Raw genomic sequence first — 71141 nt, forward strand, 5'->3', positions numbered from 1 at the left:
AGGAATCATTTTCTAGCTAAGTCGGTTTCCGCATCCTTGCTGTTTGACTTCGAAATTTCTTTTTGTTGTTGTCGTTTGTAATTCTTCTTTAATCAAATAGAATAAGCAACAAAGGCTCTCCTTACAATTTTTTTCAATTATTTTTTGCCACCTGCCGTGTTTAATTCTGTTTAGGTGTACTTTATTCACTTTTTCCACAAAGATGTCAAAGATGACAATAGTAAGTATGTTTTGTACACAGGCAAGACCATAAAAACTTATAGTGAGAGAACTAGGGAGTTTTTGGCCCGTGGTATCATTTATACTAGGAACAACCCATTGGTGTAGAAACTTAGTAAACTCCACAACATACTTCATCGATGTGTTTACAAATGCGCTATAGCCTTTGCTATGTTTTTCCCCAAACAGAGCCTGTTCACAGGCTAATGCGCTAAGGTTACCCGTGCTACTAAGTGGCAGTGTATCACCTATTTTACAAAATCTCGCATATCCTGAACAATGTTTTGCTTGTGCGATGCTATTGACAAAATCAACATTATCTACAGAACGATGAACTAAGCAAAATAAATAGGAAACCTCCATATTAAACGTACTAGTTAATGACAAAGATTTATCTCTTTTATGGGGAAATGAATATTTTAAATATCTTTTACACGTGCTATAAATATTGTTTCTTGCGCGTTTTATTGATTCGTTTAATACTTGTTCCGAGTGTTATTCTTTACATTTGACATTGTGACAATAAATTCAATAAACGTCCCAGTGAACTAAAACTGTATAATTTAAAGAGAACCCGTGAAATCCCCGATCTTAGTCAGGGAAATGTCGTTTGCAATTAAATTATATGTCCCAGCTGTTTAAGGCTGCCTTTATTTTAAAAGTACACTGGATAACTTATTTACTTATATAACGTTTTTCAATCAAATTTAAATTTGGCTTTGCCTGTTTTACAGGTGAAATCTGTTTACAGATTCAACACAATTTAATATCCTTGCCTTTGTGAAATGTGATTTTATTCAATTAGTGTTTCCACTGCCCTTCCAACCTTATGAGTTTGAAAGTGAACCCAAAACTATTTTTTCTACTTGTGATATTCTTTGCTTTATTACATTTACCGTTTGTCGTTTTTAATTCAAGCCAGTGAATAACAATGGTCATATTAGAATAGCTCAGCGCGGTTTAAACACTCATGATTCATTAATACTTTGGTTTTTTATTCGGATTTGTATTTACATGCTGGCGTCGTAGACACTGTGCTCAAGCTTTTCTCTGGTAGTTTCTAAATCAAATAGCTGTCAAATCGTTCGAAAAGTGGCAGCAAAATCCCACATAGTAAACAAATAAAGCCGAATGGAAAGTGAGCAATTTATCATTCCAGAAACCAAACTCCGATTAGCAGACGGAGGCCATTATACTCTCAAGAAAATGTGGCCTTTCAAGTTTCGAGTAATGATCGAACGTGATAGAATAAACTGAACAGTACAAGAAGCTTTTAAGCTGCTCAGAATAGACAAGTTTCTAATGCCTTTTATTTGCCAAGTACCTGGGCAATAAGGTCATTCATCTGATTCCCAGGAATATTCTTACCTCTATCTCAGATTATCTGACCTTGGCAAAGGTCTGCTTTCTTGCCGGTATTAAAAGGAACCACGGATCGAATAAAGCAGATAGCCAAACAGCTCTCTGTACGAAACACGTTCTTTCCGTAGATGTTTCTCAGTAAAAAAAAAGGTTACCGGATATATTCAGACCGACAATTCAGGCCAATTGTTATTTTTCAGTTTCAGTTTAAGCAGAAGACTGAGTTTGATCTTTCATGTGATGAGGAAATTATTGACAAAAGGGAATTGAAACAGAAAAGCGCCGTTTAACGTTTTAACCGGAAGTAAGGATGATTTCGAATCGAATTTTTAGCATCAAGAGAAAGCTAACATTAAAAGATAATTCGTACAAAGAGAAACTGAAACAGTAATTCGGACGGAATTTTAGTCTATCGTGTAAATAGCAAAAATATGTCGGGCATTTTGTTTTCTTTCTCGAGACTATTTCAAGAGATAATTCTGCACGAAAGCTTTAGTTAAATTCGTAATGGTTTTCTTTACAGTAATAAGCCTGGTTCTCATATGCCGCCGATGTATTTGCAACGTAGCCGCCGGTACCGTCTGGACTACTTCCCGGACGAATGAATACATGCGCCGCTGGCAACTACAGCCATCGCAGAGCTTTACCGCCGGCATGCCTGCGAAGTTGAACTTGAGACAACTTTGCAGGCATGCCGGCGATAAAGACTGGGATGACCAATGTTGCCCGCCACTTCTGTTCTCATATCGGAACAGTATCCCAGGCACAAGTACCAGCGGCCATGTCGCAGGTGCATCGGCGGCATATGAGAACCAGGCTTTAAGAAAGACTTAAGAGCTGCTAAGTTTTACTTAACCAAAAATGTGTGAGTGAAGGCCTTAGTAAAATCTCAAGTAACTTTACTTTGCATCTCATTAAAGTCGGAAAGTTGAAACGATTCAAGAAAGTTTCAAGTGACTTAAAACCATCCTTAAAACAGACTTAGGCCCGTTTCAAACGTGGCTACTGCTGTTCAGTAGCAGTGAATAAAATTCGACTTTAGCACGGCAGTAGCTCGACTTAGTTTCAAACGTTGTCCGGGGGTTTCAAATGATTGGTCCATAAACCTGAATTTAAAAAAAAAATAGGTTGTGTGTGAAGCTTTCTTTTACTTGAAGAATTTAAAATTTACTTGTCTTGAAATATTTCTTAGCTTATTTAGGCTCTAGTGTAAAGACTGCCAATATCATGTGTCTTTTCGCAATGGAGTTAACAAAGCCCCGATGTGTCTCTGTCTTCTGAGAGTACGTAACAATCAACACTTTTATAACCAGCGTTTCACTGTACTTTTTCACGAATGCGAATGTCCACATAAATCCCTAATCAAGTGGCAGATAATACACTGAACACCTGGCCCTGTTGTTCAAACGTTGAATGGCGCTAATCCACCGGATAAATAAAAATTCATTGGATAAGTATTAGGGAATCCAATTGCTTTATCCCTTGCATAAGCGGCGAGGGTAAAAGGCGGAAGGAGTTTGCGGAATGACACAATTACGGGGAACGTAATATACGAAGAATGACCCAAAGAAATAAATTAAATTGAAAAGTGTGCCCTTTTCGTGGCGCTAATCAATTTGCAAACGCGGCCGCTTTTTTTAATGTTACGGGCTCGACATACGATGACAATCAAAAACCCACGAAGGACTCCTTGATTGCTCAAGCTCGATTAGCTTTTTCCGCACAGCCACAAAGATTCTTATTGCCTTTATTAGTCGGGTTGCATGGCGGCACGGATACTACATCACCGAAGTCGGCAATTTAGGAAAAAATGTTTTGAAGGTCGCGCTCCCTTCTACTTTATTTTTTTCTGCAAAAGATGTTTGCACGATTGACTTAACAGTTTCCTTTTACCGATATCTGTTTACCACGTGAGAAGTGTTTCTTTCTCAGACGGTGGGTTACGTGATCTTGATATAATATTCAGAGATCAGATCTTGTATTTTGTTTCCTTGGCTGCGTGTGGTTGTGTTCCCGGCACGCGAAGCTAGCAGCTGGCGGAGAAGGGAGTGTTCTGCAATTGAGCCTGTCTTTTTTTCTGTTTTTAAGTTTTCTTCCTACCGTTTTAGCATTTTTTTCACGATCAAACGCACACACTCACACAAGCAAGGAAGGTGCGAAGACACGGGGAAAGGTCGAAGGGAGACAGAGAGCAGTTCGCTTCACTCGATTTCTGGATTACAGATTAATGTTTGACTCGGGGCGTTCATTTAGTCTGAAATATTATCTGATTCGTTCACCGTGTCCGTTACCTAGAATTGCAGATAGCCTGACTTCACGTTTAACAAGTGTTCTTTTCCGACTTTTCCCTCTAGCGTTTTGACATTTGATTATATTAGAATAGTGGGCAGAAAAAGAGAAAGTATTGTCGAAAACCCAAAAAATGAATTAAGTATTAATTTTAATTAATACTTAAAAGTATTACATAGACACGAATGCAGTAACACTTATCGCTGCTTTCTGGTCTGCCTTGTTGGTTTGAGCCAGCAGTAATAAATGGACCGGCAAAGTGGTTGCTCGCTCAAATTGGCGTCAAAAAATGCGCGGCAAAGACGTGCGCGTACTTTCCTGTATAATTTATTGCTTTAGGCCATTTTCCATCTATTACATTCCGCATAATTATGTCATTCCGCAAGCCATGCCACATGCCATTCCGCAGACTCGTCCAGTCTGTTACCCTCACCGCTGCATAAGACAGCTTTGTCCAACCTTGTTCCTAGGCGTTCTCGGCTGGGTAAATCCTGAACTCTACCGTGAGTTGTGACGTCACCGAGAAATTATCTTTCCCAGACTTCGTGCGGCTGAGCTTTATCCATGTATTGAACAACTGGAGCCTAGTTATGTAATCAAATGCTTTCCCGTTTTTTTCTATATGATGAGCAAACGTTCTGGCACTAATATTTCTTCCTACACACAGTTAAATACATTTTTATGAAAACTTTCAAATACATTGTTCCTTACCAAAAACAAATTTTATTTATCATTTAAATGTAACCCAGTCTTAGACCTTGTTGTGTTAGGGCCTGTTTACATGGAGATTGGGGACCCCAGATAGGTAGGGTAACATGTGGTGGGTCACCTTACCTATCGTGTAAACGTGATCAAATTAAAATGAGCGATTATATGGACAGGCGGGTTACCCCACCTAAGCGGGTTACCTCACCTATCTGGAGTCCCCCACCTCCACGTAAACAGGCCCTTAGATTACGAGTAGTCGACACGATGTGATTTTCATCAGTCGACACGTGCCTTCGAGGCTTTAGGGGGAGGAAGGGGGGCGGGGGCTCAGGCAGTTTTGGGAGTGCGATGTGTCGTAGGTTTCTTCACAGATGAATTTCTTGATTAGCTGATCCCCCTCTTTTTTACTTGCTCTCTTTGGCCCACCCTTTGTTAGGTTCGCCTTTTCTTGCCTTTTTTTTTTTTTGAAGATTTGGGTCCGACCTTCGGATTTCTCTCGGACAGATGGGAATATTTGTTTGAGATATTCAAAACGAGTCAGCGACACCGAGCGATTGCCAGGTAATAGAGGGTTCCTTGAATAGCAGTGGCATTTCACAGTGTCTGTTTCCTTGTCATGCTTCTCGCCCATACACCAAAATTCGCCTTAGTGTCCCCAATATCGCCTGTTCTGCAGGCGAGGGCAGAATGGGCTGCCTGTGTACTGACTGCATCAGAATCCAACAATTGACAAAATGTGGTCATTAATATCAGTGGTTCCTATCCTGCATTCCAGAGATTTCTCATTTTCCTTTCGCATCGGCAAACCATTTTCGTTTCTTTTTTGGACTATAATAGTTGAAGGAGTCAGGAAAGGAAACAGAGACTAGGACGTAATCAGTTGCTAACAAGTGATAAATTGAGAAATGTAAAGTTGTGCCTTTGCATTACAATCTTTTATTTCTTATTTGCATTTCCTTTGTGGATACTTTTCATACACTGGATTTATCTTATTTTTTGCGAAACACTGTGCTGCAACACTATCACATTTGCAGATGGCGCTCTGGCAGTCGTCGTTGACAGAGTCTGCAAGGGCAAAAAACAAAAATTCAAATAAACAAAACCTTAAAGTGAACAACGTAAGCATTTGCAAGCTAAGAAAGCCTGAAAAATAGTAGATTCTGAGTCTATGACTGTGTTTTGGCATTGGTTCCATTACCATTCAAGCTACAATCGGCGACAAAATTAGTTGCGACATTTTGCCTTAAAAAGCCTTTCTGACCACCCTCACCCCATCTATGCAATGTTGTGCCGCTGTTCGAGGTACCTGTAAGAAGCAACAAACATCCCGACTCTGAATGGATGGGAGGGGTGTGGGTTGTTTTGTTGGCTGAAGCTACCCATTTGAGAACACTGTCTCAGATTCCTGTCCCCGGTTGTAGCTTTGAAAACACATGAGGTGCAAAAATTGCATTCACTGATTCAGCTGCGTTTTGGGGGTGCCAGCAGGGTTGTGTGCCTTACTGTTCCGAAGAGATATGCTGACAAGTCTCTTACTCCTGATAGATCCAACCAGAAGAAAATTAAGAGGGAAAAACCATGACAACGTAGACACTGATTGGTCTGTTAGGAAAAACTATTTATGGTACTGAGGTCCTTGACCTGAGTTCGCACCTTGGTCAACGTTTCCCTTGTCCCTAGGCATCATTATTTCGCGCGGCTAAAGTGTTTGAGGCCACGTGGTCCAGGTGAATGAATTGAGCGAGAGTACTTTGGAAAACGTCGCACAGGGACTAGACAAAGTCAACGTTTCTTTGATACCTGTGAGAGATTCACAAAGTCCTAAGGCTGCGTGCAAACGGACGCAACAACTCCCAACAATGAACTGAGTGTGGAAACGGACGCAACATGTAACATCCAAAAATGTTGGGAGTTGTTGGCCAACAATATTGCGTCCGTTTGCACGGGCCTTAAAAGAAGTAACCTCTAGATGCTGCCTCGTAAGTGAGGTGTGTGAGTAGGTGCCAAAAAACTTTTAAAAACTACCACATCATACCACATCCTGTACAATCCTTTCTTTCGTACGATTTGACATAAATGTACCAGGGGAATCTGCAGCGTTTGTCCAGGTTGATCTGTCTGTAGCATGAATCGTGCTTTTGACAACACCTCAGATATTGAAAAAGAAAACGGTCTGAATTTATACTGATAATATCGAGAAGGAAGCTTTAAGAGTCTACCTCTCTTGCTCAATTGCAGAGCTAGGCGAGGAGGAGTTGCAAGCAAAAGTTAAAGTTGATTAAAAATGTAGCTTCCAGCATAAAACACCAAAACAGCGGGCATTTTCTGTAATCGAACCGGTTCGACTCGACTGTCCTGACAGGCATATATAGCGTGTGACACTTCACGCAATTAAGATTAGCTTTTTCTAATTAGGCCTTATTCATAGTGCTGTTGATGTGGATGCAGGAATCAAGAAAGCCCTTCTCCCCCCCCCCCCCCCGTTGAAAGAAATGCACTGGATACTCCAAAAAGGTTCACCTGTCCAGGTTGTCCACTGGTGTTCCTTGGCCTCCGAGTCCGCAGAAGCAGCCGTAGTTATTGTATTTGAGAGGATTATTATTAGTTGCACAGGAAATCATCTGGTAAAACTGATACAGGCTTCGCCTATATCTGACGTGGTTAGCTGAAATGCAATAATAAGGACCTTGGTTCATGCGGAATTTTCAATGATCAGTGACAAAATGACTATGCGAACAGGGAGGTACAGCCTCTTTCCTAGGTCCCACACCTCCTAAGTTGTGAGCAAAGGAAAAGCTCTGGGAACAAGTTTGAGTATAATAATGTTCGAGGGGTAAACCCAACTATCCCAAGTCACCATTTGGACGGCACGCGTTTTAAAAGGGAATGTCCAATAATGTCATGTCATTAGCGCCAGAAAAAACGAACATTTCGAGTTCCCAACAGGGTACATACATACATACATACATACATACACTTTATTGATGCTCCCTAAGTGGGCTTTTCAGCTCAATAGAATAAAAAAAATACAAATATATAAATTAATTGAGAATGTAAATACAATAATATTATAATTACAAAATATATATCAATAATATAATATATCAACTTAATAAAACATTTGCAAGATGACGTCTAAAATTCCTGGGGCATTTTAAGGACTTAATGTTATCATTCAAGGAGTTCCAGAGTTTGGCTCCTCTGAAAGCAAAGGAGCGCTGCCCTGTTGACAGGCGACATAAAGGTATATCCAAAGCACCAGATGATCGAGTTTGTCTATTATGGACTTGAGAACGTGATTTAAACATATCAGCAAGATAGTCTGGAACAAGCTTGTTAATACATTTGTGCATCATAGTAGCGTCATTTAGAATGAGTTTCTCTCTAATAGGAAGCCATTTCAATGATCGCAACCCATCCGAAATATGGTCATACTTTCTTAGTCCCAGAATAATTCGCCCAGCAAAGTTTTGGACTTTTTGTAACTTGTCAATATTGCTGCTGCTGGTATTACTCCAGACAGTTGAACAATATTGGAGTTTACTAAAGACAAATGAATTTATTACTAACAGAAGTGTTTTCCTATCCAGGAGGTGCTTGATTCTGTTAATTTGGTACAATTTAAAAAGGCATTTAGAGGCAATCTCAGTGATATGTTGGTTATAACTGAGGCGTGTGTCGAGAAGAACACCCAAGTCCTTAACGACAGGCACAGGTGTTATTTCCTTGTCAAAAAGTGTTATACTGAATGATGACAGTTTCTTTAAAAGTTGTGGTAATCCAACAGCTAGAACCTTAGTTTTGTCCGGATTAATCAAAGGAGAGTTTTTACAGCACCACTGAGATATTCTCGTAAGATCTTCGTTTAAGGCGAGGATGGACGTGGGAAATTCGGCAGGTGAAAAGGACAAATACAATTTACAATCATCAACATAGGAGGCAGATAGACAACGTTTAGGAACAGAAAGGAGGTCGTTAACATAGATTGTAAACAAAACCGGACCTAAAATAGAGCCTTGCGGAACTCCGAACTCAAGTGGGAGTACTTTAGAAACTGCGTCACCAATTCGAACGCACTGTTGTCGGTTAGAAAGGTAACTCTGAAACCAATCCAACGCACCCTGGGAAAAATCGAGATTTTGTAGCTTGGATAACAAGATGTCGTGTCGAATACTATCAAATGCTTTAGACATATCTAATAAGACCATGATGGAAACTTTCTTGTTATCCATAGCCTGGAGCAACTGATCTGTAACGTACAACAGAGCTGTTTCTGTCGAGTGAAGCTTTCTATTTCCGCTCTGATGTGCTGCCAGTTTATTATTTCTAATTAGATGCTCCATAAGTTGTCCATGTACCAACCTTTCAGTGACTTTTGAGACTATTGGTAATAATGAGATGGGGCGATAGTTGTTAGGGACATCTGGATTACCGCATTTGAGAATAGGTGTAACCTCTGCTGTTTTCCATGCACGTGCAAATGTGTTGGTAACAAAGGAGTTATTCACAATGTGGGTAATTGTTGTTAGCGTACTGGGTAAACTGTCTTTAAGAATTCTAGAAGATATCTTGTCCATTCCAGGAGCTTTGTTAGATGGTAGGCTTCTAATCACCCTTTCTACCTGATTTTCCGTGACTTGATGGAGAACGAATAATTCGGGGCTAACGTCGGTGGATATGTGTAAAGGAGTCGGCACATCCAAATTTACATTAAGTCCATGATGTAAAGATAAGTCCCTAGCTTTTTGAGCAGTAATACTGCCGACGGAAGTGAAGAAATCATTTAATTCGTTAGCTAACCCAGTGGGATCCTCAGAAGCCATAAAACTATCTTGTTGTTTACGTGGTAGACACCGGTTAATGATTTTCCAAATTGAGTTAGAATTTCCATTGCTATCCAGGATCTGAGTCCTGACGTGAACTTTTTCGGCCACACGAATCTCCCTTTTCACTTCTTGACGAAAAAATCTGTATCCGTTCCAGTGGAAAGGGTCATTTGTTTTTCCCGCAAGTTTGCGCCATTGGTCGCGCGTTCTCATTAGTTGACGAATTTCTGGTGTTATAAAGGGGTTAGGTTTAGATCTAATTTTAACCCTCTTGACTGGAGCATGTTGACTTAGTACTTCCAAGAACAGTTCGTTGAATACATCAACTTGATCGTTGAAATCGTCAAATAGGCTTATTATGTGAAAAGGCGCATATGACAAATCACGTAGGAAATTGTCGGCGCTGTAGTTAGTATAGCTTCTAATAGTGACGTAACAGGGCTTGATCCTTGGCTTTTTTAACTTCAGCGAGATGTAAACAAGATTGTGATCGCTAATAGTTGACATAAGGACGTCGTTTGAAGCAATTAGTTTCTCATTCGTGGTCATCACAACATCGATTAACGATTCCCCATTCTCCGTGGCTCTGGTTGGTTTATTGATTAATTGGGTGAGGTTAAAAGTCGAGCAAAAATCGTTTAAAGCACGGGATTCTGCGTTATCTTGAAGGAGGTTGCAATTGAGGTCACCCAATATAATGACATCAAGACCTGACAGGAGGGATTCGATAAGACTGTTGGCAAGATCATCTATAAAATTTAATGGAGTACTCGGTGGTCGATATACTGTGCAGATGACGAATGACTTATAACAGCGACTTTGCACTTTTAGCCACAATTGCTGAAAGTTATTATCAGAAACTGAGGATACATTCTCCAGTGATGAAACTTTGTAGTTTTTCTTAATGTAAACACATAGTCCGCCGCCAGGTTTGTGCGGGCCACGGTCCTGTCTATACAAAGTGTAGCCTGGAATATGAATGCTCTCGTTGTTGACTGAAGAATCCAGCCATGTCTCTGATATCGTAAAGATGTCGAAATTATTTGAGACAACGGAATCCTTTAGCAGAGTGAAGTGTTCCCTGGACTTCAAGGAGCGGATATTTAAATGAGCAATCCTGATGTTTGACTTCGTGTTGCAAGGAAAGCTAATATTTGTGTTCGTCGATGTAGATGAAGAATTAGAAGTAGAGTTTGGTCCAGGATGTGGATGAATGTCGCCGCTAAGATTGTTTTCCAGGAGAGATGGGTTAAATGACGCTGTTCCGTTAGCTGAGTACAGAAGCCGTCTTCGGAGAAACCGCCTTCGCTTCATTCTTATGTACCATGATTTCAATCCAAAATGGCGGATTCGGCAAAAACTACTAGGATCGAGATAAGACATCGAAGAAGGTTCTGGGGCGCTTCCCGGTGTGTCAAATCCATGCCCAATTGAGGAAAACCGCCAATTAGAGTAGTGGCTTAGATTGTTCAAGCAGCTGAACAGTAAAAACACGAGGAAAGTGAACATAAGAACGGAGCTAAAAATTAGTTGACCGACCGCCATCGCTGACCGCTGACCAAGTTTGGGTACAAGGGTACAAACATCTATAAAATCCTAAGCACCAGGTGGGCTGTTTATCCGTGAAGCCTCATAAAGATTCACTCAGAGCAAAGCCATAGACTAGGTTCATATTATGTAACACGCGACCTGTAAATCTTGCTACCTAGGATCGCCTATTTCCAAAGAGTACTCTCTATATAATGAAAAATACAACTTTGCCATTTTTCGTTCTTTCGCGAATCTAACGAACTTTCCAGTTTTATTTTCAGCCTATTTCAAATTACTTTGAAACAGCATTCCACTAGCTTAGAGAGACAGCTCTGCTCCCAGTAGCTTCCCAGGCAGACCAACGCTTCCCAGTCGCACGTTAGAAGCCGTTAGAATAATCATCATTCTGAGCTTCAAGTTTGAGTGCTGCTTTACTCTTTATTTTTGCACGCGTTGTACTGTACAATGAACAGTTCGCCTACAATAAGTTGAACAACCTATCACAACGCAAAACGATAAATATTAACAGCTGAAGGGAGGTAAAATGATCGCTTTGTCTTTCGATGACAACAGTATTTGTTAACTTCAACAAGTTCGTGAGAGTTTCAAAACATAAATAAAGTAATTACTACTCGTTTTAGTTACGACGATGCTAATGGAGTTAATGGATTTGCAATTTTTATTCAAATAATGTTTCGTTATTTTGACATCTCAAAAGTACACCGTGGGAAAAACACAGCACACAAAGCTATGTGGGCACATTATTCCCAGCAGAGAAAGTCCGCTCTATTATAATAAATGTTATTGTTTCTTTTTGTGTGTGGTACACGTAACACGGAAACCCCTCAACTAACGCGGTGAAATCTTTTTACCACAAGTTCTAATGTTATCAGACATTGGGTCTTTGACACGCACAAAAATTATAAGTTAAAATAGATTAAGATTTTTAACATAAGACTAAGAACAATAAATGCCGTTTTATCTTTTCTGTTGTTTTTGTTCTACGCGTAAGCCTCAGTTAGCTGAAGAGAATCTTTTCACTCTATATAAACAACGCAACAATTATGCATCCAGTACCAAACTAAAATGAATGTCTTTGAAAAATTATACGCGAATATACCGTGGCGTCAGTTTATCATCTCATAAATTGTTGAGAATTGCTCGTTTTCTCCCATGAGCAAAAAACGGCATAATGCATTTGGGGCCGTGCTAAAATATCCGCGTCTAGATTACGTTTCGCAAACTGAAAGGGAAAACTTACTGGGCATTTTTTGAGAGCAACCTCTTGGTCTTCTTTCTGAAAATCAAAGCAAATGGAACAAGTGATCACAGACGCAACAAAAAAAAATCAGTTTTTTTCCAAATTATTTTCTAATTCATATTTGCTTTCATGTTTAGAGGTGGCCATATTCGCGACACAATCAAGGCAGTCTCCACACACTGGCCGGGATTGGTCATGATAAAATAATAAAACAGATTTATATAAGACAGTTGATAATGATTTGACAATCGCTGCTAGTGAGGTTGCTTGTTTTTTCATAAGTGAAAACATCTTGCGCGATTTGTACCTTTCATCAGTGAAAAGACGCTCGCGCTGTTAGGTACGTAAAATGCAACCACTTTAATTTACAAAAGCAGAACAGTGCTGCCTTGAAGCTTGTAGAACTGTGGCTGAGCTTACAGACAGGTAAAAACTATCATTCTGGATACAAAAGTCCTAACCTTTGATCAGGCGGTCCTTTTTCACTTTGTTTGGGAGACGGGAAAAAAAAACACGCGTGATAGTAGGTTACAGTACTTCCCAGTACAGAAGCAGTAACGAAGCTGAAGAGTCCCGTCACCCGGCACTGATTTAGCAGTCATACAACTTTTAAATTTACTTAGAGAGGTGTATTGGGAACCATCTAGGAAAATTTACTTTTTTAGATACACGTATACGTATATAGAAAGGTGCATTATCCTTGTCTTCCTTTACCAACGTAAGACTTTCTTTATGCAACGGGTATATATCAATAAAACTTACCCCAAAACAAAACGCTAAAGACAAAACACAAGTTATCATGGCCAAGAAAAGAAGATTAGATGCTTGGTTTCTCATATTGAGAGCGTTATAGTGAATACCAAGCTTGGACTGGTTGAGACAATGATGCCGCTGTGTTAAAAGGGCTGGGATACTCAGTATTTATGAACATAAATTGCAGCTTTTGCTGTCACCTAGGGTGTTGAAGATGGAAGGTCAATATTTTCACGCACACAAGCATCGCTTAGAACTGTACTTCAAGCAATAAAGAAACAGAAAGAAAGAAAAAAAAAAAAAGAAAGCATTAAATGACAGTTTATTTATCAGATTTGAGATTACTATAGCTCTTATTTGGCTGTCTACTTTACAATGGTATATTTCAGTCTTCAAGGAAAGAATGAACCACGCCTAGTTTTCCTTCCTTTAGGATATTTACTCCAATTATCCGACGAGCACATCCACTTCTTTTCCTTTCCTATGAGAACCTCCCCCACGTTACAGAGACTGTCAGTGAGAAGAAATCAAATGAATTTGAACGTGCTTATAAAACTTAAACTAATCATCAGTTACTTGTTCTACCAATAGGCAAAATTATTGCCTCCTACAGTGTAAGAAGCACCTGTGCCCCCTGTGTAAGTAAGCACCATTAGGGAAACCGTTCATTTCGATACAAAAAATCAACCAGTGAAACTACAACAATTTCGATCGCTTCAACTATAAATTGGGAGAGACCAGAAACATTTGGGGTGAATATTTCTCTTTCTCTAAGGCAAGGACGTGAAACTATTTACTCCTTGACTAAATCAACTTGTATCAAAACGACCATGGAAAGACCTGAACTACGATAATTCGACTGGTTTTTTTAGAAGCAACTGCATACCTCGATGCGCTGTAAACATTTTTCGCGCGACACTCTTTCCTCTTGACAAGAAGACATCACGGTAGCGAAATAAAGAGCGGGTAATTGGGGAGAATCAGATCGATAGTGCCACAGCTTGGATGTAACTTGACGGGATCAGGGTCCTCTCTTGAGGGAGGAAGAAAAGAGCCCTGCAAACATGGCTGTAGAAATCTCCTTAGTGGTTGCTTAATTAACTTTTCTAACCTTATACCCTGGGGTACTCCCTAAAATGCCCTACCAGGGAGGCCCCACCCGAAAGCGGTACCTTTTTCGGGCCTCAGGTATATAAAAAGGTAGGGGGTTCCCCACACTGTCATTACGGACTGCGAGAGGACCTGAAACGACTATCAGGCGCATTTTATGCCTGCGGAAAAAGCCAGGTAACTTTCTGGTTTAGTGATTTATTCATATTTAAAAGACGTTGCATTGACAACAGTTAGAATGGATGCTGCACTCTACACAAGTATTTGAAATGGGTGCCATTTGTCAGTAAAACTGAGGTATTTGCCATTTGTCAAAAAAAAGGTACAGGAAAGGAGTACCGTGTTCTGTCAAAAATGGTACATGAAAGGGTAAGGAATTGGACCTCGAGGCGGAACCTCCCCGAACAAACTTTTGTTGAGTACCCACCCGGGCTTGAAACCCCTTTCTGGTGTCAATGCATCGACATTTTGTAAGCAATCAGTTCGGAAATCATATCTGCTTCACCATCAGCTATAGATTACAAATTGCAAACGACAATTTCTCCACAGTTTTTCTTTTCAATTGTGCAGTTATGAAAAAAGCATAGTTCGAGTTTATCTCTTTTAATTCTCACCTCCCCTTATCCCTGCCACTCCTTTATCTATAGTTAGCTATTGGATGCGTTTTAGTGCCCCTCACTTTTACATGGCTAAACCCTGCTTCAAGGATTTGATTGAAATGTATTTTAAATAAGACGCCTATACTACCCGTGTTTTGGGCTGCAGTGGTCTAATATTTTCAACGCTGAGTTTATAGCTGCTCCAAAACTGAGTACAAACTATAAAAAATCACTCGTTGCGGCTTTCAATGAATGGAAAATTCAGGGCAACCTCGTCCCCAGGAGGAGGCCGTTGAATTCATGGTAAAAACGCAGGGACCCTCTCCCCTCAGAAGTCGGTTCCACTGCAAGGGAAATAGGACACGCAACGCCTTCTCGGAGATCGTCCGCCATTTTGTCTTTTTTCGACATAGATGCGACTTATTTTTCGATTGGCCACAGGCAGCCCAATAATAAATGCGTGTACGGGTTTCGTGCCTATAGCGCGATTTAGTCCAGTTGAAGTTTATTGTTTTTTTTTTTACCGAGTAAACAGCTCAGGCAAAGCAGCACCGGGGGTTGAGGTTATGTTAATAATTTCAAAAGGAGAAAAGGTATAAAGCATATCTATAGTTTGATTTTATCAGAGTTTTAATCTTAGTATACTACAACAACAAGCTTTATTTGCAGGACCAATACAAGTACATACACTATTGCAATAGCTATTTTATAGCTATGTCTTAAGAATACGAAGTTTAATGCAAGTTTTTTTTTAAACTACACCCATGTTGTTTAATATTTAAGAAGCGATATAAGTACGTATCCCGTTGTCTTGTTCAATTTGACATTCCTGTTTGACTGGAGGATATTCAGCAATTTTCCTGCGGGTAGTTAAAGTTTTCTGAATTGTACTGTGCTTGCGCAAAACAACGGGCCGCTGCTCCATCGCAATCGCAAATGGCACGGCCACATGTCCCTTCTTCGTCAGCTATAGGGAGGACAAACAAAAAAGAAAGGACAGAGTCACTTCCAAGAACTGAAAAAAAGGACTTCTATGTAAAAAAACTCATCAATGATAGAAGCTTTCACGGTTTTAGGAACTTTTGAGACGGACCAGTTGGCTAAAATTCATCAAAACAGCTCTAAAGAGGGTCTTATAATTCAAAATTGGTTAAGTTACTAGATTTCAGTTAGATTGAAAATTAATGAAGTTAAGCACCACAAAGTCGTAAAAGTTAGTAGAGGTTTTAAATATATTGTTGGAGTGGGGGTAGGGGGCAAGTTTCTGCCCCCACTATATAAACGTCTCTAACATTTCTCCTTTCTCTTAGTTCAAAGTGCAGAGCTGAAGCGTTAAAGGGAAACCTCTCACTGATCTGTTTTAGAGGACACTTTATCGTTTTAAAGGGTTTATGGTAAACAGATTTAACAAATCGACCACAATTTTCCATGGTCTACACTCTCATATACCATAGAAATGACGTCATAAACAATTTATGGCGTCATTTCTGTGGGCTATAAGAGGTAGACCATGAAAAATTGTGGTCGATTTGTTTTTTACAATAACATTTATTATTTTTTTACGAAAAAACAAAAAAACAAAAACAAAAAAAGCAACCGGCACTGGGTGACATGTTGCGTCATTTCCATGGTCTATACTCTTATACACCATAGGTCTCGACCAATCAGCGCGCGAGGATTCTCTCAGTTATTGCAAAAATTGTACTATTTATAAACATAGTGGTCGAGAGACTATCAAACGTTAACGAATAAGTTAAACGGAAATTAAAATTCTTTGGTTCACCATACACACACATACTCGGATAGCTTTATAAAATGCCGCGGTTTGCATTCGATTGTCAAGTCATCTAACCAACGGGCTGCGGTAATACAATTTTACTTTGTTCGAATTTTGCTTTAATATTTAGTAGAGGGTCCCCAATAGGTTTCTCGGGATCCAGGATTTCCCTTGTTATTTGAAGATCGGAATTCGGGATTTTAAAGCAAAATCGGGCAAGATTTGGGACTGAAAGTATGCGCGAGTTAGAATGCCCCAAATAACCCTCGGGATTACGGGATTGCACGAAATTTTGGGTAAGGATTGCGGGATTGAAGAACCCCATTGGGGACCCTCTTAGTGGGTTTGGAGAGAGCAGATCATAGGTCATAGCAGATCACAATAAAGAGGGTAGTTCCTTGAGCGCGTGTTTACAACGTCGTAAATGATTATACGGAGACCACAAATGACTTTTGAACAGAAACAAAACTTACTGCAGCCTGTGCAAGTGTTGTCTCTTGAGTATATTTTCCAATAAACACTGGATTCGAAGGAACACAAATTTGGGTGGTTTGATATGGCTTCGTAACATGCGTCGTGAATCTTACAGCACCTAAATAAGTTTGAAAAAAAGGAAAACTGAATCACTCAATGTTTCTACATCCAATGGCTTCTGCAAACCTAGCACCTAACTTTTAAAAAATAAGTTACATTCACTGACTCACTTTCTTCACACCCAATGGCTTTTGCTATAGGAATATATAGAGTAAACTTCGAGACAAAAGGGTGTAGTGGTCATTAACAATAAATATTCACTGACAGTTTTTAGTATATAAACAACGAAGCACCCTCACAGATTGATGCGGTGCTCATGATTTGGAACACTAAGTTTAACAGACGAAATATGCTGCAGCTCTACATGAAACATAGCAACTTTCGTTCAAGAAATCAAGAGATATAAGGAAATAAAGTTATTTGAACATAATAATGTGATTTTTTATACAGGTGCATATCTCTACCTTTTTAAAAACACCCGGCTTTTAACTAGTTTCTAGTTTAATGTTTCTCTTCCTTCCTTTTCTTTTAAAGTAATTAAGCTGTTTAAAGAACAATAGAATTAGTTTTTCCCCATGTTTACAAGTAAACAAAGTACCATGGCATGAACTGCAACTTATAAGCCCTGGACTAATACATCTTCGTTAGGGGTTTTATGAGGGCTTACAGAGAGACCTGTATCCGAGGGTGGGGCTTTTAACAGAAATAGGAAAAAGTCCTTGATACGGGCTATGGCAGCATTGATCAAAACACATTTTGCACTAATGGTTTTTGTTTAGGCTTCAATGCGTCATAACAAATCGTATTCACTTAAATGCATCTGGAGGGGGGGGCTTACAGCCGGGGGTTTAACCCTTTAAGTCTCAATAGTGACCAACATCAAATTTCTCCCAGCAATATCCATAGGTTGTCAAGAGATAAGGTTATGAGAATTAATCAAATGTTCACCAAAGAGAAAATGCTTTGATCTTTTATTAAACTCTCTCAAATTATCTCTAAGGAAATGTATGAATATGAGTGTGGAGAATTTGTATGTGTATATTGGGGTTTAAAGGTAGATGGGCCTATAACTGACTGCAGTTCACGGTATTTTTGTCGTTTTTTCCTTACATGTCAGTTTCGTCCACTGCGTTGCCACCTCCTCCGTAACCACAGTAACAACCGTAGTCATGGTAATGGTAGGATGATAGGTTGGTAGAGCATTCAATCATTTTATGGAACTGATAAAGATTTCTCTTGGCGTTGACATTCCCATCTGTACATGATCAGAAAAATAAACGTTAGCCTTATTTAAAAACCCTTCCATCTTTGCGACGTTTGCATTCAGAGGGAACAATCAGCTCTTACGAAATAACGTTTGGAAATAAGGGATTACAGCGATTATGAGGACCACCTTACACTACAGACGTATATTCCATACCTAGGGGACCTTTTATGTCTAGAGGGGACGGTGTGAAATTGTGGACAGGGAATGAGTTAAGTGCAAGTCCTCTCTTGGACTACAAGACGATTTTTTTTAACCAGTCTCTCCTTCAAGCCTATCAAAAGCTTAAGATATAAATAAACCTTTCCGTTACCGGTAACAACACAGTTTAAGTTGTGTTTCCAGGACAATATCCTTCACGTGACTCACCCTGGATGCTTTGTACTTTTAAAGAGCACGCAAGTATAGTTTTGTTGGGGATCGAAGCAAACATCATGACAGTGTTTTTCTGTCCCAAAACACGTAACTCGACTCAGGCAGGATGTATAATTCTTTCATTGCTTTGAAACAAGGTAGTTTATTCACAAAATAAGACCACCACCTGGACGCCTGAAAAAGGCTAACAGTGGTAACTTGACTGTTACCCAAACTGCTATTCTACTTGTGGCCACTGACCTTAATAGGTTAACTACGGTTTTGTTTAGGGCAATATTATTAAAATGTACCTGGGTTATGTTTTGATTTACTTGGATTTTCCACAGGTAGTTCTGAGTTCAGCAGGGACGCATCCTAGATGTTAAATGAAAAGTCGTCAATTCAAGAGTTGTAGAATGTTACCTCACTCGTTATCAATATTATAACTTTTATGGAGTTTGCGGTAAAAAATAAACGCAGTAAAATTGATAACCTTTGAACGAAAGGCTCTCTAGTTTGCATGAGAACAATATCTATCAACAAATTTATTTACTTTTTTAACGTTTTTTTAGTTATTTTTTTGTACCGTTGGGAGATATGGAGGAACCTAAATTAAGATGTAGTTGCTACAGTGAATAAGATGGGGAGATGAATTTGTTGGCCTCAAGAGAGAATGAGCTAGATCATTCTCTCTTGTTGGCCTATGGTCCATCTGGGGTTAAGGGATTAAGCGAGAAAGATGCTAGAGGAAGTTGCTAGTACAAGACAAACAGAAATTGCTCATAATTTTAACAAACCAGACTAATGATAAGCTGCTAATGATAAGAATTCTTTTGACTGTGCCCTTTAAATTCAAGTTCGATCCCTTTTAACCTACCTCATCCGATGATTTGGCAAATGGAAAAGAGAAGACAGGCCCTAACAAAAACAGTGTAACTACGAAAATTCCTTCCATTACTTTACCAGTCTTGCAAACTTTGGCCCTTAAAAGATCTAAAGCTTATCAAGATGAAAAAAAGCGAGCTGTTCGTTTTAATATAATGTTTTCCTTGCCGTATTGGTCTATCCGCCGGAGTAGAGCACTGACAGGCACTGCTTGTTTCTCGACGCATTCAACCTTTAGCTACTTTGAAACAGTTTAAGCTTTTATAGATATTATGGTCATAAAAAAAGGAACTAAGAATTGACAAATTGACTGACGGTCACAATCAAAATATATTCTCTTTAATTACCTCCATCGTGACTAAAAGCCACCAACGCCTGACAACCTCTTAGAAAAATTCACAGAAATGAATGAAGGTGTGAAACAATCATCTGCCACAGCTGAATAAAGAACGGAACAAATTAGCTGGTTGAAATAGTAACTTAACGTACAATTACTTCAATAGGTTCTATGTATCATTTGCCAAAGTGCCTTTATTTCAAACACGGAATTTTGACGGAGCACGTGACCATACCGATGTGAATTCGGTTTTAGTACAATCTGGCAACACTTATGGAGTTTTGGGTACTGCATTGCACTATTTACACGGCGTGTTCCTAGGCACTTTAAATTATTACATACTGTTTTATAGTTTTCAAACAGTTTTTAGAGACAATACATGTAGAGAGAAATGAATATAGTTAAGATGTAATTTCTACGCTATATTAGAGGCAACAGTATCACGTGCATAAAACCTGTTTTAACGTCTGTATGTTTGGAAAAAATCTCAAACAATTGAATACTCAATGAGCGTTTTCTTGTGCCGCGGTTTATGACACTTCTCAACAAATTCTCACGGTTTGAGCTTTGATATACGCACCCAGAAATTAGGTGGGAGTAAATAACGAAGTCATGAGGTTTTTCCGTGAACTTTTGTGTCTGTGGACATGTCACCATTCAAAACCTCTGGCATACTTTCAAATGGAACTATTTGTTACTCAGCATTTTAGAAAAAGAAATTCTGATATTTTGTGGCTCTGACAACTTTTGTTTCTTTCTGATTAAAACAATCTTTGAGCACAGTTTACTCTAGCGTTCAAAGGTTTAACCGATTATTAATTTGGAAGAAAGTCTTGATTCAATCTGCCCCCAGTGAAGTACTATAGGAAATTGCTATCATTGGTTTATTAATCGTGAGGTGAGAAAGAAAGGCCAGATGTTACCTACACCACGCGCGAGCGGACAATAGTGACCTTAGCATACAACGTTTCAGCTTACGGGTACGGGTAAGCGAATAGGTTTACCTCGTAGTTTTATAAAAGGCAACCATTATTTCCCAGATGTGATAATGCCGTAACCATTCTACCTTGTAGCCTAACCGTTTCTCCCGGGTAAGAGACAATTTACTCGTGCTTACGGCTACGTGTACGGCTAATTTACCCGTACTCGTACACGGAAACGGTGTATCTTAAGGTCTCTATAAACCGGTATTTTACCGGTAGTAGTGTTCGATAACTGGTTAAATCATAGACTCTCTAAAAGTCCGTATTGCGAGAAAAGTCGACTTTCTCGCGCTTCGCGCTGGTTCTTGCGGCTTTGTCGCTCATAAAAGCCGACTTATGGGCAATTGTAGATAATTCATGGACGCTTTAGTAAAGCAAAATTTAAGTCCAATAAAGTTTATGATTATAAAGTTAATCAAAAAGAAGATCAGAAAGCTTTCTTGAAAGAAAACTTAAATTAATTGAGCAGAATCGAGTCTAGGATAAATTTCACACTGGCTTTATTGTCTACAAAAAAGGAACAATTATTTGGTTTGTACAACCAGCATATTTTTACTATTTCTTGCTAAGGTTATCGCTTATCCATATAATGGGAAGTATACAAGATTTCGAAACATTCGCAAACACTAGTAATCGTCCCCTCAACTAGACGCACCACGTAACTCAGACAGAGATGACGCGACTGAGAGAAGCATAGAAGTGGTGGCCGATCTCCCTAACATTTGGGGCATATTTTCATGTTTTCCACGTTTAATAAGACAGCCAAAATCTGGTATATAATCCTAGCTAAGGGCATAAACAAAAAACAAGAAAAAATATTTATTACTCCGAAATCAGCTATAAACTAAGGGATGTCATTATTTTGTATATTATTTTGACAGTGAGATTTTGAAAGGCAGGTGAAAGTTAGTCGACGTGGCTTTTTCAAGCATCATCAACGTTTCGCACACCAAATATTAAACAGATAGGCTCTGTATTGAATAATAGTGTAAGAGTATAACAATCAAGTTAATGAAGGCTTTCATAATTTTTTTCAATGCAAAAACAACGAAAAACAGAAAAATTGGATGATTTGGTAGTATATTTTGAAAAATCTCTTTTTGATCGGAATTAAGTAAAATTAAAGTTAAGCGTAGATGCTTCCCTCACTTGTAAACATTATTCAGCAGCGCGATTTTCTCCGTTGAAAGTAAACATGCCAATAAATAGACTTAGTGCTTTTATGTTTGTGCTTTCATAGACTTGGCAGACATGACAGTTTTCCTACAAGTTTGCACAATAAAAAGATCGATTTAGGTAAGGGCGCATTCCCGTGACTTTTGAGGGAAAGGCTAAGTGATTCAAGAGTGAAACATCTTACATCGAGTTGATAGCCTTATATTTACACCCAAAAAATAGCAATCATCTTCGATCACATTCAAGAGCCATAAAGGCTCTTGATCACCGTAGAGTAGGCCTGGAAAACAAATCAGGCCGAAAATTTTGCTTTCGACAAGTTTACTTTACAAAATGATGCCAACAAATCTGGGGGTGTGTAAACCAACCTTTAATACTTTTTATACATCACATCTGAGGTGAAACAGTACTATTTATCATACAGACCTAGGACAGAATGCAGTATTTCACAATTTTTCAAGATAAATTGCACTCAGTCAATATTCGGGACGATCAATCCTGGGCTTTTAGCGCGAAACCGTTCAAAAAATTCTCAAAATCACCTATACGGCCAGCCGGTTCTCACTTTTGACGAGCGCAATTTTGCAGTGAACATTAATAGAATTACGCTTCAACATAATAAAGAATTCATCATGTTTATTTTTTTATTCAATGATTTTATAACGTCTTAAAAAGCGTTTGATACGCGCGGCATTTGAGTACTCCTGCAAGCGATCATGAACGACTGAAAACAAACAGCACAGCGATTAAAATCGCAAGAGAGCCAACTACTAAAAATCAATAAAAGAAATGTAATTCGGTGAAACATTTACAGAGACAACAATTTTCATCCACGAAGACAAGTATTAAAGAGTCTCTAAAAATCCTGAGTCTTCAAGCTTAAAGCTTAAGTTTATGTTTTAAGGAAGGTGCCCACTATTGCTACTGCGCACATTTTCTGCGCATGCCAAGGTAGTCGCGCGCAACGCGAAAGAAATGCGCAACACGCAGGACACGCGGACTGGTTTTGTCTCCTTAAGTCCGGGAGGTTCGAGTTATTTCTTTTGGAAAAGATTTCTATGTATGATCGATCTAACCGCATATTTTATAGTCAAACAAAAGTCAATTATAAAATATCAAACGCTATTGCTTCAAGATGTTACGCTTAGAGCTTGGGGATTAAAAAATCCCTTAATAGGCATATGAACACTTCATCCTGGTTACCGGGATGAATTCTGGCGGTCCGGATGGCATCGTCTTCCATCGCCTGCTGTATTTTCCACATCATAAGCATCCCATTTAACTGCAGTGATACAGCTTTAAGAGTTACCGATGCTAAGATAGGCCCGAAAGTTAAAATTTTTGTGTTTCGCTATGTTTTCTTTGTTTCCCGAATTTGGCGCCAGAACTCGTCCTCAGGATCTTTGACCTTTTCTCATCTCGGAAACCGGGCTAAAATTTCTCATATGAACCCCCGGCAAAATTCATCCCGGTAACCGAGCCAGCCCCGTCAACCGGGCTCATATAAAGAGGCCCTGAGCGTGAGGAAAAACAGATAGGCTTGGCTGGTTCAGCGATGGAAGACCCATTACCAGTGGGATGGTTACACTCAAGTTGATCTGGCAGTTGACGAACACGGATTATGGGCCTTATAGGGCTGCAATGGAATCAGCTACAAACTGAGAGTGCGAATGATAGATGTATACAAATGGGTCTTTAACCCACGCTTGGAACTTAAATTCGGAAAGTACTATACCACTAAAGAGCTCCTTAAACTAAATACAAAATGCCATGAAGTATTATAAACAAGGAAATGAACTGTAAAAACATTATTAATTCCTGAGCCATTGCAATAACCTGCCAGTAATTAAACGGAGTCAACATCATTCCGTCCTTTCTTTGCTTTGTCTGCAGCTACGGACCCTTATTAGTTAAATTTTCCAAACAATTTTCACTTTTCTTTTCCCCATTTAGTACCGACAGCTATTAGGCCCAGTTTCAGCGTGGAAGTTTTCATGTACTGAATCTAATTCATAAATCACTAATAAATTATTCAGACCGACTAATTAAGTTCTTACGTCTGAATCAACCGTCCAACTTGTGTCATTTGGGTCGTCGGCCTAAATAGGTGTTAAGTTCGGTACATGAAAAGTCCGTGTACACGACAGTAACTAGGATTGTCCTGTTTGTTTGATTTTGCTTTAGATTGCTTAACGGTAAAGGTAAAGCGTTCTGGGCTATTCAGTAAAAATAACATAGTGAAGCAATTTTGTTCAAGAAATATATGAGAGCAAGAGGAAATGACCCTCAGGCTGGGGAACTCACTTTATGTTCATTTTACTACAGTTTAGCACTCAGTAAGATTTATTCAACAATCCATAATCTTTCAAAAATCTTTAAAAAACAGGTAGTAAGTAAATCGGTACCTGGCAGGTCAATTTCCCAGAATTGCTGCTTTAGCTTTATTTCAACAGCCGGCTCAGCCTCTGTTGAAACGGAAGATTACTACAGTCTGCTGCTCCTACTGTAAAGTGCCTCAGGACCTTGAAAAGTCTTATTTTCTCCACCATGGGATACCAATTACATTTTCGGTTGCAGCGAAGCTTTTTTTTTTATTAGAAAACTAACTCTTCACGGCGTTTGGTTATGTTTTCATTACTGTGATCTAATCTTCTTGATTATGTTTGCGAATCCTCGAAAACGAAGCCTGAGAAGGAGGAAGAAAGTGGAAAGATGGAAAAATAGGCAGTTTCCGGAATTATTATTGGAAGCGTACAATAGGGATTTTCTGATCGGGCTCTTGTTTGTTTCGCTTTCAAGGTAAGGAACTTTCTACCTAAAACGATAGAACCTATTTTAAACTGAAAGGATAAAGTTCCAAGAGAAAAAACTCGGAGCCGTTCGAAAAGCACGCTGTCGTGTGGAAATATAAAAGACCCGATTCAAATCACATCGAATCAAGGAATGAGCTGAAACTAACATAGTTCACTTGACAATTGTATGTCAGGCTTATAAGTGGAAAACGCTAAAAATTGTACATTGCTAGTTTTATTAACACCTTACGTAAATGACATTGGTTACTGTTACGGAAAATCACATTTTAGAGTCAGCTTTGTATAAAGTAATGATTTTGCATACATTCTTGGGAACAGCAAAACTGATTTAGAGCAAATACTCTAAGTATAGTCTTCATTCCGTGCAATAACGCATAAAGGAAAGGTTCTGGAAGAAAAGACACCTTATTTTATACCACTGAGGACAAGCAAAAAGGTCATATGGCTACCTCGGTTAAAAATATTTAAATAACTCTGTTAATTGATACCAGTTCTAATTTAAAGGAAAAAGTTATGAGAATAAAATAAAAGTTGTCTGTACCACGAAGCATGCCTTCACTGTTTAGACTGAGAGTCCTAAAACTTTTTTAGGGTGTATTCGAATATCTTGGGCGCGATCCATTCAACCAAAATTCAGACCGGTCCGACCGGGAAAAGAGGACCACCTCAAAAGGTGGACCCGTTTTTTCGAAACTTTTCCGGTTGGACCGAACCGATCCATTGAGTTTTGGACCGAAATTCCCGGAAATTTTGGTTGAATGGATCGCGCCCCTTATGACGATAAGTGCGCCACCCACACCAACCCGCCCCGTACTGTTTTCACTCAGCGGCTGGTCAGCGGTCACGTTTATGAGCTAAACATGGCGATCACTTCCTGATCACCGTTCTTGTCGATCAAAAAATCAAAATACCAGCGTGATATGGCCTCGAAGATGAAGCAGTTATGTTGTTTGATTCGTACTTCACACTCGAGTCGAAGCTTGGGTGGCACAGGTTATTTCTTACGGTGGAATCGACGAGGGAAATTCGAACACTAGTTGTAGTGTTTGAATTGTTGGAAGAAATGGTCGCATGGGGATGTAGGAATAGTAGGTTTAACGAACAATTTCAAATTTTGCCCCTTGAATTGAAAGTGAAGTTCATTTGAATGCTTTCGTATGTATTTCTGACGGTTTTAGATCTACCTGCTCGATTTATATCTGCTACGCTTCATGTTGACAAGTCCCTCAAAATGGCGACAAAACTTGGAGATTGCCGAAAATTAGGTAAGTTCACGGAGTTATAAAGTTTTAGTTAAGGTCGGGCCGCAAAGTTTTTTTTCTGTAGTTACCTTTTCTATGGCACCTACTTCCTAGCTATATTAGTTGGATCAGTTAAGAACGCCTCACTTTTTCAAAAATTTACCTTGAATTTGATCGGTTTTCGCGTGTGTGACTTAAGCGAACCGATGAGGTTTCGTTCAAGTCTTCCTGTGTGCTTGATTGAAACGTGATGTTCACGAAGGTCGCGTCGATGGATTAGATAGAGTTAATATACATGTCTGTGGTATTTGATTTTTGCTGACTCCCGTACTTTTTTGTAAATTGTCCTCCAAAGTTGTCTCAAATTAAAGTCTTGAAAAGTGTCACGACAGGCCTTCGCTCGAGTGAAATTTAATTTCCGTAAAACTCTGAAAAATAAAGAGATCCGATCAAACGGATTGTGGTTTTAGTGTAGGTACATGAATGTCTTACAACACACAAGAAATGAGCTAAATCTGTGTCTCAAGCAAAATCGACCGGACCGCTCTTACAGAGACACTCTCTTAAAATTCGAAAGTTTCGTATATAGGAAAATTAAGTACACTCAGACCACAATAATTGGCCACAAATAGTCAAAAATATAATAATAAAAGAAAGTAATCGAGTCGCGGTGGAAAACTTAACTCGTCAATTAAAGATTTGCATTAAGTCTTTTTTATGCTAGACTAATGGACGGACAAATAAGTATTATAATTTTCTAACTGATTTACACATACATTGCAAAGTCTCAAAACATTATTATCTTGCGCATTTGGCTTCTTTTCGAATCAAAAGACCGACAAATTGTCAAAATCAAGAAGTAATTTTGCCGATAAAGGTTTCCAAAACAAATTAATATTCAAAAATTAGAAAAAAACAGCTCTCTTCAGGTCCTCAGGGCCTAAATTTTATGCCTATACAGTAGAATACCGGTAACTCAAACTCGATCTCAAGGGAAACGAAAAACAGTTCGGATAAGCGGGAAATTCGAGTTATCGGCCGGGGGTAAATTTCGTTAGAGTGAAATTTTGATCAAGGGAAAGCAAATGTAGTTCGAGTTAGCGAGGAATTCGAGTTATCCAAGTTCGAGAAATCGAGGTTCTACTCCGGCAGGCGACATTTTAGTCCGTTTCCTTCATTGAAATTTTTCACTAAAGCAACATTTTAGAAGCAAAATCTTCTCGGGGAGCGTCTTAATTGATTTGTACTCTATAGAAACTGAATGATAATTCCTAGTTTAAAATTTTTCACTTTACAGTGTTACTGTTAGAAGCAACATTTTAGTTGAAACATCCACTTAGAAAATGTAAATAATTGGAATAATTTCTTCAGTTGATCAGAACTTGACGTGTCCATCTCTCCACTGACTAATTTACCGCGTTAATCTCAAGTCTTGCGCGAATGAGTGCGTGTTGCTCAAAGTCCTTTTGGCTCTTTCTGAGACTAAGCATGCCAAACGATTTCGAGTTCATGATTTTCAAACTTTGTTGTGTGGATATACATACTATTAATATTACTAGTTAATGTAATACTTAGATTTCTCCATTGCATGAAATATGTTCAGCGATTTTTAGCAGCTAAATAGACCGAAGACGAGGTAATGGGTACGTTTTGAAAAATACTGTAAAAGTCGACCGTGGAAAATTTAACACGTCATATTACAGATTGGCATGTGGTTGACAGACAAAGAAGATTTTGTGAATTTTTGTGACTATTAGTTTCTTTTATGTGTAGACACAGTTTTTTCTTGTAATGTATTTAATGTATTTTTATGAATTGTGCTCGAAGATGTCACAAGCTACTCAAAAAATTGGAGTGGTTTATGCATCAGGAATGTGTGTTGCCTGTGCCGTTAGATTTGCGTCATGTGTTGAGCAATTTCCGAAAAAAAAACTCTTAGATAAAACTTTCTCGATCTAGTTTTATTTATTTGATCACTCAAAATAAAAGCTTCTCGAACTTCCTGATAATTCGATTAACTTTCCCGATAAATTCACGATAAACTGACTAATCTATTCTCAAGTCAGGCACTTAAAGCCCCAGTTTGCAGATTGACCTTCCACTGAATATTTCAGACCAATTTAATCTGATTTCCTCATGAACCAAAAGGCCCCAGCATTCCTCTGCATTTCCATTTTTCTAACTGAGCTCAGTACACAAAAGAAAATTATAATTTTACTAAGTCATGCAGTATGTGCGTCGGTTATCTGATGGTGCAGCTTACACGGCGGCAATTTTGTCGACAGCAGCCTTAGTTTCATTTCGCCTAATGTAAAACTAACGGCAATTTAATATGGAAATTTATTGGCAATTTTATGGGGATTCTGAAATCTTCATGCACTTGTTTACAATATAGTCTTGTTTCTCTGATAGTATAGTCAAAGCAATATCTTTTTCCTTCAAAACAAGTATCATTTTTTGAAACAACATTGAAACAAATATAAAAATTTCAAAAGGTGCAAATGTGCACTAAACGTGGCGCTTAAAATCCGAACTTTAACTTTCGAAATAAGTATTCATAACCAACAAATATGACTCAGCCTTTTTACAGGAGGCTTATTTTTTAATTTGAGGGTGTACTGTCGCCATTCCCCAGGTTTGCAAACAATAACATTTACCACTGGTAATTGACAGTTTCTCCAAATAGTGCGTACATCACTGCATGTTTCGATCAAAATCGTTTTGCTGCAACATAACTAAGACAAATCGCGCTGTTATCTCTTTGAAATATGGGTGAATTTGCAGCTGAGACCAAAACGAAGCTCATGTCACCCGACAACTAGGGCGATAAATTCTCCCCCTATCAGTCTTTTAAGCCCTGCCAGAAAAGAAGTCCGTGAAAAAGCAAACTTTGGTGGCAACTTTCGGTGTGCAAAGATTTCAGTTTACCGGGTAAGAAATGATCTTGCGAATGCGACTTTGATTTCTACTAGAGATGATTTATCCGTCTCTTGTAGAAATTCGGCCTTTATATAAACCTGACCAGCAGTATTTAAAACGATCTTGAAGAAGACTCAATTCTGTGACTTTATCAGTCTGGACGCTTGTACTCGAGTATCATATCTCGATAACACTTGACAGTTCAATTTTTGACCCTTTTAATTATCACTTAATTTAATACCTTCAATTTTTTTTAAACAAAAATAATAATTATTTTTACTTTCGATGACTAGAAGCGTTTGCAACATTTATTATGTCAATATGTCAATACTACTCATTCGGAACGTCTACTTAACATGTTTTAATTGCTGTTTTTGAAATGAAATTAGCATTGACTTTTTTTAACGTTAATTTTACAAGTACAAAGCGGAAGTGTGAATCAGTCTAAACTAGAACAAGAAAAGTTCGCACTGCTAAACAGTGAATGGTGGTGAGCAAAATAAACATCTCAAGGCAATCTCAGCCACGAAAATCATTCACTTGGCAAGTGTGCCTCAAGTGAGCACTGCTGATAGACCCTGATAGGGAAGGGAAGCTTTGGAAGAAATTGGTAAGAAAATCAGCATTAAGCTTTTGAGTTCACATTGTCCTTTGAAACTAATTATTTTTCCTTTGCAGGTTCAGAGATCTAAGAGAGAGAACATGTTTGGATCGTGTCGACTATTTTTCCTGTTGCTTGTCCTTTCACTGGTAAGTTTATCGTGAGTTATGTAATGCTACTATCCCCTTGTCAGATTTTCACGATGACGTCATTTGACTACAACTTCCAGAATTCCTTCAGTTTTGCTGTCCTATTTCAATTTGTCAATCCCAAAGTGAGATATAACAATTAATAGCCCTAAGTTGTAAGAAAAAATCATTATTGTCATGGATCCAAAAACTCAAGTTCCACGCATCTAAAACACGATAAAATTTTCAAAGATCACTTACGCCAAAGCTTCGGTAAAGGCGATCTGCCAAAGATCCGCAGAATAAACCATTGCAACGGCTATGTTGGCCACGTCAGCGTTTTGAAATTCGACGTTGATATACCTTTTCTTATTCAGTACAAGCGCGACGTTCCTGTCCATCTACACAGTCCACACATCTTACTGTTTTCAGCAAGATTCAGCAAGGATAGACCTTCAATTCGGGGGCTGTTTTAAACGCTGTTAAGCCTTCCAGCGTCGGCGAAACGAGTTTGAAAACCCCCAATATTTAGCTTTTTAATATGTCTGCCTTTGTGTGAAAAAAGCAGCCTAGAGCAGTGCAATAGGATGGTAAAAAGCATCAAAATTTCTTCGTGATTTGTGTCAACAGGCCGCCATTTTACTTAAACTTTGTAACCGAGCTGTTTTGGGGTAGGCACGTCATGAGAGCTGTACAAGCCTTGTATCTTCAAGCAATCATGACTTCAATTTTTGAAGCAAGGACCGGCTTACAAAAAAGGAGGACCGGATCCTAACAAAGCATCTAATCAGTAATAAGTGAAAATGTGAAACAAAAGAAGCAACGCTGATTTTACAGTGGGGAATATATAATATTTTTATTTTTAATATATATCCCCGGCTGTAAAATCAGCCTTGCTTCTTTTGTTTCATATAATCATGCCTTCGCGTGAGACGTGGTGTGACTCAGTGTGACACTGATGAGACTGTTGACTGCGCAATGATGTAATATCAGGAAAACTTCGGTTTTTCTTCTTTTGAACATGCATATTATTTAATATAAGCAGTTGGCAAATGCTATATTTTTATTGCCTAAGCATTAAATTCTACCGTTTTTCACTAATTTTATCAAAACGAAAGAAAAACTACATGAGCCCACACACCGGGCCGCGGTTTGTCTGAAATTTCTGGCCATGACTACTCGAGTACAAGGTGTTACCTTAACGAGGAGGAGGTTCTCCCTGAATGAGTGTGAGTTAAGAAGCAGGGGAATTATGAAACCTTTATTAACATAAGGTAACTCTTTCTGTATTTTACAAATATGTAAAAAGGAAATCTTATACACATGTGCTTACGCGTAAAATATGAACATTTAATAAAACAAAGGTGACAACAAAATGCAAAAGGAAAGAAAGGAAATAAACAAGTGTTGAAAAAAGGCAAACGACTTTATAACTCTGCTTATTAAACTGCTGTCAAAAATGTGTTTAAAAAGGCTGGTGTTTTCTCTGCCGCTGCCATCCGCAAACATAAGGACGGTGATGCAAGGAGAACACAGTCCTTCGACTAAGAAAGGCAAGAAAGACGATAGCCTCACCACACTGACGAGAAACGAACAGTGAATTATCTCAGTAAAAGTCACCCTAGTGAAAACAATACGGGGGACGGGGCAGGGGGTGGATTTGGAAAACTGTGCGCGCAGGTCTCTGGAAAACCCAGGCTACACCCTGAGAAGAGTATTTGAAAGGAGGGCTTGGTCCACGAGGTTGAGGCGGTTCCTTATAAGAAAAACAGAAGAGAAATAATAAACACAAAACATCTGGGGTGCAAGAGTGATTTTTTCCTCTAGAAGGGACCTCACTCCAATACTGACAAGGGAGATGAAGTCTTCAAAATTGGATGGAACTATACAAACTGCGACTTTTTGGGTCGACTAACACAAAAAAGACAAAACTGTCCATTTGGTTTTAAAGATTTCAACTTTAATGGTGGGTGTTTCTATCACAGAAATAATTGATATGTAATTATTACTTTAAAGTTGATAAATAAAGAATGAAAATACGACAGTAGAGATATTCGTACTTGATTGACCATCTGTTTATTTCACGTGAGGTTTATATATGCCGCTGATGATAACAGTCAATTTACACACTCAGGTTTAACACTAAAAAGTAAACTTTTAGTGGAGCTGTCAAAGAGAAGACCTCCATCAAATCAGTGGAGAGCCGCAAGGGATGGCGCAGTGGTGAGAGCACTCGCTTCCCACCAATGTGACTTGGGTTCAAATTTCGGCGTCGACGCCATATGTGGGCCGGGGAGGGGGTACTCAGTACTCAACAAATGTTTATAGGGGAAGGCTCCGCCCCAAGGTCCAACTACTTACCCTTTTACATACCATTTTTCACGAAAAAGGTACCCCTTTCGTATACCTTCTATTGACAAATGGTACCCCTTTCACACACCTTGTTTAGAATTTTGCATCCCTTTTAACTGCTGTAAATGTACTGTCTTTAAAATAGGAATCAATCACAAAAATAGAACGTTTACTCGACTTTATAAAGCCATAAAATTCATCTGTTAGCCCTTTTGGTTCCTTTCACCTACTCTTTTATATACTTCAACCAGTGAAATCCCTACTCTTTCGTATACCTTAAGCCTGAAAAAGGTAGCCCTTTTGGGCGGTCTCACCCCGTATAAGCAATCATGGGGAGTAGCCCCCCTGGTATGTGGGTTGAGTTTGTTATTGGTCCTCGCCTTAGCTCCCATAGTTTTTTCTCAGGGTTTTCCGGTTTTCCCTTCTGCTCGAAAACCAACAATTTCAAATTCTAACTCGACCAGGAATGGTAGACGAATAACAACTATGTGGATGTGCGACCTCTAATGAATCGGTATTAATTTTGGTATATAAAACGATAAAACCTACCAAATACAATCGCAGTCGATAACGTTTCAAGAACTGCTTCAGAAATAAGAAAGGAGAACTGTATGTTTAATGAAGCAATTATGATATCGGAAAAAAAAGGAAAAGTCTTGGTCAATAAGTAGACCTAATTAACGAAACCAAACAAAATGAATTTTGAGAAAACAGAGAGACAAAAAACAATTAAGTTTGATGTTGACTTTTCCACAGAAGTAAAGCAGATGAAATTGACTACAATTTCAAGTCATTGAGGTTTTGACAGAACATGCGTCAGAGGCAGTTTTTAGCATATTAAATATAGCGACGAGGGTACGTTTCAGACATCTTAGTACATCACGTCAGCGTTAAAGCCACACGAAATGAAGTCTTTTCATAGCTATGTTGTTTTTTACTTTTCCCTTGTCTTCTTCCAGATTTCCGGGGCTGCAAGTTGGCGTGATCTGGTTAGTGGGTTAAAGCTCTCTTTTGGGTCTATTTGAGTCTCTGTTTAATTCTATTTTGGTTTACCATATTGTAGTGAAAAGTGTAAGAAAAAATATATACATGTATGACAAATGTACTCTCCTGTCTTTGAATAATGCTCCTACTGTTGTGTTGTTGGTTTTTCTTTTATGAATCCCAGAATGTCTCTGTTATTGTTCTATTAATTGACAAGAAAATTTTTTTCTCACTGCAGTGGGTATTATTAGCTAAATTAAAAATGTCACATGTTACATGTTGAATTTACAATCTTTCTTTTTTTACAGGAACAGGAAAACATATTTACATCTAAGGGTAAGTAAGTCGCGGTTTCAACCAATTTTTTTGTCAATTTTTTGTCTTTTCTCAAGGAGCCAAGGCGATGGTTTGCACACAGAAAAACAGTCCTTTTCAACAAGAAAAACCTCACGAAAAATTCCAAATTTTCTTTCTGTCATTTTTTCGAATTATTTATCGATATCGCAAGCAAAAAAGGAGAATAAAATGTAGAATAAGTATTGTGATCGCTGAGACTTTTCTAAGCCATCAGAATTTTTTAAAGTAAAGGTTTAAACGAATTTGGCAATTACGAGGTTACTCCTCAATATGTTCAGTAATTTGATTATTTGGAGCACATACTGAAAAATATCACACTGTGACATCTGATAGGCTGGGGAGTCTTACATTTATTTCTTGATATTTGGACAACTGAAACCACTGGAAAACTCTTAAAATCTTATGATTGATACAAAGCAGTTCTTATAGCCATAAGAGAAACTAGCAATGTTAAGAAAAACTCTTCTTGCCACATTATGTGATTTTTGTAGATAGTAAAGATGCACCAATGGAATCTACAAGCAGAAGCATTGTTGGGTTTGGCCTCATGATTTTATGTCATGTCCACAGAAACCCATTACTTTACAACGGTTACGGCTGCTACTGTGGATTTGGAGGCAAAGGAAAACCTTTAGACCAAACAGACAGGTAACTTAGAGAGGGGAGCATTAATCAATACATTACTTCAATGGTCATTGTGTGGTTGCATCTAATAAGATTGGATCGGTTTTGGGTCGAATTGCACTGTGGGAATGTTTTGAAGGGACGAATCAAACATGTATCGCGTGTTGGCCAGTGAAAGAAACCCTTGCGTGCCCGATCCCACGGTCACATGCAAACTCGAAAAGGGCAATTGAAGTTTTTCCAAATAAACTAATTGCAGTGATTCTAAGATCATTTCTTACCAGAAATTTTAAACCCCTTCAAAGAAGCTGTTTCCAAAATTTATCAAAATTCAAACATTTGGAACTGCCACAAAATGAGCGAAACATATAAATAGTCCCTGGAGACGTTACAAAAGGATCTAAGGATGGACAAAATTGAAGAACATTTAAACGGATCGCAGTTTTTGAAAACCTGTTAGCCTTACAGTTCTTTCAAAGTTCATTTTTTTGTTTGTAACCTTTGAGATAATAGGGAACTTAAGCAACGACGTTTTTAAGCGACACACGTCAACCGGAAGTGACCTCTTTTCATTTTTGGACGATGGTTTTGCCCAAATTTTCAGTCAAATCGTCTCTATAAGAGTAAAGAAGCTAAGCAAGACAAATTTTATATCGTCAAGGCATATTAAGAAGGAAAAGGCCTTAGTTCCGGTTGACGTCCGTCGCTCAAAAACCCCTTTGCTTAAGCTACCTGTGCTTGGGACACATATTTGTTTGACACCAAGCTGTGATTTTGTCATTTACAAGTTATTTCTTAAGTTCCAAACTGAGGACGTGTAATAACAGGGTGGTAAAGGGGGGTACCTATCACTCATCACGCCGATGTTTTTTTTAAGCTAGCACGCATCACGTAAAAATAAAATATTAACTACATTAACAATTACCCTTTTATCATGTGATCTGAGGAAATAAGAGGTCGAGGAACGAGAAAAAAGGGCAAGGAGTTGGTGTCTCTACTTCCCGTTTCAAGTGATATTAACCATCACGGAAATTTCAAAGAAAAATCACGCGTCACGCGTTGTGAAAATAGTAAATCACGCACCACGCTGCTAGGCCAAATCACACGTCACGCGCCTAATTTGGGTCCGATCACGCATTACGCTGATAATTTGGATCCCATCACGCGTCACGGTAAGCCCCTTACCCATCCTGTAATAAGCCATTTCCACGATGACGTCTTTTAGCTACTAAGACCAGAATTCATTTCCTTTTTCTTTCATAATTAAATTTGCTGATGCCAGTGAGGTTTACAAACCCTATTAAATTTGTAAAAGAAAGCTAAACCCTGAAGGATTCTGCTTAGTAGTAGTAAAATGACGCCATCGTGCAAATGGCCCATTGAGAAAAATGAACTAGCTAGCCGGCATGACACAGCCCTTTTGAGTAAATAATTACAGTCTGCAGGTAAAGTAGGTTATACAGTCGAGGTCGTGTTGCAAAGTAGAACCCTGTAACTAAAGGAACTAACAATCTTTACGAAACACCAAAATCGAAGAAGGACAGACATTTCACAATGAAGCGTATAATCTCAAAGTCATGAAAGCTTTCTTTGTTACTTAGATGCTGTCAAATACATGATGAATGCTACAACTCAGTGATACGCTCAGGTTCTTGCCCGTTCGACAACGCTGTTTACATCATGCCTTACAGTAGAGAAGGATGCTTCAGATGCAGTAAGACCTTTACCTTAAAACATAAAACACTTAAGAACCTGACAAAAACACAACTCGCCTCTTTAGAAAGGAAATCCTTAAATAACAATGACCGAGACCAGGGTTTATGAGCCCACGAGACTGAGCACCCCACCAGAAGCCTTGTTTCCACTAAAACCGCTGGACGCCAACCTGGATGAGGTCATTGTTATGTTAGGTCTTCCCTTTAGGACAAGAAGGAAACAGGGTGGAGTCAACATTCGCGAAGACGTCTGGGACAAGAAAAAACAATTGGCCAATAGCTGATCGGCGCGTCCCCAGTAACGATCCCAGAAACAATTGCGGGACACATTTCGGTTCCAGTTCCCTTCTCCTTTCTAATGTGGGGAATTAAGGGTATATTTAACAATTATTCCTCGGGCCCAAATGGACTCTGAGTCAATAGTCCATGAGGCCGAAGGCCGAATGGGCCATTGACTCAGAGGCCATGAGGGCGAGAGGAATAATTGTTTTAGTAAAATCCAACTAGTTGGTCAAAAATATCGAGAATAAAAAAAATTTAGCTATTTAAATCCTTTTTTGCCGCCGAAAAGCCCGCGCTTTTCGCTACTAGTGGGCTATAACATATAGCCGAGTAATAGCTCAACCACTCAGAACGCAGCATTGTTAATAGACCACTAGTTGGATTTTACTAATAATCAGTAACCACCATCTTTGATTGAAAACGCCCCGTCCAAAAGTTAATTTGCAAAATTTGCTTTTGTTTGTCACGTAAAAACTACAGATAATTTAACACACTTCACTTATTTTTGTACTTTATTTCTCTCTGTTCATCCTTATTTCCTTGCCGCAAATTTTGCTAGACTTCATTCCTGGTCGTAAACATTGACTTCGTGAAAACGCCGACGAAAGTGAAGAAAGAATTAGGAATGGATAATAGGGAAAACAATATTAGTTTCGCCCAAGTAAGAATCAGTATTTCGCAATTTGGGATATTTTTGCTTGTGGACTGAATACAGTTCGAGGAATTCGAAATCCCGCTAACGACTGGAATCCAGAATCAAGTTCCATCGATAAAGAATGCGAAATGTAGTACCTGGAATCCTGAATTCAAGGGGTGGAATCAGAATCCAAGACTGTTTAGATTCCGTTACATGAGGCGAATTGGTTAATACTGTTTCGCAACCAAAATATAATTGCCAAAAAGACTGTAAATATTTTAAAAATTTCTTTTCTCAAATCCTTCGCACGAGGAAAATTGTGTTTTCAAGGTACATAAAAATGCTTCTGAATATTTTTCCTTTTCAGAACCTGCAAGTTACTACTGGTTTTACAGCAAATGTCGACATTCTTTGTGCAAGTGTGATTCAGAAGCAGTGCAATGCTTTAAACGTTCCAAGTTCAACCCTCGTTTTATCAACTACCCTCAAGACAAATGCTAATAGAATTATTCAAGAGCGAGGAAATACTAACCAATGTTGTAGTTTTAAAACATTGCTAAGGGCAAGGATATGTGTGTTTATCTTATGAAATAAAGACTTATCATCATTATTATTATTACTAGTTATAATCAAAGGTTACAGAATGCGGGCGAAAACGATCGAAGGTCAAAACGCTTTTGCTCCATCGCTGTGCTTTGCGTAAGTTTCGCGTGACAGATAGTCAAAACACGCGTGACCAGATTACGAGTGATAGAAGGTCCAAACATCCGTGATCAAATAAATTGCGCTCTGTGCTTTCAGGGGAAGTCCTAGTCTCCCTTGCAGCTGTTTTTGTCGCGTTGGGAGGAGCGTTACGTGACAAGACAAAAAGGGCTGCAAGGGAGACTATGGAAGTCCAAACAAATGCTTGCTACATACGTGTGACGCATGCGTAATAACAACCTGGAGATTCGGATTGCGGACACCTCTTGTCTAGCCTGGGACCAGGGGCCCGTTTCTCGAAAGTCCCGATAATTAACGGGCCCGTAAAGCTGTTGTTGTTTACATGCAAGGTAAAGGTTTCAATAGTTTTGCATCTAACATGATAAAACTATCAGTTAATGAAACAAAATGGAGTTGTTTGCAAGCCAGAACCCGCTCTCTTATTCTTTATATTTCGATTTGAAAATTTGATTTCGGGCCCGAAACGTTACCGGGGCTTTCGAGAAACGGGCCCCAGGTTCCGCCCTTTTTCCCCCACTGCGCAGCCTGGTCCCAGGCTACTTTTGTCACTCACAACTATTATTATTTTTTATTAATGACAAGGGGCTGATATGAATCAGACTCCTTTTTGGTCACTTGGGGCCCGTTTCTCGAAAGTCCCGATAATTAACGGGCCCGGTAAGCTGTCTCGGTATCCATTAAAGATCGAGGTTTCAATAGTTTTGCATCTAACATGATAAAACTATCAGTTAACGAAACAAAATGGAGTAGTTTGCTGACCAGGACCGGCGCTCTTATTCTTTATATCTGGATTTGAATATTTGATTTCGGGCCCGAAAAGTTACCGGGACTTTCGAGAAACGGGCCCCTGGGCCGGGTTGTTCGAAACTGGGTTAAGGTAACCCAGGGTTAGAGCGAAATTTGGACTCGGATGTTAGAGCTTAAAAGCAAGTTCAATTTAATTCTCTTTACCTACAATTTGATGATAGGATACTCTAAAAAGAATAGAGAAAATTTTCCGAGAGAGTGCTTTTGATAAAAAGAAAACGAAACCCGGGTTAAAATATAACCGCGGGTTAGCACTAATAGGCGTTCGAACAACTGGGCTCTGAAATGCTTCAAATTCCTCTTCATATGTGTACTGCTGTTTTTTCGGCTAAACGATTCCGAACTGCTTGACATTTTGGGCCCTTTACATTCAACAAAAAGTCCGGTTTGAAATTTCGGAAATTCCACGTGCCTAATGGAAAGATACATTCTGGCTGCACAGACCACTTCGCGTTTGGCTAAATCGTTTGGCTATGTTTTTGTTCTTGTAAGCAGGATACAGAAGAGCGGTAGTGGAGACAACAATTAGGACATTTCGGTAATGAGCGGACCAGTGAAGGTGGACCAACTTCAATGGTAATCGCAAATATTTCGGTCGGACCGAACCGAAATGGTCCTTTCCATTTGATTTCTAACTGACATTTCCGGAATTATAGGCTGAATGGAAAGCGCCCTTACGGTCCAGTTCTTCCGGCACACGTTGTATAGCGCTATCCACTGGAGAAATCACTATCCACTCGGATTCGACTGTCAGGTCAAGTCGTTTCAAGCGGCTGTATGACAGTATCAGCTGGCAAATGGCTAAAAAACATATCAAGAATCGCAAAAAAAAACAAACAAACAAACAAATAAAGAACAAACAAACCCACTCTCGAGCAATGACAAATGTTATTAGAAATCCCTTCATCACTTCTTGAAACTACCGAACAGGGTAGTTATAGTGAGCGTCGATTTTTTTCGACGTGACTGTGCAAAAATCTCTTGTGACCTTGGGCGGGTTTACTGGAACATCAGGATCGGGGTGATCGGGGATTGGGGATCGAGGATCAGGGATCGAGGATCTCAGAATTGTAGAATACTTGTGGGTCTTGGTGATGTGTCGCAGACTGTGGATAAATTTCACAGAACATATACTGTAATACTTCGATCTGGGTCTCACTGACTCAGTGACTGTTTTGACTACAAGATGAATTTTTAACTGTGTTTGATGCTGGAAAATGAAGCGCTTCAGGTCTCTTGTCTATCGGAATAGCGTTTGTTTTTACTGCATTTTTGTTAAATTGTATTGCTAATCTGTATGACATTAAAATTAATAATAATAATAATAATAATGATAATGATAATGATGAAATGAAATTAAAATGTGCCCTCCAAATGATAATCGACCCTCGACTAAAAAGAAAACCCTTAACCCCTCGACCAAAAGTTGAATTCTACGGAGTGTTGACACCAGTTTAGATTTAAAAATGCTTTCTTTCTTATCTCTTTTTTTTATGCCGGTGATGATTTAAGTATTTACATCATGACATAAAACACTACTTGTTTTGTTTTCCAAACGGAAAAGAAAGATGACTGTACCAGCGTACTTGACAACACACAAATCTATTTCCTGCAGTTATCCAGGGGCAGCCCGGGCAGTTATGCTCTTCGACGGGGTTTGTACATGAGATTGTAATAGTGATAAGAGCAAATTAAACGGCTCTTCAGCCCATAAAATGAACATGATGATACACAACCTCAATATACCTAATTAAGAAACACGGGACTGGGAAGATGAGTTCATTGAAACAGCAAATATCCTTCATTCACACTAATAATCTGGGAGACATAAAAGGGACACAGTCAGCTATGGGACCGTGCTGACCTGGACACTACTTTTGTCAGTTGAAAAGCGTTTACTTCAACCCAAACTTCGGATTCATTCCCGGGATACACTTAGAAATCCGCTTCAATCTTGCCTAGTGTTTGATTCGATCCTAGCTAGATCTTTGAATGATTCCCTCTTTTCGAGCAAACTTTTACCCATCCTGTAACATTATTTTACCAGCATCCAAACGAACATGAAAAGAATAGATTTGCGCAAATGTGCTACCTCTGATTTCGGGTTTACGAAAAAAAAAAAAAATTATCACCATCACAGCACACTTCTTAGGCGCTGGTTCCCAAATTTATTTTGATGGCACATCGAGGTGAGTCTTCCCGGCTTCGTTTTACCGCTGATAATTTCTTAGCCAGCTATGTGTATCATCAGAGGAACAGGCTTCCTCTCTGCGACCTAACACAACATCCGAATATTTTCTTGTTGACATCCCCGAGAAAGGAAGAATTTTACGGTTTTAAAAACACTGTAAACTAGGCAAAACGGAACTCACGCACCGCTTATGAACCTTGTCCATAATCTATGGAGCGCAGGTGGTTGGACGATAACGGGCGAAAATTAACATGGAAGCATATACGTAAATTTGGTGTATTCATTTCTGCAATTCTTCGTTCATTTCATTTGAAATTAAATAATTCATTATGATTTTATTTTACCAACCCCCGATCCCCAATCCTCGATCCCATTGACCGATTCCCGATTCTCCTTTTCCAGTAAGCCCCGTGAGGGTGAGCACGCCCGGTGGACGTTGTCTGTCGTGTGGGTCTTGTATCAATATAATGTCAACGTAAGTCGCGCGTAATGTGCTATCAATCGACTCATAATATATAGTTCAGTCTGTGTTGTTGTTTTTAAGTAAATATTATCACTTTTCCCAGTGTTTCATTGTCGTTTGAGTGATATTGCACTTTTATCTCCAAAATATCAGTTGGAATCCTCACGTGCGCTCTTATATAATACAGACTAATATGAGTTGCACGTTTGGGGGATGGGATAAGTGATCAAAGCCGAAATTATTCCAATATTTTTTCCTGAAAATGACCAGACGATAATCTTTTCATTTCTCTCTTTTTTCTTGGCTTGTTTTCCATTTATTCCTCTTTCTTGCCTTGATTTTACTTTGTTCCTACAGTTAGTTCTTTTCCTGAGCTTCGAGAAGTTTTGCGAGTAGCCTGCCAGAAGGCAGGCTAAACGATAATTCTAAAAATTACAAATTTTGAGCGCGTCAAGAAAAAACCTGCCCACAAGGCGGATATGGGGGACAGGGTGAGATTCATCAAGAAAAAAAGCATGTAAGAGAAAACTTCCAAAAAAAATTGAAAGGTTCGCGAGGCTGATTTACACCCGTACTACATCTTTTTCCTCATTTTCCAAGCCATAACTCACAAAAAGCTTCTGCATTCCTTTTAAAAAGCCACAAAGAAATGGAACACCCGAAACTGAAATTTGAAAAAATAGTGATGTAAACTATAAAGTAAAAAAAATAAAATAAAATAAACTAATAATAATAATAATAATAATAATAATAATAATAATAATAATAATAATAATAATAATAATAATAATAATAATAATAATAATAATAATAATTTATTACAGTGGGTGGGCTTGTGTACCTCAGTCCTGGAAATGGCTTTGCTTTGCAGACGCGAGAAATGAGTTGGAGTAAACCTTTGGTTAGAGTCAAGTATATATAATACTTCCTTCCAAGAGTTGTCATTTTTAATATTGGAAGCATCTGTGACCTTAATGATTTACGAGTGGCCTCGCTCGGCGGCTACGCGGTCCGAAAAACTCGCGCGCGCGTGAGGTAGACTTGTGGCAAGCGCATTTACGATTTCCCAGGAGCGTTCCACGTGTTGAAGCAAGAGACCCTTGAACGCATGTTGCCAAAAGCAGTGCAAACTGCTATGCAGTGAATTTTTGTCAGCATAGAAACTTCCTGGCGAGCAACAAAATTCTGTATAGTCTTTCTGGAGTTTGTTCTACCCTGTTAATGATTTAGAACTTCCGTATTTTAATTGCCCTTGGACCACGGCTTGTCGATAGAGTCGATCGAACACAGATGACAACACGTGATTGTGTTCGAATCCACGACGTTTGCATGTCACGTTTACAGGAAACGGAAGTATATAGAGCTGACTTGGGAGCCAAGAAGCACGTAAAAATTAAATTTGGGCAACCTTTTAAAGAAAAGCATTAAGTATACCGTCTATTATGTACTTACAACGAATCTTGTAAATTCTAATTCGAAATAACATAAAGTTTTAGTAAAATATAAAGTTTCTCAGCTATTCTCATTTTCGGTATACAACACGTGCGTGTTGCTGTTTTTATATTGATGTTATATAATTTGGGCACGTGCCGCGAAATTACCATATATTAAACGAGAAAGTTTCAAAGTCTTCAGTTTTATGCTTTAAACAGACTGAACTCAGATGTTATCAAATAGTAGCTGGGGTTTATTCTTGGATTGTCGGTTACAGTTAACTTTTTTCTCGGTGAAACAAGAGTAGTTTGACCGTTTACGTTCGCCATGGCAGAGTCTTCCACGGACATGATTGAGGCTTTGAGCGATCGCTCCATCAGTCGCTGCTCTACACACAGTCCGCTTTCTTATGGTCCTACCAAGCTTCGAGGAAGCAAGGTAAGCCCATGATTATTTCTGTGAAAAGTCTGTAGTTAACTTGAAATCTTAAACAATACATTGAAGCTACTCTAAGCGAAAGTTCTATTCTTCGATCTGATACCGAAGAGTCATTAGTTACAGAAGCTTGTAGAAGAAAATTTTTTTTGTGGTTACAAAATTTTGGTTGTCAGAACGAAACTGATCTAAAAAGATTGTTTTTTTTTCTCACGTGTAAGATTCTACTGATGACGTTTTGAAAGTACAGTACTTAGCCGGCCATTTATTCGCATGTCAAGCTTATATAATTTTTTTAACTCATGGTGTTGCCATCGACACCGTATTTACATTTTAATTTTAGATTAACATTTTGTAGTAATATTGCGGCTATGTCAGCTTTTTATATCTTAGAACGAAGTGAGAAATAGAGGGCTTTAAATTCAAGGACGAGAAGGAGTACGAGTTCGAGATTTAACTTAACGTTTGTGTGCGTGTTCTGAAAAAAGAGACACCCTAGAAAGCTTCATTTCACCATTTTTCACCAACAAAGTTAGTACGGTTATTTATGCTGAAGGAAGTTAAGCCCTCTCCCGATGGCAAAATGATGAAACTTCTCACATTTGATAAGTTGTTCCCGCCACATTGTCGCTAAAACTCGTGGTAGAATGACGTCGACTATCATGTTTTCCCGCCAAAAAGCAGCCTATTCACAGACCCTCTATTTTTCTCTTCAAAGTCCGTTGAGCGCGCGTGATAAAAAATAAAAACCGCAGGTGATTTATTGACCGCCAGCGCAAAGAGGTAGGGGTGGGGAAGTAGAAAATATATTTTTCTTCTTGTCGCTCGTCGCTCGCTTCCCTCGCCTGCTCGCCTCGCCCTCGCGCATGCCGGTGTGTTCCAATAGAAGGAAAAGAAAAATAAAACAACGTCTGTGTATAGGTTAGCCAAAAAGGCGCTAGATCATGCGTGAGCAATACGCAGTATTGGCATTTTATACACCTAGTTAGCTGAAAAATTTCATTTTTAAAATTTCATAGTAAAAAATTAGAAGCCTCTTTCTTTAACAACATTAAATGAATAGGCCTGCCTGATTAAGCTGCATTTTTGCATGGGCCAGAATGCTGGTTATTTCAATAAAGCAAATCAACGCTATTCTTTTTTATTCAGTTTTAAAAAAATTGCCTCAAAAATAGATAAACATGTATTTCTAAGTTATTTATTGTTGTTCAACAAACACCTTGAATTTGATTTTTTTAAACTCCATCCAAAATTCCCACGTGCACGAGCCAAGCAAATTCATTGAAAATTTGCAGCATTTGCATATTACCACAGGGAAAAACCTAACCTCAAATCACTGTCTTAAATTAAAAAGCCTAGGATTCAGTGTTTTGAAAGATATTGTCTTAACTTTCTGCTGACATAACTTAGAAGTGTCAGCAGGGTTTGCTTTCTAGGTTTCTGGGCTCATTGCTGGCACATAAGTTACTAGCCTTGCTACAATAATGAACTGTGGGCTATGAAACATGGATCATGCATCATTCTTCTCTGAATCAACCTTAATTGAAATAGGTGTATACACTGTACAATCTTTACAGATGAGTTTTTGTTTTGGTTCAAAACCCTCACAAGGCGACCAAAGGGTGGTGGGGGGCAATACAGCATCGCGTTTTATCTCATAATAACATTAACCCTTAAGTTCCAGTATCCACTATTCTCCAGACCGATCTCCATACATTTCCTTTGAAAAGTCAGTTGAGAGAATTTGTTGAAAGACCAAAGCATTTTCCGTTGAGTGATCATTTTATTAATTCTTGCAACCTTTCTTCTTGATTATGCATCAGCGAATTCCAGCTGTGCCCAGGCCCCCCTGGTTTCTGCAGGGTATTTGCCTGCCTTGTCAGTCCCAGGGGTGGGGTATTAACAAATTTTGCGCTGCTCGGGGGTCAGGCATTCGCCAACCTGGGGGCCACCCCCGAGCTTTTCACATGCACCTGCTTTCTTATCTGAATGTAACTACAGTGTAGACAGAGGATTTTACTGGAAAAACAATCAGCCTGCTTATCAAGCCAGAATTACATAGTGAAATTGGGAGCTATTGACTTGAATAAATACTTTTGTGGTTATTGAATCAAATTTCTGTTGATATTATTTGAAGAAAATCCTTTCATATTTGTAAAACTTTCCAGAACAGATAACTCTATAGCACACTATTAATAAATTGTAATGTGAATAATGTTATAATAATACTAACACCATAAGCTGGCATCATGGCGGTGTGAAGTCTTAATTAGGGTGAATTTATTTAGCCTGCGAATGGGAGACATTTCTCCTCGCCCATCACTGCTGAGGGATGTTTCGTGACAAGGAACGTCTGCGACTCAGCAACAGAAATTCCATACTGATGGCGTAAATCAATGTTTACATAAAAAATCCGGTAGTCATGGGGTTCTAAGCTCAACTTTGTTCAATTTTACATTTCTCCTGGTTGATTTTGGTGAAATGTTGTGTTCATCTGTGAATGAGCTCCAAAAAACTCAAATGCTTCTTCTAGAGAAGAGTATATTCCGCAAATATTAACTGTTTTGTTAGAGATTCATTTGACTTTTACATTTGACTTTTGTGGCCTTTTGACTTGTGTCTGTTATTCGTAAACAGTAGCTAAAACAATGAAACTACTTCATCAATCAATAATTAGCTCTTCTGACCGGATTGCATCATCAGTATGGAATTTCTGTCGCTGAGTCGCAGACATTCCTCCTTGCGAAACGTCACTCAGCGGCGATGAGCGAGGAGAAACGTCTGCCGTTCACAGACTAGGATTCATTTGCAACAATTTAAATGTATACTGTAGCTGCCACAATGTTCACTGGAATTTTTTATTGTATTAAGGCTTAAAAACAAAAAATTCCAGCACACTAAAGCAACAGCTATATGCGTAAGTTGCAAATGAATCCACCCTTAGAATAACACTATTTCAAAGGCAGCCATTAATTGAAACAAAAAATTGCACATTAAAATGCTTAAAACTTGCATCACTGGAATTCAACCATATGATCAATGATAAAAGGTTGCAGTGTTGATGGAGGACAGGGCATTTGCCCTCTTTTGTCGTTCCCGTCCCCGGGGATTTTGACAGCTCAAGAGTCCCGGTCTACAGGAATTTGACATTCAAGGCCAAAAAATACCCGGGGGGGGGGAGGGGGGGTAAATGTACTGTATTTACTATTTGCTTCATCTGTAGTGGTATGTCACTAGATATGTGCATGAATTAAAGCAACATAAACGTTTGGTTATTTTACCTTTGGTAAATTGTCCTCCTTTTGCCTTTTTGAACGGCTCCAGCGCCAGAGTGATTTTCCCCCCGAAAATTGCATCACTCTGCATTCAAAGCACGCAGCAGAAAGCTCGAAAGATTCAGGCTTCGTTTCTTATCTTCTGATCAAAAATCCATCTAAAAGGCCTAAAGCTGGCCCTTGAAGGAAATTTAAATCCTACAGTTTGGGAATGGTTAATATGTGTGGCAAGATTTACGCATGCCAGCCAGAAGTGTCCCTCTGATTGCCTCATTTTGATTGGATTTGTTAACCAAATTCTTAAACAATAACTGCTTTAAAGCAGACTTGGTAGGAGATAATTGTTTAAATTGCTGTGGGTCCCGGACACAATCGATGACATCTTGTCAACATGAGGCAATTTATGTTTTAAAGTGCCCATTCCAACAATCAACAGCAGAATCGTTTTCAGTAGATAACCTTACCAATGTAGTTCACTGCTTTTTTATCAGTTTTACTGGCCTCAAAAGGTGAATGAAGCTACAGAGTGAACAAGCTGAATTATAATTTCCCCAAGGAGGGGAATTAGAAAGCGAGTCAAACAGTTGTACAGTGTTAGAAACTTATAAAACTTATATAGTACTGATAATTTTTATTGAGGTATACTGTATGCTCAATTGTAATTTTAAATAGCCTTGAAATGCTCCTTGATAACGGATAAAATCTCGGGCATTTATTGCTTGCATTATGTTCTGTGAATGTGGTTATTTTAAACTATTTTCCATTTTAAAAACTCATGCATCAAGATAAAAAACAGTTGTTAATTAATTTTGTTTCTGTTGTATTAAGTGTATGTAATTTCTTCTTTATTTAAGAATCTATTGATATGTAATGTGTGTAAGAAGCAAAAAAGTGAAATAGAAAAGGAAGAAAATAAAAACAAGGTTGGGGCAGCAGTTCACTTCCAATATGGAACCTCTAGTTTAAATCTACCATGTATGTGGGTGGGTCTCTCTTCTTACCAAAGTGTAGTTATAAATGGAGAACTTACCAGTAAAGTTGATCCATTGTACTTCTTACTTCCACCGGGCTTGTGTTGATAATTGGCTTCCTGAATGAGTGACATAAAGAACTGTGTTGACATGAAAATTAAGTCAGCCAATCTTTTTTCAATCCTTCCTGAACAATGCTGTGAAAGCAAACAGTGATTCACTTATGTAAATCTCCGTTAAATTACAGTTGTTTTAGGTTAAAGTAAGGTCCCAAAAGCAGTGGTTAATATTTTATACAAGGGCTAATAATTTTAATTAAGTCTTTGTTAGGAAAGGCCAAGAGAAAAGACAAACTGGGAGGGTAAACAGGTCTACAAGAGGGCTATACATGTTTCTTAAGTGTTCGTTTGCTATGCAGGTGGAATACTCACATAAGCTTACTGAAAAGAGAAGAAGGGACCGGATGAACTCAAGTATGTCTGAAATAGCTCAACTATTGCCATCTTCATCTCCTTCAAAACAGGTGAGACTATTATTTGTACCCATGTGTACTGGCCTCTGGTGGAGGCATGATTTGTAGCTGTAACATAGTCATGCAAAGAAATGTACAAAAAAGTGTATCGCAGGTGCAAAGTTGTTGTTTTGATAGTCTAAAAAGCCCATTAACCTTGCACTTAGTTCCAGCTAGTGAACCGTTTTCTTAGTGGTATGTGTGGCCACTGATGGCCCTGCCTGATCGCTGTCTGTTCTTGGTATTTGCATTTGTCTTGCTTGATACTGATGTACCTCTTTCTTTCCATGTAAAGCTGGAGAAAGCTGAAATCCTAGAGAAGACAATAACATACATCAAAAAACTTCAAGAGATCACTGGAAAACAGGAACCTAAAACAGGAAGGAAATCTAGTGATCCAAGTCTGGCAGGTATGTTTTATAGACCCAAGTTAGGAAATGGATACTCCTCATATCAGCATCTATGATACAGGTACATCTGGTGTTAAATCAGTGTCAGACTTGGAAAATTGCAAACACCTAAAATGTCCTACTCCTGGGATATTGTTTGTAAACCTTGTAAGGAATGTTAACAATATATTCCGGGTCCCGACTTGTGGCTACTCTTAGTATTTCATCACACATTAACATTTTTATATACAGTAGAACCCTGTTAACTCAAACTCTGAAGGGAGACCAAAAACATTACGAGTTATGGGGGTCAATTGAATGCCAAATTTGCCACCTTACAGTGTAATAATAATTATTAATAGTTAGTAATTTTTCAGCCATTCTGTGTTTGGTACAGTGCTAATTTAACTTATTTCATCAGAAAGGTAACATGATTATGCTTGTTATGGTCATAATTATGTGATCTGTCTGTTGCACCAATCAAAATCAAATTGCTGTAGTGTTAGTTTTGGTGGTTTTACTAATTATACAACAAGAAGAAATAAGGAAATGGCATCTGAGTGGAGTTACAAGAACCAGAATTTGAGTTACTGGGGTAAATTTCAGTAAAATTTTGATCAAGAGAAAAAATAGTTAGCTCGAGCTAGCAAGGAATTAGATTTATCCGAGTTCAAATTAACCGAGTAAAAATGACTGAAAATTGGGACGAAGTCCAAAGAAAGTGGGACTTAGTTCAAGTTTGCGGGGAGTTCAAGTTATCAGGGTTCTACTGTATTTATAAATTTTAATATGGTGGTGATAGACTGATTCTCTTTGCACCTATTTATTTGTCAAAATATGTGACAACTTTGAAACCACTAAAAGATTGCTGTTATCCAAACATCTCATCATAGAAATACATTCTGTTTTTTGTGGTAAGCAGAAATTCCCTACTCATGCATTATCATTACAAATTAATGAGAGTACATTTACTTTTTTGTAGCAAATCGGGATGGAACACTCACTGAGAAGGCAGATTCAAATTCTGACTACTACAGTGGCTTTAGCGACTGCATAAAAGAAGTATTCCACTGTCTCACCAATGTGGAGGCCATGGATCTTCAACAGCCCTGTTTTCAGAGACTCATGTGCCATTTGCAAAATGAACTGAAGTTTATGTTTGTAGAAGGAGGTGGATCTGAACAGGGTCAACATCTTGACTCATCTTCTAATGGTGATTCGGATAATGTGACATCAACAAGGGGCCCCAAGACTGCCTTGGGATGCAAAAGGTCTCATGATAGCATTGAAGCTGGCACCCCACAGGAGCCTCATTCTAGTTTTAGCCCAGCAAAGCGCCAACATATTAGTGATTACAATAACTGTTCTGAAAGCACTTTATGCACAAGAGAAAGTGACATCAGTCTAAGCAGTTTAACTCCACAGGAGACCATGAGTCCGAGCAGCTCTGGAACAGGAGGTAATGGCCACTCCAAGAAAGAGAAACAAAAGGCTGCCCTGAATGGAGTGAGTTTCTGGATTGGAAGTGGAAGTCCTCTTTCAAATCCAGAAAGCTCCAGTGACAAGGAAAAACGGGAAGGACTTTCCCCCAGCACCAACATGTTTGATAAAGTCAATGGAGAAGGCAGTGGTTGTGTGAATGAGGCTGTCAGTGGAAGCCTTAAATGGCCTAATAATGGTCTTGATTTGCCACTGGTTGCGACACCTATTCCACCACGAACACCGTACATACCTAACCCTTACACAGTGCCAACATATGCTCTTCATCCATCTGGCACACACTATATTCCTGTAGTACTTCACATGAACATTGCCCCACCTTCACTGCCTGAAATGAATGGAAGCTTCAATCCAGTGCCTAATATGGCTGCACTAACCTTCATGAGAATGGGAGGGTTACACTACCCTCCATATTTCCCATATGGTGTACCTTTTGTACCCCCTGTGTCTAGCGGTATCAATGGGATGAATGGTTTACATAATCCAAAGCAGGAATCTACTCAGAAACAGTGTGAGTCTAAGCCAAGAGAAGTTGATTCCTCCACCTCTGTGTTGGAGTCTCATTCAGGAAATGAGTGTAGCACAACAGATACTTTAATTTTGTAGAAAAGTACATCTGATGTTCATGAACAGCAACCTCCACATAGCCACCAACATGTACATTGTAAAAAGTTTAAGAACTTTGATTATTGAAGTTCATTATTTAGATTATAGAAGGGCATTTGAAGGCCTTTGTGCAACAGAAGCATCCATGGAAATGAATTCTTTTGTCCTCTCCTGCAATTGCTGTTGACATTGATTACACGTATATGCAGAGTCCAATATTAACTGCTACAGTGTAAAAGTCAATTTGTCAATGAAGGGCACATGAAGGCTTTTGTGCAACAGAGGTATACAGCTGTACATGTACATAGCTTTTTTCGCCTTGAATACAACTGCTCTTATGAAACTTGTGTATCAAGAGTATTTTTTGTTAAATGTCAAAGAAGTTCATTCGAACATAATTTATTAAAGGGCACTTGCAGGCTTTTCTGCAACAGAGGCAGAAATGTGAAAATTTTATGCCTCAAATACAGATTCTGTCATGGAATAGTACGCATCAAAAATCGTGTATTGGTCAAATAAATACTTTATCAACATGGTGAACCATTTAGATGTACATACCTTAATTTATTCTGAGCTTGCCAGCTCTCCAAGTGTCACAGTTCGATGCAGTCCACGGATTGACCGCCATCTTGGAATTTAACATCAAACCGCTGACCAACTCATGGAAGGCTCTCACGTTTTCTTTTTCGAGCCAAAGAGGGCCAGAAAAAGGGTCAAATTTTTCATTGTAGTTTAACGGGGTTAAGGGACTTTGCTACGCTTACCTAGCTTTTTCCATGTGGCTATTCATAGTGATGCGGCATTGTTGATACGATAGCAACAAAAACAATTCAGCCAAAAAGTTTTAAAATATACTTGATTAAATTTGACATTTCCATTGACTACAACAAGAAAAGGCAAAATATAAACGTTACAAAAGTACCCACCCGAGCTTGAAATATCTTCCAAGGCTTGACATCCTGGCCGATCTTTTGCGGAGGTAAGCCTTCCGTTTGAAGTGGTCAGCGATTTGTTGTAAAATTTTAAAGATGGCAGTCAGTAACAATTAGAGAGCTGGCAAGCAAGGTATGTACATCTGAATGGTTCACCATGTTGATAAAGTGCTTTATTTGACCATCATATGATTTTTAGGGGTACTCGATCTTAAATCAGTGCTCCATATTGTACTCCATGGAGTAGGCTCTGCGGTTTGGCCTCTCCCTGCATGAAGTGATGTATCACTCAGATCTAACGGGGGTACTCAACAAAGCTTTATAAAGGGAGGCTCCACGCCGAAGTCTAAGCAGTGTTTTGTGCTCAAATGACGCAACACTTGAAAATCGATCCGTGGAATCTACCCAACGTTTTCAACCATTTTCACTTTGCCCACTTTGTTCTGGTTGAGAAAGTTGACCAACCAAACCAACCAAAAATGGTCTTTGTCCCCATTTTAGAACACATCACATTTCCCATTTATCAGAACACTTAACTCTCTGGTGAGTGTGCACGTCTCAATGGTAGCCTAAAATAGGAAGTTTTTGGAGTTACAAACTGATATACATGCAACAAGGTGCTTCTGTCCGAAATGCCTTAACTAATTAAACTCGTTTACAACCCCGCGAGCGAGGTTACATTTTCGGGGTGTGAGCTGGCGTGCGAAAAGTAGCCTGCGCTGGGTACTTGTGTACAGAGTCATAGTAAGCTTAAAAGTTGATCAAAATGGCGGCCGTGAAAATGGGCCTTTGGAGAGATTGTTACAATGGGGTGTATCGAAAGGTAAAGTGGATGAAATATTCCGTAGGCAGTGTATTGACCAAATTGCAATTGAGTTTTTGGAGTACCAAGGATGTGGCTTACTCACTAAGGTTTCTAGGACGTCGAGGATGGATTTTAAACTTGCTGAACCACTACGACTGGCACATAAGACCCATCTAAACTCCATCTTAAGCATATTGTGTCCTAACGCAATATACCAATAGCGTGAACTCTACTCTCCATAATACTTGTATGGTTGTTCGAACTATATAAGATTGCGTAACTTTTCGAAACCCGCCCCAATCAAACCTCGCTCGAGCATCAGAGTGAATGATGTCGCGCGTCATGTGATTCATACATTTACCTTGTTTCGTAATAGCCGACCTCGGCTTGATTCAAGTGATCGGGAGAAATGTTAAAAAGAATTGATAATTTTGAGTCTTTTGGAGTCGAAATCGTGATAACTGTGTTAGAAAGATGGATAATTTGGTAACTCGCCCCAGTTCTGCACTCTTTCTGCAGCTTAACCCCGCCGGAAAATCAAGTACAGATTTTAATAATAACAATTTTTTTTCCAATGACAAAAAAACTCGCAAAAATATACCTTCAGTTCTTTGGCAATCTTATATCTTACTTTGTTTCGATTGAACTGTCAAGGTCCAATTTAAGTCTACAATGGAAAGCTGAACAAAAACAAAGATTCTCAAAAGTATTTTTCAGGTACGTAGGTGGAGAAACAGTAGAATTAAGTCAAGTTCTGAGCGAAGTCATATGCATCGCCCCCATTCATCTAAATCTGCGCTGCGCCCAGCTATTGTCGAAGGTCCCTTAATAGCCGTATTCGCCAGCATTATAACGTTGTTGTTGTGTTCTTGACTTGTTACATCGTGTACCAAATTTCATCGCAAACCTACGTTAGATTCTTTTACTAAGGATTCACCTAAGGTTTGCTTTTAGTGGGGTCATTTGCGTTTTGGTGGCGTTTTGAGACGCTTAAAGTTGTCCCCTTCCCCCGATAACATGTCCTTTGCTCAAGTTTGTTGTCGGGGAAGCAAACTTCGAGCGACTCGAAATGCCGGGAGGTGTGTTCCCTTAAATGGTCCACACGGGGATGTGCTGCTGGACAGGGTATTGCTGGTACGGCTTTTGCTGCTCTGTCATAAACACTTACAGGGTACATAATTTCGCGCCAGTCTGTCCTAAATAGCGTATATAATTTTCGTGCGAGTCTGTCCTAATCATAAACAGGTTATTGCCTGCACGATTGATTTAATTTGCTTGAAGAAATTTGTTTGTGCTCCGGTATACAAACTAATGACTACAACGTGAACTTGCTCTATTGCAATTGCCAATAAATGGCTTTAAATAAGAGCCATAGTGGGACCACTATGGCTCTTGCTTTAAAACAAAAAGGCGTGCATTTTGACCTGTGTCCTGAACCCGGTAATAAAATTGAGGGTGTTGTCCTAAACAGGGTATTTATCTTAAGGATATTTTGTTCTTTACAAGGTCAGGGATTTTGAACCGTCAGCAACTCGCCTATACCTCGATATACCCATAGAAATATTGCTACACCCCCGGGTGAAAACGCTACCCAAACGCAATGACCACACTAAAAGCAAACGGGGCCGGCGAGAAAACGTATATAAACGAATACATAATATCAAGAGTTAACAATATTTAAGTATTATTTATTAAGCAATGTTTTCTCTATTCAAAACAAGTAAAAAGAAACGAGAATCAAATCGAACGACGTTTCAGTGTCATTGTGATGCAATTTTCAAATTCAGAGTGTCTGGTCGGGTCGATAAACCGTCAGAAATAACTATACCTAAGGATAATTTTGAAGGGTTTACTAGGAGGGCGCTCCTCTGAATACACAGAACGATCTGCATTTAAAAGATGTCCATGGGTTATGGGTTCCTGACACAATCCCTTTGTTTTCTCTGACAAAATACTGGCAGTCGAGTCGTAAGCTTCACAGAATTTCATGCGAAGATAAATTGACGATATAAACTCAGTTGATAAAACGAATTTCACTCCCCCAGCGACGCAGCCCTAAAGTTTCCTTCAGAATCTACCTCTTTATTTACTTGTCCGGCGTATCCTGTGTGGCCTACGTTCGGAACGGAAAAAGAGAGAACACCTTCAGCCTAGCTATACCCGGCAATAGTGTCGATTAATGGGACGTGATCACTGCTACTAATACCGAGATTCAGAAAGAAAAAACGCAGAAAACGGTCTTTAAACCTGCTCGATTTAAACGAAGCTACGAAATTCGTCGAGGTTACCTGAAAAACTCGCTTCCCTTTCTTCGTCACTTATTTTCATTTGTTTTTTTGAATGGGCAAAGTGAACTCTTATTCTTTTTTTTTGCGGATTAGTGCTGTTGGGGAAGCAATAGACCTTTAACTCACTCCTACTGCTTTGCATGAAAACAAACATTTTGCAGGTAAGTCCGGTGTAAAAACAAAGCTCTTTTGTCCGAGGACTTCATATGGCTTCCTCGTGTCTATGCTATTAATCACGTTTCCCAGTTCGAAAGCTGAGGGAAGATGCGTTCGGAAATTATGTTGGAAGAAAGGCTCCATTTTTTCTTTGCTGCAAACCTTTTCGGTTTCCGACTTGCTTATTTTGGCCAGCCAAATCTATGATTTTAACCTGTTTATTGCGTAATAGAATGAGCTTTCTAAAATGACTTAAAACAGAATATGATACTGCACAATTACGATTACGTATCGCTATAGAGAGTTTTCTCTCGCGTGGCCAGCAACTATGCAAACTTACTGGAACAAAGGCACGATTTTTCATACGAAAAAGGTTGAACTTCCACAGGCCTGGTTTGGAACATGAACATGGCCGCGGTTTCATTGTTTTGGGACACTTATGTTTCCGACGTGACGTCATGTGAAAACGTCCTATGCGCTAAACTAGTGTTTACACTGGTCAGCAATTATTCATAAAAAAATGTTGGAATTTGTTGCACGGAACAGAACCCATTTCTATCCTAGGTCAAAAACGTCCAAGAGGTTAAACGGCCTGATTCTGGCTTTCATTACTGCATGATACTCTGCAAAATGTGTCATTCAGCAGATGGTGAAACGTCTGTTACTGGTTTATTACGTCAGCCACTGTCAATGTCAAATGGCTCTTGAAACAACGGGTTCTTATATTTTAATAGTTGGGGCATTTAAATAACAAAAATAATACTTTCTAACTTAAACTTGCTATCACTATACCTGGAAATATTTGATTGTTTACGCGTAAAAGAAAAAGTGAAAACCTCACTACCATTTTTGTCCAAAGAGGTTTACTGAATTTACTCGGAAGACGGTGACAGATTTCAAAGGTTGAAGCATCCTTTATTGACACAGATTTAACAAAAGTTCTGAAAAAAATAAATTCTGATTGGTTATTCAAGTCATTAATACTTGATTAAACACACGTCATGTCTTTAATGATCTTTAAATTTCCCAACAATTTTTTTCCAATCCTCTTTTAAGGTGTTGTTCGTTCTCTCGAAGCTTTCTCTGTTGAGAACTCGCAGGGTCAAAGTCATAAAACATGAGGTCACTTCCCGCCATACTTTGTCTTGTTTCAGTTGTTGTGTGCGTTTTGTCATTTCCATCTGCCTTCAAGGTAAGCCTGCTGCAAGGCAACATGTTTTATAGCATGTAATCAGTAAATACCTCAAAGGTTTATTGAAAAGTTGCATCGACCTAGATTTCTCTCGTAGAAGATTTCCATTTCTTATTAAATCATAGTTTTGAATTATCATACATCATACCAACAAGTTAGGGTCTGTTTTCATTCGATATCCAGACAGCGAGAAGTGGGTTGTTGCAGCAGCACTTTATTTCACATCGACTTATAGGTGTTTCTATAGTTAAGAAACTAGTGTTGAGTGTTAAGAGTGTTCGATATAGCTTCTCAAATGAAGGATATGTCTTAAAGGAATCCAATGCTTCAGTTCACAACAATGTCAATTTGAGACCACGCTACATTTAACACTGACTCTAAAGGGCCGTAGAGGACTGTTCCTTTCAAAATTTTCCCTATTGATGTGCACATAAAGGCAACTTTTATGGGAAGATAATTGAAATAAGTCTCATTTGGAGCTTCAAGTGGTATGAAATATGAAACAAAAAAAAGCTATAAGGATCTACCCTGATTTCCAGACCTACAGTAGTTCATACATCCTTTAATAAACTCCAGTTCACCTGCATCTATCTCGGTTCTTTGTATCTCTCTTTCAGTAGTGTTGATAAAACCGGCAAAGGCGCCTTAAAAAGATAAGCACGCCTTCGTTCGGGTGTTGAATTTAACTTAATAACTGAGACAATAGCATTTCAATAATTTTCGAAGAGATAACGATGAGCACTGAGAGAACATTGATTGAAATCGGCTTATTACAGACCATTTACAAAGATGACTTTCTTGGGGCCCACTTTAATTCTCTGCAAAGAGAATACTGAACGGTGGATTGTGTTTTTCCAAGCGCAAGTTAGAAAATTTCGGAAAGATTTTTTCTTGCTTTGTTCTTAGTGGAATTTAAGCTATATTTAGTTTTTCTGGGTCAACTTAAAAGATTTGCGGTGATCGGAGAATGTAGATATTGCTGACTTTCTGTCTCTGTACTAAGTGAACCTTAGACTCTGGACCCAATTCAAGCTCGTTAGTCACGTTTGCACACGCTGTCCGTGCGTGAAGTACAGCAGACAAAACAACGTCTCAGACTTCAACTTCAAATTATGGGTTTAAACAACAGCTATGGGTATCTCGGTGTATGGAAAAGACTATCTGACTGAAATTTAGGTTTTGTTGGATGTACCACGGTTGGCTATGATGACTGAATAAGGTTTGAAATCAAGAAGGTCGTGACAAGAAAGGTGCTCAGAAATACTGAGCCCAAAAAATTGGGGTTGGGTTGAAACTGCCCTCACGTATTCATATCTTAAGTTTCTTTAGCACAAGGTTCTTATTAAGAAGCATGGACAACCGCGACCTTGAAAGCTCAATCTCCGCACTTCCAATTATGTTTCCTCAGTGTCGGTTGGATTTTAATGAAACTTTTTATTCTACATTATCAGAAGTGTGGAAATAAGAGTTGAGATGTGTCTGGATTTTTTCCCGGGCTCTCAAAGCTTTTCCTTAAAATCTTCTGACGTAACTCTTCGAGCTGCATTTTACCACAAATCATAGCTTGACTCTTTTCAAGTTTCAAGTGTTTCTTGTGAATATGAAATGACAAACGTCCTGAATTAGTCTGCATAACAACCGTTTCTATCCAACGCATATACACGCATTTAGGATTGAAATCACTATTCTTACAGTTTATTAACAATTTGAGTAAAAATCACGGCATGAGCCGAGTTCCGTTTTCATGTATGTCTTATGTGTAACTTTTCTTCCAGGGCAAAATCGGAAAAGTGCCTTTCATTAAAACAAGACATGGTAAGCTGTTATGTCATTGTTAAGAATGTCCGTAGCAGCTTTTAATATTGAAACAACTGTGTAAAACCGTAAACAAAACTACATCCGTTTGGTGTTAAAAGACTAAAACGTTTGTATTGTCTGTGGCCTTTTCCTTTGTTCCTTAATTAAACTACATATTAATGAAATTGCGAAATTCATTGCTGTAGCTTTGCAAAAGAAGTCTTTTCTTTCAAAGAATCACTGTTATACCCTAAAAACATGTCCATAATAATCTGAAATGAAACGTTTTTGTGGAAAGTAATAGGTCTTTTAAGACTGATGAGCTCTTAAAAGCTCATCAGTTTACTCAAAAAAGTCAATTATTTTATAGGCACTTTTTCTTTTTGTATCGGAAAGCTAACAAAAGACAAAATAAACAAAAAATAAATAAAACAAAAGGAAATACATTTAAACTCTACCCTATACAAACATTCTTCGTGTAAAGATTCAAGATGCTGGTGCAAGGGACTTTGACTGACATTAAGATACATACATGGTTATGCTTTTACTGAGTACACAATGGTTTATCAGGGCGATTTAATATGGTAGGAAATTGAAAGATTTGTATGAAATTCAAAGCTAAATACAGTCAACTCTCTCTAAGACGGACACCTTTGGGACCGCCACTAAGTGTCCGTCTTAGAGAGGTGTCTAGCCTGAGTATCAGGCCTCCTTAAGGGGCTAGGGGAGAGGAGATTTTACATGGGGGAGGGGGGAGGGGGAGAAGAGAAAGGAAGCAGCTCTCTCCCTTTTTCGCTTCTATCTTTCCCCTTTTCCCCAGAAACGCCTGATACTCAGGCTAAGAGGTGTCCGTCTTATAGAGAGTCAAAAAAGGCAGGGACCAACTCTAAGTGTCCGTTTTACAGAGGTGTCCGTTAAGAGAGAGTCGACTGTAGTTGTTCTTTAACTTAGTGTCTTAAAGCTACGGTAACGAAACGGGCAACAGAAACGTGCAACTTGTTTTTCAACATTGCTGCAAAACGAGTTGAAAAGCGATGTTGCGCGTTTTACCACCCACGTTCTTTCTTATCTTCCAAGAAATTCAGGTTACTGTTAGTTGCGTGAAAGTTGACTTCTGGCCCCAGTTGTTCAAAAGGTGGATAACGCTATTCACCCTTGGGGGGGGGGGGGGGGGGTACTTGGCTAAATTTGGCAGGGTATGTGCCGCTGATCTCTCAGAGCCCCTACCCCATTATAGTCTATTCTGTGACCAATTATAGACCCCATCTTAGTCACTTTTGGGCAAATATGTATTTTCGCAATCCCAACTTTGTCACTTTCTAATTTTACGAACTTACCCATTTTTTAGATTGGATGAAGAACACTTTACCTTTCATATACAGTACAAACATTCTGGTACGTTTGGTAACCGTAAATATGAAGAACTTTCTTACCCCAAAAAATCCGAAAATGTGCGACCCCATTCTAGTAACTCTATTGAAAATGCGACCCCATTATAGTCAATCCACTTGTGAAAATGCGACCCCATTCAGCGACACATTCCCATTAGCCTCTTTTAAGGAAGTAACCCCCGGGGCTATTCACCGGATAACTCAATATCTAGCGCAATTGGTTTCCCTAACACCTATCCGTTCATAGGCTAGCGCTATCCAACTTTTGAACAGCTGGGTCTGATTGGATACAATCATGCGGTAGTCACGCCATATACGGAAATTACGTCACGTTTGCCTTTTGCCGGTTAAACGCGCAACACACACCAATTTTGTAACAAAAGTATAACTATACCTCGATCTACTTTCTGACAACTATTTGCAACCTACAACAACCTGATTTGTTGAAAGACAGATTTGATTCGTGGGTGGTAAAACACGCATCATCGCTATTCAGCTGATTTTGTGCAGGAATGTTGCAAAACAAGTTGCACGTTTTTGTTGCTCGTTTTACTGTACCTCAAGACAGTCTACTTGAAGAACTAAAAAGAATTTAAAAATGCTAAGACATTATTTCGATTTTTGTTTTCAAGTTTGTAAAAAAAAAAAATGCTAAGACATCATTGCGATTTTTGTTTTCAAGTTTGTAGTAAAAAAACCGACATTTTTCAAAGATCACCAGACGGATTCATAAGGTTAATTTCCTAAAATGGGAACTGGGTCACAAATATGTAAATCCACGCGACGTAGGTTATGACTACACGATATCGCATAGCTCTTTCACCGGCACGAAAACAGTATCGGATAGAGCTTCTATTCACACAAGAGGGCGGTGATTTCGGCGCGGTTTCTGTAACGGAGCGAAGCTGCCCCGCGTCGATCCTGAAAGTGGATCATCATACATTAGACCGGGCCGGGTTGTTCGAAGCTGGGTTAAGATAACCCACGGTTAGCGCGAAATTTGAACTCAGTTATACTTAAAAAGCAAATTCAGTATTTGACGATTGGATACTCTAAAAAGAATAGATCCGAGAGAGTGCTTTTGATAAAAAGATAAGGAAACCCGGGTTAAAACCTAACCCCGGGTTAGTGCTAACCGGCGTTCGAACAACTAGGCCCAGGTTGATGTGACACTCGTTAACGCAGTGTGAACAGGAAGGAGTTCATACTTAACCGGTAGCCGTTCACGTCCACATGAAAAGCCATTCGGTATTGTCTACACATACATAGCCTTATTAAGCTTGAATTTCCCTCAACCTTGCCCTGATTACCCATCTTGAACCTAAGGACGTGAACCAGTCTATGACCAAAATCTGTTAGAAATAAACCATCAAGATAACAGCTCGTTATAACCTTTTATTTAAGCAATAGGCCACACTTTCAGAGGGTTTACCGGCGTGATAACCCGCGCGGGGTGTTGGGAGAACACCAGAAATGCTTGTAAATCACTGGCCGAAGGCGAGTGATTTACAAGCTTCTCGAGTAGTCTCTCAACATCCCAAGTCGGTTATCACGCCGGTAAACCCATAGAAAGTGTGGTCTATTGCTTAATTATAAAATAACTTTAAGTTTTCTATGAGTTTTCCGGCACAATAAACCATAGGTTTTTAACCAATCAGAAAGCGCACTATCTTAGTTTTTTTTATAAAGTGATATATGCTCTAAATTGCTTTGCAAAGTGGTCGACTGGACTCTGGAGACATAATAATCAAGATAATCAATATACATCAGGAGTACGAAACTCAAACTAAATATCTAACTAAAATTGTCAATTGTTTTAAGCTCGTAACCTGTTGCAGTTTGGAAACATGATCCAGTGTTCCACAAATCGAAGCATGTGGGATTATTATGATTATGGCTGCTGGTGTGGGTATGGAGGATCAGGGCAGCCTGTGGATGGCACTGACAGGTAATCATTCCTTCTGGGTGCAAGAGCCAGGAAGCAATGTATTGTAGTTCTACTGAGCCTTATAATGGCCTAATGGCCTCTTTTTGAGGCTTCACAAGAGGTATGTGAAAAAGAAGGGGATTTTAGTAGCTGGCGTATATGAAAGGGTGGGAAAATCTGTCAGTTTGCTCTTTAAAAAGGCCCAGAAGGGCTAACAGATGAATTTTATGGCTGTGAAAGAATGAGAAAACGTTCTGGTTTTGTGATTAATTTATATCTAAAAGACGGTGCATTTACAGCAGTTAAAAGGGATGCAAAAGGGGTATTTGAAAGTGGTGTTTTGTCAATAGAGGGTATTCGAAATGGCTACCCTTTTCTGTCAAAAATCGTTTATAAAAAGGGTAAGGGGTTGGACCTTAGGGACGAGCCTCTAGCTACTAAAAGTTTGTTGTTTTATTCATTGAGGACAGAATGAATCTTTGCGGATTTGAGGGATTACAGAATTTAGTCTAGTAACAGATGGATTGGGATCGGCCGTTTTTATGCTATGTTTGACGACTTTAAGAACGTCCTCTCTTAATTTTGCATCTGAACGAAGCACTTAACAGACGACTTTAAATTCGTCTAGTACTGACTGTAAACTGGAACGCAGTTATGCTCAATTTGTCCAGAAACCGGACTAGAAAGAGGCAGTGTTTTGTCCCCTCTCTTTGTCGCGGTGTTGTCGTTTACTTTTCTGATGGGTCTTCCTTTTATACCAAACGACTAATTAGCTCTAGAGGACTAGTTAGTTTAAGTATTTTGCTTCAAAAGACCAATTTATTGTTTTAAAACTATTTGGACTTCTTTATAGCCGATTGCTCCGTGCGTTCCCTTGCGCCTTCTGTATGTATATGCACCACGAACAAGGAAATAGCGCTGGACAAGAATAATGAAGACCCCGTGGACAAGTTTGATTTTAGTTTTTCCACTAGATAATAAGAAAAAAGGACGCATTTTCTTTTACTGTTTTTGCCTCAGTCTTAAATCAAAGGAAAGTTGATTCATGTTAGGTTTTCTTGTTTCAGGTGTTGTTTGCAACACGACTCATGCTATGATCGCTTGACAAAAAACAGTATTTGCTCGGAATTGGCAACGTATTATTCTATTTATCGCTACAATGGATGTCGTCAATGTGGTAAGAATTTGCACAGTAAAATTTACTTTAGAGTCTAAACCGTTCGCTTCAAAGCTCATGTTTAAAAACGTCTCCCTGACCTAGACTGTATACTGTTAATGAATCTATGTGTGGGCCATTTTTTTCCATTCACACTGAAGTTTAAAATTGTTCAGATACTATATAGTTAAATTATAAACACAATAGCCCTGGTTCTTACGATACAGTTCAGTGATACGGAGGCCGTGTTGTTTAAGCATACCCCAGAGAGTATGTATTTTGTCAAAGACGCACCTTTCTCATAGCAATGTCATTTTCCCGAAAGATGATTTAAATTTCAAAATATTTTCCGAGAGACTGATGATCATTTCTAAATCTAAACAATAGCCTAAAATTCGCCTCCAAAGAAATCCTATGTCTAGAAAGCATTTTGCAAAGTCAATCAGTACAACCACCCGTACCTGTTGGGCATCCAATAACAGCCTCTGAAATTCATTTAATTCAAAATTGCCGCCATATCGACAAAAAGGTTTATAACAACATTGGTTCCTTTATAAAACTACTTTCCGCAGGGACCGCGGAGCAAGGTGAAAAGTGGGAGGGCTGACAATTGAAAATAATTTTTTCATATTGAAAATCAAAAAAAGGAATAAAATCATAGCATTTGATTTGTTTCTGTCGCGTGACTTTGCATACTTTATCCAGTATTTGTTGCTCTTTATAGGTCGGCATTAGTGAGGATACCGAAATTCTTCATACGATTTTCATTCCGTCCAGCAAATGTGTTTGCAATCTCAATCACGTCCAAGCTTTCCGTTAATTTCTTATGACAATTAAGTACTGTCAAGTTGCTTAATCGCTGCTGTTTCATGTTCGATCTCAGCCATGTCTTTCAGATTCAATGCAAGAAAAGACGCGATTACAATTTTAGTATAGAAAATACTACACTGAAGTGATCTGAAAAATTTCTAACTATGGCCGTTCACTGTTCAAGTAATGTAATTCTTCTTGCCATCGAATATTTCATTGATTCGAAAGGAGAAACTGACAAAAGATAAAACTTTTATCAACTCAAAACAACTACTCACCTTCGTTTGGCTTGAAAAAGCTAGTAAGTTTCTTCATTTCGTCTGATAAAACTGATAAAAAACTCTGCCGGAGCTGGAAGTACAAAACACGCTGCCGAACAAAGCGAAGGGGTGGCCAAGGCATGGCGTTTGATCAAGGGACAAGTCGGCCCCAGGGAACAATTACCGCGAAAAGCACAGGAGCCCCACAAAATACCTGGCGTTTGAAATTAAAGAAAATACAGAGAATATAGCAAAATATAGACGGAAAAAAACTTGTTTCAAGTCTTTTTTTTAATTTTAATTATTTTTCTTTTTAGCGCAAAAAGTGGGGGCGGGGACGCAAAAAAGTGGTGGGGCCGCGGCCCTACCAGCCCCTCCCCCTCCGCGGTCCCTGATTCCGTCGTCTACACAACGAATAAAGGCACAAGTTAAAGATACTATGTAAAAGCTTGTCTAGCAGTTTTCTGTCGCCTACTTTATTTTGCAAGACGCTTAGGCCCTTTTCAAACGTCGTGCTACTGCTGTGCCGAACTCAATTGCTCGAATTAAATTCGACTTTAGCACGGCAGTAGCGCGACGTTTGAAACCAAGTCGTGCTACTGCCGTGTAGCATGGCAAGCCTTGCTGTGCTACACGGCAGTAGCTCGACTTGGTTTCAAACGTGGTGCTACCGCCGTGCCGAACTCAATTCATAAATTATAAATACATTAGCTATACATTAGACTACATTTAAAAGTTTGCTAAACCGTGTCTATATTTTTGTGTTTTGTTTTCGGCAACAGCCGTTCTATTCGACGGAATTAAATTCGACGTCTGAAACCAAGTCGTGCTAGTGTCGTGCTGCAGTCGAGCTACAGTCGAGCCAGCTTAGAACGGCAGTAGCACGACCTTTAAAACAGGCCTTAGGTTAATAAAATACTGCTTTGTTGATGTCAATCAAGAATAAGTTGGTCGTCTTAATTTCGAGCCCGCTGACCAAAATCGGCTGAGAGAATGCTTAAACCGTTTGGAACATGTTATGGTATCGGTGTTTTCGAAGATTACTAGAAACAATCCAAGACAATGAGAAGATTTGTCTGTCGTTTAATTCTAGCTTGTTTTTTTTTTTTCAGTACCTGAATCCGAGTACCCTCTTGATGACCTTCAAAAGCAATGCAAGAAAGCTCTTTGTGAATGTGACAGCAAGGCTGCCAAATGCTTCGCTTCATCAAGCTTTAATCATTCATATATAAACTACGATACTACTAAGTGTTAATGCTAGTGAACTATATACAGGACCAAGAGAGATCATTCCCTATTGATAGGACTTTATATGACACATAGATTATCATAAAGGAATTGTCCAAATATACTTATATTATTTTGCCACGATTTGCCACTTATTACGGTATTTAAAGGGACAGGTTCACGGTTAAGCACATCCTCATTAACTAACTTACTTTTTTCCAATTTATTATTAATTCTATCGGTTAATAATCCCACTCACATGTCACATGTATCTCAGCGATCTCAGAGTGTATTTCAAAGTAGAAGTGTATTTCAGAGTAACCTGAAGTAGGAAGGAGGAGTACTAAAATCGCAGAAAAAAATTGTGGATTATGCCAACACTACCAGCGTTGAATTTATTGTTGACCCAATGGTTTTATTCCATGGTTGATTAATTTACAGCTATTTGCAAATATTTAAGTTGATCAAGTGCGAGTGACTGCCAGGGGAGTGTGCAAATTGGTTCTTTGACGACATTATGACATGATCATATTGCTTGCATAGACGATACAGTATGTCCCGGCAGAAAAACAGCATTTTGATAAATGAGCATGCGCTGAACCGTGAACCGTGTATTTGATAGGACGTTGTCAATCATTAAAACATTCTCTCGTAAAGGGTCTCCACACAGATAAGTTTCTTATATAAATGGGTCACTTGCTATCGACTGGACACACCCAACCGAATGCAGGACCACACTATATTCGGTTATGTAAAGTTGATTCGCAGGCCTCTTTAATTTTTATACTACCTCAGCATCCTCACAAATTTGACAGCAAAAAGTACAGAACGTAAAAAGGCATTTTTGACCCTAACGCTACTTTTTTCCATATATCATGCTTAGAAGGAACAGACATCCAGACAAAAAAAAACCGTCAGGGCACCGACAGACCAAAGCAAAATCAGAAGTTACGCTCTATAAGCATGGCAGCTGTGTTGGGTGTATCATTAGGGACTTTCAGATCCAACGACACGACGGCGACAAGAACGTCGCTTAAAAAGTGAATTTACCTTCTTTCAGTCTTCATAGTGATTATTCCTAACCACTTACTTTGTCAAATGTAGGCGAACCATCCTGAAGCTGAATTTCAAGGGACCATATTCAAGCTCGGAAAGAGAAATAAAATCTCGTCGTTGCTTGTTTACGTCCTCTATAAAACGCGAAATTAGGCATTTTCACGTCGTAGTCGTGCAAACACGGGAAAGAAATGTACAAAGAAGTGTGATGCACGTGCGAAGTTGTTGTTTTGCTTATTAAACCTTTTGCTTTTTGACGTTCTCGTTGTCGTCCGCGTCGTTGGATCTTAAAGTCCCTATTGCCTTCTGATGATTCGGTTACCACGGCAACCCAGTGTTGCAAAACTCCAAACACAAATTTCGCCAAAAATATTTCGTAGGAAGCGAAGTTCAGCAAATGCTAGAACTCATTATCCGCACAGAGATAAGTTTCTTATATAAATGGGAACTCTTTATCGACTGGACATACCTAACCGAATGCAGGACCACCCCGACTGTATTGGCGTAACGGTGCTTCTTTATTTTTTATTTAGCTCATAAATATTATTTAATCAAGACGAGCCCAGCAACCTTAAAAATTTGACAGCAAAAAACACAAACCCAAAAGAGGCATTTTTGACATGAGCGCTAGATATTTTTTCATCGTGATGTCGTGATAAGATACAGTCGACACCGAGATAACCTAAATAAGAGGTCTGTAGTAATTACTGCTGTGTTTAGTGTTTCATTGCCTTTTGATGACTCGGTAACCATGGCACTGAGAGTTGCTAAACTCCAAACACAAATTTTGCCAAACAAATTGCGTATGAAACAAGGTTCAGCAAATGTTAGAACTCATCCAGAAATTTTCACCGAGGATTGTCACTTTCACACGGTGGAAGAGATTTTTTTTTGTTTGTATGGAACCTCAAAAGCTTTTTGTTATAACCTGAGGGACAATATTCTTAGAGATATGCTCCACATTGTTTGAACGGAGAACAAATAAAAAACTTTATCAGAGATACGCATGCGCAGTCTTTGTTGTGGTGGAAGATAGAAACAACAATGAAAGGCTTATTTCTCCTTTTGAGCGTAGTATTGTTCTTCGCAGGTATCAGTTCACATGGAATAGACGACAAAACCCCTGTGAAAGGTACGATACGTTTCCATGTGTTTGGTATTTGCGAAACTGCGTTTGTTTTGTTGCCAATTTTTGATATAAGTTTATTATCATATGAGGACAAGTGTCAAAAAAATAAATTAGCCATTATTTTGTAATTTTATGTTCTTCGTCAAATCGTGCGCAGCTCACATACAACCATAAATAATAAAATAAACGAACTTTGCTGTTTAAAAATTATAAATAAAAATCTGGAAATAGGCGGTAGATTACCTTTAATAGATTTATCGCGTCCGGTCTTTATTTTCCATTATTATATGGCCGTGTCTCAAAAGGACTGGAAACAAACAAATTCAAGAATTTGATTGGCTAAAGTCGATCTTGACCGCGGTCTGGATTTTCCCATCTAGACGACTGATCTAGACCGGCATCTAGACCGATCGTGTTGTAACAGTTGTACTCAAAAAGTTACAAACAAAGAATGTAAAAAAATTGGCTTGTTCCTATCAATAATACTAAATGGAAGAATCAGTGCACCTTCACGAGGAAGCAGGTAAAGAAAACGAGCAAACGTTGGCAAATTTGAGTCTTGCCGAGGAAGCTACGAGCAAAGATGACGTCGAAATTGAGAAATTTTTGCAGGAGCAGAAATAAAAAAACACTCAATACAAGACTAAGAACGATTTAAACGCATCGAAGACATTTTGTGAGTCACTGAAAGCTACTGAAAGAGTCTAGAGCAATTGAAAAGATACCTGCCAATGAACTCGACCTTCTTTTGTCCACATTTTTCATCTCCGTTCGTAAACAAAATGGCACTGAGTACGAGCTGAGTGACAAAGACGCGTTTGCTGCAGCCAAACTCGATGACACAAACAAGAAGAAGGTTTCTAATCTCTACGTTAAAAAGACCAATGTTGGACGACTACTCGAAGCAGACGTTCAGCCAAACTTCGTTGCACAGCTAAGCGGTCACAAAAATTTGAAAAGCCTCGACAGCTACCATTCAGCATCTCTGAAGCGACGGCGAGAAATATCTGCTATCCTGAATCGTGAGCCAGGTTCATCCGCTCAGTCCGAAGAAAACCAAGTCAGTACCTCCACTACAACACAGCAAAGTGTCTTCACAGTCCAACAAATCCAGCCTCAGGCAATTTTTGTAGGAGCGCATATTGACAAATTCGATGGCTGTACATTTAACATCAACGTTTTCTGTGGTGATCAGACGAAGATCGCAAGGCTGAATGAGAACTTATCGCTGAGTGATCGAGGCACAAACCGGCATTACTTACATTGCAAATGCACGTTTGGTCACTTTTCATAAATTGTTGTTTCAACCACAAGCTTTTTCATTGAGCCTGTATGAAAAATTTTGTCTTCATTCATTGACGAAGTTTGTACAAAGCTGGACTTTGGACAGTTATTTTTGTCCCGTTTGGACTGGAGACCAGAAGAAAGCCACGCGCAGGGAAGCAAAGAAAATTATTTATGTTTTTGTTCCTTCGCTTTTTTGTTTGGCCATATAATAAACATATTATTAAATGAGCGGGAGTTCTGTATGGGAGAATCTTGACCTCGGTCGCTGGTAAGACCTCACTGCGTTCGGTCTGTAGTGGCGACCTCGGTGAAGATTCTCCCATACAGAACTCCCGCTCAGTTAATAAGAGCTAAAAACAGTTTGATTGATACAATCTCTAATTTCAAATTATTTGTTTTATTAAAACAGAGAGAGAGAGAGAGAGAGAGAGAGAGAGAGAGAGAGAGAGAGAGAGAGAGAGAGAGAGAATTGTTTTTGAGTTCTTTTCTTCAACTCAGTATTAACGCGCCCGGCTTTTGTAGCTCATTAGCTTTTAAAGAAAATAACCAGGGTTTTGAAACAATAAAAAGAGTTTGTAAATAGATCGCAAAATATTATTAACACAGAGTTGCGGGGAAGGGTGGTGTTGTGCTTCTCATATATTCTATTGAATAGGATCGAAATCAGGGGCACCCAACGAGGATATAGTTCAAAACCACTTAACATAGCATTGTTGAACGTATTTTAGTATTCAAACGGTAGATATAGGCATATTTTTATCCCCTAAAAACTTTTCATCTGTTCGGATTTCCTAGCTGAAAATCTAGTGATCCGAAAATTATAGGGATAAAAACTTACCTTCTCGAAAATTTCAGCCAGGAAAAGGCTCCCGAAAATTCTAGGTGGCCTTTTTTAAGGGTCAAAATCCGTTAAAAATGAGTAATTATACCATTTTACAGATGTTCGAAAATCCTAGTAGAGGCTGGCAAGCAAGAAATTTTACAACAAATGCTCCGAAAATTCTAGATCTCAAATCGTCTTCCGAACAGATATTTTCCCGAAAATTGCCGTTGGGTGCCCCTGTCGAAATGACTTTCTTATGATTCGCTAAGTACAGTTGATTGTTCCTTTCATAAATATTAGTATGCGCAAATATGTTTTATCCGCTGCGTGTTCTTCTGGCGAAAAAATGAAGTAAGCACTTTTAGATAAAAGTTATCATCATAATCACTATGTCACGTCGCACGCTCTACGGTTATTAGATCTACAGTTATTACTGCTGTGTGTATTATTATTAGTATTTCATTGCCTTTCAATGTTGGCAAACCACAGTAACCGGAATTCCCAAACTCCAGCGGCACTTGACATGGTTGACGGTATCGAATGCTTTCCGCAGGTCAATGAAAACCGTACCAGTCATCTGGCCTTGGTCAATTTAAAGAGCGCAGTCACTCTCTAACAATTACCCAGTCCCCTAACATAGAAGTGAACAAGTTATTCAGTAAGCCAATCGATCAATTGAGCGATCAAACAATCAATCAATCCATCAATCAATCAACCCTAATCAATAAGTTAGCCATTTAATTCATGAAATTCACTGCTTCGTGTCCCTGTTTTATTCTCAAAGAAGCAGTCTTTCTTGTCGTGGAGTATAGGAGACGCCATGAAAAGTTCTTTCTCCATTTTGATCTTCATGCTGTTTTTAGCAGGAATCAGCTCATATGGAATAGGTGAGACAATTCCCGTTAAAGATACCCCACGGTAATTATTGAGCCTTTTATTTTTCAAAAATTTCAACTAAAATTTAGCCAAGTGTTTTTCACTCAATGGAAATATTAGAGAGCTTTAGATTCTGAGACGAGGACGACTACGAGTACTAGATTTCTCAATACTGAGTATTGCTTACGCGTAAACCAGCGTCATTTTGGCGAGAAAAGTTGATAGCCTACGAGTTTTAGCGAGAACGTCGTAGCAGCGGGAACAAGTTATCCAATTTTAGAAGTTTAATGATTTTGCGACTGAAAGAGGGCTAAAACATTCTTTAATGAAAATAACCCTTCTAATGTTTCAGGTGAAAAAAAGGACAATGAAGCGATCTGGGTTGAATATTTTTCTAGAATACGCGAAAAAATTTTAAGTTAAATCTCGCACTCGCAGTCGTCTTCGTCCTCAAATCTAAAGCTCTCTATTAGATCACTAATTTAACCACTTTTCTACGGCTTAAGAGGGGTAAAGGTCTTTTGTGCAGACTGCAAAACTCAGCTGAGCTTTTTAATAACCGACCAAAGAATAGCACATCAAAAATGAAGACACATTGAAACATTTCTTTTTGTTTTTAAACTGCATTTATTATATTTCATAATAAAATTTTCTAAAAAAATATGTACCTTTCTCAATTAATTTTGTATATGGCGCTTACTTTTTTAAGTTAAATTTATTGACATGGAAATAAAGTTATTATTGTTATCTTCATTAGAAATGTGGTTTTAATAAGTTTTAGTTTCGCCTTTAGCAATAGAACGGAAATATCACGACAAGTTTAGTAAGGGCTTTGCAAACATTTTTCTATCAAGCTTAGGCTTAGGGTCAAATTAACAAACTGGTGTGACTTTTTTTTCGTTAAGCAGGTGTAATTAATAAGGTCGCGCCCCAGCTGTGTTGATTTTGTTGTTGCTCAGCAGCGGTAGGTAATTATTTATTCGGATTTGTTAGAAGAGACGAATACCTAGCCAAACCTGATCAGCGAAACTGTATGTTGTGGTCAATCACTTACCAAGTCCCGGAAAACACTTTGTTTATTTATAAGGCTAACCTGCGGTTACCTTTTCCGAGGTCCCAACGAGTTATTTTTCATTGTCTTCACCTCTATTAAACTGTCACTTTGACAATTTGCACTAGTATGGTATTAGTACAACAGTTACAGTGTGTAAGCTGTATCAAGCGGTCAGTAAGCCACTGATACCCCCTGGCTGATTCCTGAGGGGGATCTTGTGACCTTATTTTCAAGGCGTCCACAACTACAAGGTTAAGCATGCCATGTGAGAAACAAAACTGTCAAAACTGAGATCATTCAGTATAAGAATGAACTTCTAGTGATACATATGATTTTCCAGCTTACTCGGTAACGATTTTTAATTAATTCCTATGTTTACTTAGAATGTAAGTTTCATAAAAACACCACAAATGCTTTTGACACAGTTTTTTTTTTCAAAAAACTATTTTTACACTTTGAATTTGTCAAAGTATTAGTGGCAAGAGATTTTTACTCTAAACGTCATTTAGAGTGATTTTCGTATGACCTTGAAAAATAGTTTAGGTGAGTGTTCGTTATTTGTTTTATAAGCCAATGGATGAAAAGATCAAAACTTGCACTCTTAGTTCTCCCGCCAAAGAAAACCCTAACATGTAGAAAGCATGGTCTGATTGGCCAATCGTATTGCAATATGACGTCAAAGCAAAGTATCGATTGATTTCTATAAAGTTCTCGGGCATGAATTTTTTTCTCCTGAGCGTTCGCTTAACCAACCAAAAGCCACGCGCGTTTGTGTCCGTTCTATAAACCAATCAAATCGCTCTATTTCCGTTCGTTTGTTGTTTCTGTTTTGTTAGTGTGTTTTCATTTTAAAGAGCCCATCACCTAAAATTTTTATTTTCTTATCTGAAACCACACCTTATTAAAATAACTTCTGCGAAAAAATTTCGCGATTTGAACCAAAGACGATTTTTTTAGAATTTTTTAAAAACGATCAAATTTGCCGCCATTTTGGCACAGCATTCTTCTTAGTCTTCTTTCGGGGTATGACGTAATTTAAGGAACACGTGA

At 38.8% G+C, this 71141-nt stretch overlaps 5 protein-coding genes across 5 annotated transcripts; 3 read left to right on the forward strand and 2 right to left on the reverse strand.

Annotated features, from left to right (window-relative positions):
* Window positions 1-5521: 5521 nt before the first annotated feature.
* On the reverse strand, window positions 5522-10718 carry LOC140934360 (uncharacterized). The gene is made up of 4 exons (XM_073383999.1): window positions 7838-10718; window positions 7099-7243; window positions 6614-6726; window positions 5522-5643 (listed from the first exon to the last, which is right to left on the reverse strand). The coding sequence occupies exons 1-4, from the start codon at window positions 10716-10718 to the stop codon at window positions 5522-5524; spliced, it is 3261 nt and encodes a 1086-aa protein (XP_073240100.1).
* A 4560-nt stretch (window positions 10719-15278) lies between these two features.
* Window positions 15279-19645, reverse strand: LOC140935069 (basic phospholipase A2 homolog 1-like). Its single transcript, XM_073384602.1, has 5 exons — window positions 19464-19645; window positions 18898-18961; window positions 18079-18223; window positions 16908-17026; window positions 15279-15624 (listed from the first exon to the last, which is right to left on the reverse strand). Exons 1-5 carry the CDS (start codon window positions 19539-19541, stop codon window positions 15506-15508), a joined length of 525 nt encoding a protein of 174 aa, XP_073240703.1. The 5' UTR covers window positions 19542-19645; the 3' UTR covers window positions 15279-15505.
* Window positions 19646-32817: 13172 nt separating this feature from the next.
* Window positions 32818-37236, forward strand: LOC140935054 (phospholipase A2 A2-actitoxin-Cgg2a-like). The gene is made up of 5 exons (XM_073384589.1): window positions 32818-33010; window positions 33314-33341; window positions 33854-34010; window positions 35588-35700; window positions 36988-37236. Exons 1-5 carry the CDS (start codon window positions 32927-32929, stop codon window positions 37119-37121), a joined length of 516 nt encoding a protein of 171 aa, XP_073240690.1. The 5' UTR covers window positions 32818-32926; the 3' UTR covers window positions 37122-37236.
* A 5196-nt stretch (window positions 37237-42432) lies between these two features.
* On the forward strand, window positions 42433-50368 carry LOC140932775 (uncharacterized). The gene is made up of 4 exons (XM_073382288.1): window positions 42433-42676; window positions 47338-47442; window positions 47726-47840; window positions 48802-50368. The coding sequence occupies exons 1-4, from the start codon at window positions 42566-42568 to the stop codon at window positions 49923-49925; spliced, it is 1455 nt and encodes a 484-aa protein (XP_073238389.1). The 5' UTR covers window positions 42433-42565; the 3' UTR covers window positions 49926-50368.
* A 4793-nt stretch (window positions 50369-55161) lies between these two features.
* On the forward strand, window positions 55162-66283 carry LOC140932776 (basic phospholipase A2 homolog 1-like). The gene is made up of 5 exons (XM_073382289.1): window positions 55162-55298; window positions 57074-57113; window positions 60308-60434; window positions 61481-61590; window positions 63752-66283. The coding sequence occupies exons 1-5, from the start codon at window positions 55224-55226 to the stop codon at window positions 63892-63894; spliced, it is 495 nt and encodes a 164-aa protein (XP_073238390.1). The 5' UTR covers window positions 55162-55223; the 3' UTR covers window positions 63895-66283.
* Window positions 66284-71141: the final 4858 nt, after the last annotated feature.

Source organism: Porites lutea, chromosome 4 (assembly GCF_958299795.1).
Source record: "Porites lutea chromosome 4, jaPorLute2.1, whole genome shotgun sequence".
Classification (NCBI taxonomy): domain Eukaryota; kingdom Metazoa; phylum Cnidaria; class Anthozoa; order Scleractinia; family Poritidae; genus Porites; species Porites lutea.

Coding starts and splice junctions, on each gene's coding strand:
- LOC140935054 (XM_073384589.1), top strand. CDS start 32,927: ATGAAGTCTTTTCATAGCTATGTTGTTTTTTACTTTTCCCTTGTCTTC. Junction 33,342..33,853: donor AAACATATTTACATCTAAGG/GTAAGTAAGTCG, acceptor TGATTTTTGTAG/ATAGTAAAGATGCACCAATG. Junction 35,701..36,987: donor AGAAGGATGCTTCAGATGCA/GTAAGACCTTTA, acceptor TTTCCTTTTCAG/AACCTGCAAGTTACTACTGG.
- LOC140932775 (XM_073382288.1), top strand. CDS start 42,566: ATGGCAGAGTCTTCCACGGACATGATTGAGGCTTTGAGCGATCGCTCC. Junction 42,677..47,337: donor CCAAGCTTCGAGGAAGCAAG/GTAAGCCCATGA, acceptor TTTGCTATGCAG/GTGGAATACTCACATAAGCT. Junction 47,841..48,801: donor TAGTGATCCAAGTCTGGCAG/GTATGTTTTATA, acceptor ACTTTTTTGTAG/CAAATCGGGATGGAACACTC.
- LOC140935069 (XM_073384602.1), bottom strand. CDS start 19,541: ATGGAAGGAATTTTCGTAGTTACACTGTTTTTGTTAGGGCCTGTCTTC. Junction 18,224..18,897: donor TAAATCAAAACATAACCCAG/GTACATTTTAAT, acceptor GATCATGTACAG/ATGGGAATGTCAACGCCAAG. Junction 15,625..16,907: donor CAACACTTGCACAGGCTGCA/GTAAGTTTTGTT, acceptor TCCTCCCTATAG/CTGACGAAGAAGGGACATGT.
- LOC140932776 (XM_073382289.1), top strand. CDS start 55,224: ATGAGGTCACTTCCCGCCATACTTTGTCTTGTTTCAGTTGTTGTGTGC. Junction 55,299..57,073: donor CATTTCCATCTGCCTTCAAG/GTAAGCCTGCTG, acceptor CTTTTCTTCCAG/GGCAAAATCGGAAAAGTGCC. Junction 61,591..63,751: donor CAATGGATGTCGTCAATGTG/GTAAGAATTTGC, acceptor TTTTTTTTTCAG/TACCTGAATCCGAGTACCCT.
- LOC140934360 (XM_073383999.1), bottom strand. CDS start 10,718: ATGAAGCGAAGGCGGTTTCTCCGAAGACGGCTTCTGTACTCAGCTAAC. Junction 6,727..7,098: donor CCAGTGGACAACCTGGACAG/GTGAACCTTTTT, acceptor TCAATATCTGAG/GTGTTGTCAAAAGCACGATT. Junction 5,644..6,613: donor AAAGGATTGTACAGGATGTG/GTATGATGTGGT, acceptor TTGCCCTTGCAG/ACTCTGTCAACGACGACTGC.